The sequence below is a fragment of the Ictalurus furcatus genome, chromosome 12, assembly GCF_023375685.1.
Source record: "Ictalurus furcatus strain D&B chromosome 12, Billie_1.0, whole genome shotgun sequence".
NCBI classification, from domain to species: domain Eukaryota; kingdom Metazoa; phylum Chordata; class Actinopteri; order Siluriformes; family Ictaluridae; genus Ictalurus; species Ictalurus furcatus.
The window spans coordinates 22,564,651-22,636,739 of NC_071266.1; the positions used below are offsets into that span (position 1 = coordinate 22,564,651).

General features: G+C 41.3%; 3 protein-coding genes across 5 annotated transcripts in view; 1 reads left to right on the top strand and 2 right to left on the bottom strand.

The window, feature by feature from the left end:
- Positions 1 to 14,836: 14,836 nt before the first annotated feature.
- med10 (mediator complex subunit 10) lies at positions 14,837 to 20,646 on the bottom strand. Its single transcript, XM_053638924.1, has 4 exons — positions 20,407 to 20,646; positions 19,112 to 19,195; positions 16,559 to 16,661; positions 14,837 to 16,407 (listed from the first exon to the last, which is right to left on the bottom strand). The coding sequence occupies exons 1-4, from the start codon at positions 20,526 to 20,528 to the stop codon at positions 16,312 to 16,314; spliced, it is 405 nt and encodes a 134-aa protein (XP_053494899.1). The 5' UTR covers positions 20,529 to 20,646; the 3' UTR covers positions 14,837 to 16,311.
- A 1,398-nt stretch (positions 20,647 to 22,044) lies between these two features.
- Positions 22,045 to 33,119, top strand: ube2ql1 (ubiquitin-conjugating enzyme E2Q family-like 1). 2 transcript variants are annotated; one of them, XM_053638425.1, is made up of 2 exons: positions 22,045 to 22,734; positions 31,180 to 33,119. In XM_053638425.1, exons 1-2 carry the CDS (start codon positions 22,051 to 22,053, stop codon positions 31,309 to 31,311), a joined length of 816 nt encoding a protein of 271 aa, XP_053494400.1. In that variant the 5' UTR covers positions 22,045 to 22,050; the 3' UTR covers positions 31,312 to 33,119. The 2 variants fall into 2 exon arrangements, 1 of the variants encoding a protein (XP_053494400.1); XR_008387329.1 differs by having other exon boundaries at positions 22,634 to 22,734; positions 30,304 to 31,318.
- Positions 33,120 to 49,535: 16,416 nt separating this feature from the next.
- The window catches only part of nsun2 (NOP2/Sun RNA methyltransferase 2), a 26,165-nt gene continuing 3,611 nt past the window's right edge, over positions 49,536 to 72,089 (bottom strand). Inside the window, exons 8-20 of one of the 2 annotated variants that reach the window (XR_008387305.1) lie at positions 67,516 to 67,590; positions 66,863 to 66,993; positions 66,190 to 66,263; positions 65,208 to 65,338; positions 64,597 to 64,693; positions 63,740 to 63,891; positions 63,556 to 63,648; positions 61,762 to 61,897; positions 59,107 to 59,187; positions 56,446 to 56,558; positions 56,157 to 56,295; positions 54,461 to 54,500; positions 51,361 to 51,458 (exon numbers count right to left, since the gene is read on the bottom strand). Coding sequence is in view for 1 of the 2 variants with exons in the window: in XM_053638264.1 (XP_053494239.1) it covers positions 51,122 to 51,458; positions 54,461 to 54,500; positions 56,157 to 56,295; positions 59,107 to 59,187; positions 61,762 to 61,897; positions 63,556 to 63,648; positions 63,740 to 63,891; positions 64,597 to 64,693; positions 65,208 to 65,338; positions 66,190 to 66,263; positions 66,863 to 66,993; positions 67,516 to 67,590 (1,486 nt within the window). In the remaining variant the exon portion in view is untranslated. Of the gene's footprint in view, positions 51,459 to 54,460; positions 54,501 to 56,156; positions 56,296 to 56,445; positions 56,559 to 59,106; positions 59,188 to 61,761; positions 61,898 to 63,555; positions 63,649 to 63,739; positions 63,892 to 64,596; positions 64,694 to 65,207; positions 65,339 to 66,189; positions 66,264 to 66,862; positions 66,994 to 67,515; positions 67,591 to 72,089 lie in introns of both variants that reach the window. The other variant, XM_053638264.1, reaches the window with a different exon arrangement.

The window sequence follows — 72,089 nt, forward strand, 5'->3', positions numbered from 1 at the left end:
TTTCTAGTATCAGCGTATCAAGAGAGGATGGTGAAGGAATGAATGTTTATAGCTGCTGTAATTGAAGTGATAACATGAACTAACTTGTCTTTCGGCTTAGTGTTTCACATTAAACATAACTAAGAAAGGAGCATGATGTGTCATTTATTAATCAATATGAAATTGTACTTATTGGTCAATTGCTGTGGTGTAAGAGGAATAAGACTATAATTTAAGGATGTGCTGTTGATGAAATATACTTCAGGGTGGAACATACATGCCCACCTAAATCACCCCAAAACATGAGGCAAAATGTGTTATGGTGAGATCAAGGTAGAACATTTTGGGCAAAATATCAAAGATATATTTGGTACAAAAACAAGAAAGCTTATCACCCAAAAACACCATGGTGAAGCATGGTGGTGGCAGCACTGTGCTACGAGGCTGCTTCTCTTCAGCTGGGATTGTTATAATAAGTTATAAATAATAAATCACATTTTGCTGTATCACCTTAAGGTGTAATGTAATATATATATATATATATATATATATATATATATATATATATATATATATATATATATATATATATATATAAATTTTAAAAATCTTGGTTAATATTTTTATATCACAAAAACCTGCTATTTTAAAGGGTGTGTAGACTTTTTCTATCCACTGTACCTATGCTGAGATCCTGTGATAGAAGGCTAAATCATAAGAATATCATAATAGTTATTGTTTGGTAGTAGAATTCAATATCATGACTAGCCATCACTCTTTGAAATGAATAGGATAGCTGAATAGGATAACCCTATATCTAATGCTAAACGGGATCGTTTATGGTCAAACGCAAACAAGTTTAGAGATTAGATCATTACTTCATTGAAGAATGTGATATTTAATCACCATAAATCAGACTTACATACGAAATATGAAATGTTCATCTGTGCCATTAGTGAACATTGTGGTTAAGACTGATTTAAAGACCTGGAGTTTAATCTCTAGACTATCCCTCTGATTTATTACCAGCTTAAATCTAATAGTACGTTTCAACGAATCGTTGAAGCCCCCAACCAACCCCCCCCCCCCCCACGCCCTCCCCTCCAACCAACCCCCCCGGTACACTATCTTCCTCTCTAAGCTATAGATAGAATGTAAAATGTGGAACGGGCTTCATTTTTTCTCTAGAGAGTAAAAAGGTGAGCTTATCTTCCTTTCTCTAATAAAAAAAAAAAGAATGATCCAGGACTGATGATAGCGATGAAGAGCGATGTTTTTAGCTTAACGCAGTGCACAGCTGGAGGCTCGAAATATTGTGATGCAAGTTCCAGATTACAGATATCACATCTACACACATACACAGGAACAGCAGGGGTGGGATCTCACAGGTATTTGTGAGAATGTGCAGTTTTCTGTTTGACAAGGTCGTCTTTTTTCGACTGTCCTCTGCCCACATCTCAGAGGGGACATTTTTTTTAAAGGGACAATGTTCAGACTTGCCCCATGGTCATTTCCAGTCCTGGTTGCTGGTCAACGAGTGAAAAAGGTCATTGCTTTGCTGTATAATTTAATATCCCAGGCAGCATCACGAGAGTATTCTTAGCTCCTATTTAATCTTATATGCTTTCCTTTGCTCCCTATGTCACCCCACACACACACACACACACACACACACACACACGGAGTGAAGCACTGTGAGCGTCTCGCCTACTAATGAGTCGATTTGTTGCCACAGTGCTGCCAGTGACTTCATTTAATTTCCTCTGTAACTGATCAACTCTGCCCTCTCCTTCCACCCGACCCGGTCTTTCCTACTATTAAACATTCATGGAGATATCGCACATACATAAATACCTCTCGCACACACTCACACACATACATATACACATCGCCGGAGAACGTGGACTCACACAGGTGATGGTGTGAACACAAATCTTTAACAGCAGTTAGCTCCTGGAGGTATACTCCAACATGACTCACACACTCACACACTCTAATTGAATCTATGCTGTGCTCTGGAGGTTCTCTGGAGAACCGTTAGGTGTTATGATATAATGGTTCCTGGCAGAGTGTGAGAAATGGTGGTTGACCTTTGTGGCGTTACATTCATCTGGCTGGAGCTAGGAAGTAAGACCAACCCACTTGTGGTTTTGCATGAATATAATCTGCAAACATCATTTGCGTATTTGTGATGTAGCTTCTTAGCCTTTTTCTTTTCTTCTTCTCCATGTTCTGCCAATTTTGTCATTGTCAGCTAGTTCACCCCATCACATGACCGCTATTAAGCAGGGAGGGTGAGAACTACCAGCTAACACATGCCTCCTCTGAGACGTGCAGCTCCGTCAGCATTTCTTTCCAAACTGCTGCTCGTGGAGCATCACAGGGCATCCGAACATACAAGGAAGTGAGAGCTAACTGCCTTCTTCCATATACATTAGCGCATAGATTCACACGACTGGCTAGTGTCGTTCTGATTGACAAGTAAGAGAGGGAATAAGATATTTCTAGAACTCCTGGTAATGGATAAGAGCCAAGGGGGTGTAAACTTTTGAACAGGATGATCGTTGTAAATTATTATTTTGTTTAAAGAATTTTTTTATTTAGTACTGCCTTTTAGACACTACAGCGCCTTTCAGACGCTACATCTTGTTCAAAAGTTTACACCCCCTGGCTCTAAATCTATCGTGTTGCCTTCTTGAGCATCAGTGAACGTTTGCACCTTTTGTGATAGTCGTGTACGAGTCTCTCAGTCGCTGCTGGAAAGGAGTTAAATATGCAGAAGATGCTGGAAAAGTAAAGAATGTGCAGGACCTGGAGGATTTTTCTGAAGAACAGTGGGCGGTTTAACTGCTCAGGACAAACAAGGGACTCGTGGAGAACTCTCACAAAACATAAACACAGTCTCTGATCATCCAGGTAACGACACACGGGATTAATAATCAAGCGTGTGTAAACGTTTGAACTGGTTCATTTGTGTAAATACAGTTATTATTGTGTTATTGTGTCATATTATTGCATCTGTTATGTGAAATAGCGTATTCAGGGCAGGAATAAATAAAAAACAATGTTATTTTTATGATCCCTCTTGTTAAAAAAAAAAAAATTATGAACACTTTGCAGATTCTTCAAGGCGTACATAAACTTATGACCTCAACTGTAATACAAATAAATACAACAATACTGCAGCGATGTTGAATTCTCAATTCTGATTGGTCAGAAGGTGGTTCATTTTTGTATCACACCAGCTCTGACAGTAGTTCTGGTTGCAAGGCAAATCACAAGTATATATAATTGCAGCATATTCTTCTAATATGTGATGGTTTCCTCAATAACAGCACATTCACAGGAAACAGTATGGCGAACGTTCCACAAAAACAGATTAAAACAAATTGTAATTGTTGATATGATGAAGTTTTCTGTGAGGAGATTAGCATTTTTGGAAGGAGTCTCCAGTGTCAGAGCTTTGTAAAAACAGCCAGAGGTAAAGCTGTAACTAAGATTTTTGACTCCAGGACAGAGGACTTTGTGGTTTCTGCATAACAGGACAAGCTGCATGATGTTCCCCACCTTTAAATGGATAAAAACTATAATAATGGTGTTGTTTTTATAATACACTTCATAACAGTGCTAAGAGTACTCCACTTCCTGTTAAGCCACGTCACACCACCTCATCATTGATTATTTCCCTAAAACAGCACACCTCCAGAGTGTTTTATTTCTTAAAGTCTATTTTTTTTTTTTTTTATTGTTTAAAAACAATGTTCTAAGATGCAGCTCCAGGTCATGTGATCTTACATGGGTTTGATCGGTCCATCTGTGCTAGAGCTTGAACCAGGACCAAAAAAGAGGCTTACTGCTGCAAAGTATTCCCATTCACGTGGAATCGAAGACAATTTGCTGACTTGGGATTGGCTGTGGAGTTCACACGTATATCACGTCCAAATTTTGCCAACTTCGGCGCATTTACAAAAGCGGCACGACGGTCTCCTGGGACAAGCCGAGAGAAGAGGCGTTATTAACTCCGGTTTGGAGTTCACTAATGTAATGTATTCCGTAATATACTGTACGTGTACAGGTGATTTGTCGAGATGCATACATTTCCCATGAGGAATAAAGAAAACCTTCCAAAATGGTCAGATCAGAATGCAGAGAATGATATGTTTTCCCCAAGTATAGGAAAACAATCCCAGGAAAGAGGCAAGAAGTGTTGATTTGAGTTTGAATGCACGCCCAAGGTTGTGCAGCTTGCTTCGTTACCTTCGGCAGGTGTTGTTTCAGTCTCGCTCACTCAATAATTTACAGTCATCACTTCTCTCAGCCATTTGGGAGACTTCCTCACAAGCACGTACTCTGCTTTCTGCTTGTGGAGGAAACTTCCTGATACACTGCTTTTTTTTTCTTTTCATTACGGCGAATGACTTGGCCTCTGCGCCACAGTGCTATGAGTTATTCATGCTTGGCTTCTTCTGACTTCCTTAAAAGAAAGTTTGAATAAATATCTATATTTCAACTTTTCCTTGTTGCAGATAATTACATTTCCCTAGTACACCTAATCAACTGCTACTTTTGAAAAGAGTCTCCGGTATTTAAATACGGCATGTAAATAAGCATGCTGCGCTGCGATAGTGCACATGCGGACGTGGGCTAAATGATGTTTCCGTGCAAATAGAACAGCTCTGCAAACATAATAAGGATTAATTGGATTACTGTACTCGACTCTGAAAGCCGGGAAATTATTAGCCCTCCTGTTTTGAGTCTCCGCTGCAGACTAAGCTAACAGTTCCATAGCATTATGCAATGATCTATACGGCTGCACTGACCTCCTGAAAGCAGCGACGCACACAATTAAGTGCTGAATTACTGCTCCAATTAATTTGACTTAAAATATGCAGCATGTACCAAAAGGCAAATTTAGCAACTAGGTTGGCTAGTGTCGTGATTAGCCAGCATTTCCTCAAAGGGACAGTCCTTTTTTTTTTTTTTTTTCCCTGCACAAGAGCCTTTTTAAACAGCCTACTTTAGCTTGAAGCGTTCTCTTATACTTCCTCCCTTAACATATTATGCAGACGTATATAGTTTGCGGTGAGTTATTAATGGATGCCAGTGAAGAAAAGACTTTCTGGGAACACCAGGCCCAAAACGAGCCAAATCTCATTAGGACATCCTGCCTGACAACTGAATTAATGCTGATTACAAAAATCCATCATCCGTCCACACCAATTAGCGGCTTGAATAGGACACGAATAGATGTGGAATGAGTGCATGACTATTTATTTTTACTAGTCTTTCTGTGATTTTAAAAAGTAGTTGATAAGACGTCTTTTCCGTAGCGTTTCCGGAAAAAAATAAAATTTCAAGATGTCGTTTTATTAGTGCAATTCAACGCTGATCGCAGCAAGGAGCGATTTTTAGGCTACACTGTTAATGACAAAAGTAAATAAATCAGTTCAATAAATTAGCAAAATAATAAATCTAATGAGTCTTTATTGGTCACATATACATTAACACACAGTGAAGTTCTTTTCTTCGTATATCCCAGTATGTCAGGATCAGAGCGCAGGGTCAGGTATGATACAGCGCCCCTGGAGCAGAGAGGGTTAAGGGCCTTGCTCAAAAGTGGCAGCTTGGCAGTGCAGGGGCTTGAACCCCTGCCCTTCTAATCAATAACCCAGAGCCTTAACCGTCAAGCCACCACTGCCACTAAATCTATTTAACACACCTTGCACCTGAAACTCAGCACGCGCAGCCTGAAAGCCCTCCTTGTAGTTCTGTGACCAGTCTTCCCTGGATGGATGGTATGCCTACAGGAGTATCTGTGAGGTTTCTCCAGGATAATGACCCAGTCAAGCCTCAGTAGAAACTTAAACCGAGTCTGAGGCATAGCCTCATCAACACTGGACAGTTGAAGATGAGGTCCAGTCTTCAACTGTCCAGTTTGGGTGAGTCTGGGGTGCCAATGATATCCTCAGAGTCCTGTACTTGGCTGACAGGAGTAGAACCTAATGTGGTCTTCTTCTGCTGTTGTAACCCATCCACTTCCCAGTTCAATGTTTTGTGCATGTTGAGATGCTTTTCTGCTCACCACGTTTGCAAAGAGTGATTATTTGAGTTATTATATCTCTCCATTTTCCTCCGATCTCTCTTATCAACAAGACGTTTTCACCCACAGAACTGTCGCTCACTCAATGTTTTTTTTTTTTGTTTGTTTGTTTTTCGCACCATTCTGTGTAAACTCTAGAGACTACAGTGTGTGAAAATCCCAGGAGATCAGCAGTTTTAGAACTTTAACCGAAGCTCTATCGGACTGTATCTGCATGCTTTATTTAATTATTTGTTTGTTTGTTTTTTTGCATTGTGCTGCTGCCACATGATTGGCTGATTAGATAACTGCGTGCATTTCCAAGCGCACAGGCATTCCTACTAAAGTGGACAATAAGTGTAAATCCACTAATTAACACGTGGAACTTGTTATTTCACTCGGAGACTTTGAACAGATTCGAATTTCCCCAGGACACTCGGATGTCTTCTTACAAAGCATAAAAATGTAAAAGTATAACACGACCGAAAAAATAATGTCTCTTTTATTTCATTTAGCAGAGGAAAGGCAAGAGGGAGCCAATTAAAGACGCTGAGAGAAAAGTTAACCATTAAATAATGAAGCTGATTTTCACAGTATAAAATGGAGACCTCATACTGCATGATTATATTCCTTGCTGGGGGAAAAAAAAAAAAAAAAAAAAAGGTGATTAACTGGATGGATTTACCATGAACACCTCCAGCGGTGTAGGCTGCATGTGTGGATGAAATACCTTGAGGCACAGGTCTGAATCACACATTGTGGGTTGCAGTGGGCCTATTCGCTTTGAAACTCGGTTCAGTTCCAGTTTGTACTGTAATCTGTGTCAAATGTCATCAGTTGCAACACTTTTCTGCTGTGAAGATTGTTTAAACGAGCGCTAGAGTAATAGGATGAGTTGTGAAACGAGACGGCAGATGGCCACCTCTTTTGCAACGTTTAAAGAGCAAATGATACCCTCCTCCTTTTCAAACCTATAAAGAGTTTGACTTAATGCCCCTTAGATTTGCTCAGAATTAGTCTGCTGAGGCTCCACCACACACCCCCTCCGTTCAGGACACGTGCACGAGCACGAGCACATGACCCCCATACACACCGTCTGTAAGACAGCATCTGCTGCTATGGAGAAACCTGGATCATGAATCACAAACAATGTCCCTCTTTCCAGATTATTAAGCAGAGGGTGACCACGTCCTCCCCAGTGTCTATTAAAATCCTCACCTAATAGTCCCGGACTCACTCACACAGACTGACCCCCCCAACCCCCAAACCAACTGCTCCACTCTAATGATCACTAGACAGCTAGATATTCTTATTTACAATAACACTCACAGAACACAGAGATCTGTAAAACCTCCTTAGTATGCCATACTAACCTTCACACAAACTACTGAACAGAAGTCAAACAGCATTACTACTAAAACTCTGTCACTTCTTTTCCCAGAATGGGGTGATGGGTGGCTCCCACTGAGGTGAAGCCACAGACATCCATCCACACCTCAACAAAGAACACAGAAGCTCAGAGCAAATGGCGACACAAAGACAGGCAGTTTTATGGGAACTGACGTATGCCTTGTATTGTCTTCAAGGGTTCAGGAGAGCGCTTTGATCACAAAAGAGCGCCTGTCTCCCGTATGACAATATGGGATTATGGGTAACGCTAATTAACATTTTAATCAGCAGGAGAGATTCACATGGTAATGTTGTACCCAGATATAAATAAATGATTATAAACCGTTTTCGGCCATAAGACTAAATCTAACAGACATTCTGAAATATTCTTCCTGTAATTTGTTTAGGACTCCTGAATAGTGTTAGTCTTGGGTGGGGGGTGTTCGTGGTTAGCACATTTGCATTGCTCCTCCAGGGCTAGGGATCCGAATCCCACCTCCGCCCTGGGTGCATACTTCGAGGGATTCCTCTGGGTACTCCGGTTTCCTCCCCGAGTCCATTGGCATTTCCAAATTGTCCACAGTGTATGAATGTGTGTGCGATTGTGCCCTGTGATTGGTTGAGAACCCTTCCAGGGTGTCCCCTGCCTTGTGCCCCAAGTTATCTGGGATAGACTCCAGGCTCCCCACGACCCAGTGTAGGATAAGTTTTATGGAAAATGGATAGACGGACGGATGTAAGTGATTGTTTGGCAGAAATTAAATGTATGCTATTTTCCCCAAATGCAGATCATATAAGACAGGGGTTCTGAAACTTTTTTTACAAACTTTTCTAATTCCATGGATCTCCTCAGCACATTTCTTTTTAGGAACATAATCCAACTATTAGATTCTGTTTTTGAATGTGTTCAATATTGTTCTATCTATTTATTGGAACTATAGACCATTTTATTGCCGAACTTACCACTAAGAGTACACAATAGGGTTGAGGGTTAAGGGTCTTGCTCAAGGGCCCAGCAGTAGCAGCTTGGAGGTACATGGATTTATATTTATGACCTGCTAATCAGTAGTCCAATGCCTTAACCACTGTCCGTGTGGATGTAATTCACAGACAAAAATGATGCCAAGCACCCTGAAGTGTTCTTCAGTACAACAGATTACCTCCCCTTTAAAAGGGGCTCCAAGTAGAAACACTTTAGGAAAATATAACCCTATAAACTATCTAAAAATCCTTGGGGAACTTTTTTTTTTTAAAGAATGTAGGATTGCATAAATTTGTAGGTTAACAGGCAGTAAGTGCAAAAAAGGAGATATGCATTAACATAATCTCTAACAAGATCAGTAAGGAGCTGTATAAAGCAAGTATGTTTTTGATTTACAATGACACAAAGTGGGGCAACCACCCTGAATCACATCAGAGACAAAGCTCAGATGCTGCATTCAGACAGTGTTAATTAAGCTTTTGGGAACCCAAATAGCCATGCTTGATTTGTTTCTTTTACTTACAATTCTAGCTCTTCTGTAGCAAAATATGCTGAAAAAAATACTCACCCATTTCTAAGAAGGAATATACAGGGGGTGACATGGTGGTGTAGTTGGTAGCACTTCCACCTTACATCTCCAAGGTCCCTGGTTCTGTTTACTCTCTGTGTGGAGTTTCACACACATGTCCTCCCCATGCCCATGTAGGTTCTTCAGTTTCTTCCCACCTCCCAAGAACACTGGGACAATGGTGGCTCAACAGTTAAGGCACTGGATCACTGATCAGAAGGTCAGGTTCAAGCCCCAGCGCCACCAAGCTGCCATTTGGGCCCCCGAGCAAGGCCCTTAATCCTCTCTGCTCCAGACCCTACGCTCCCTAACGTGCGGACTTCCTTGGGATATTCGAAGACTGTGGTGTAATGTATATGCGACAAATAAAGGCTTCATCTAAAAACATACTGCTAGGTAGATGGGCTATGCTAAACTCTCCCAATTTGTGAAGACATGCAGTGGCGTCCCATCCAGGGTGACTTCGCGCCCAGTCTTCCTGGGAGAAGATCTCTGGATCCACCGCAACCCTGATCAGGATAAAGCACTTACTCAAGATGAATCAATGAATATATACAGGGAGTAAAAAAAGATCGATCATATTAGTGGGGTGCCAATACTTTTCATCTTTCCCCAACATTCTGAAAATCAACTATTAGAAACTAACACAGCTAGCAGAGAATAATGTACCGAGTGCAGACTTGTTCGAAATGCCTTGTATATTTTGAACTACTACGTAAATACAGTAGTAGCATAGCTAGCAACTAGTATAAATGACTAGCTTTCTGTTCTGGGTCAAGTAAGCGGTGACAGACAGCTAAGAATTACAGAGGTTTCGAGGAAATAATATTAAGAGTATAAAATGTTTATTTGTAATAGCGATAAATTAAAAACTATCATACTGACAAGCTATACGTAGCTGAAGCTGTTGGTTAGCGTTAGCTTGTTTACAATGCCTGAGGTAGATTTTTATCGTTGTTCTTACCTGCAACATTTAGATGAAAAAAATATTGCAGTTTAACTACAACATTTTTTCACAAGTATCCCGCTTTTCATTTAGTACGAGTTTAGTTTGAGTAGTTTGTATGATATGCCATTTTAAACAGAGCGCAAGGAGATAGCATAAACGTGAGGTAAAATCATGGGCTAATCCTGAGCGAAAGGATTTACTGCAATGTATTGAAATGCACTCGAGGTTCAAATAAATGCTTCTATTTTTCCCACGAGGCATATTTTTTTATCTTTACACCGTCACTTTTATTTAACTTTGCATTTGTTGGCCTCACAGCGCTCACATTTCCTTGGAATAAGCAGCAGAACGTGCGGCTCTTTGCGACTTCTTTTGGAGAAAGCGAGTCACCCATCTCCATGGAGACCAGCAATATCCCCAGCATCATCCTCTCTGTGAGAGCTACACGTTCCACCTCCATATACACTCACATCGCAGTCCCATCATACAGCTTATAGCACACACACACATCACACACACACACTTCCTGACACACGATCCTGTCACCAGTTAATGCAGGATTGGTGTCTGCTGAGAGTTTTGAGTCATACACGACATCACTATAGTGTTTTTCATAATGTACTCAGTGAACCCTGACTCATACAGACCTATTATTGTTTCACACATAATGTGTTCACAGTGTTAGATTCAAAACTTCTGTATAAAGGGCGGAAAAAAATGATGACACTATGCCTGTTTCATTAAAATCTACTTTAGGCCTATTCATGCATTTTACACCCTTGGCTGCAGATATACAAAACAATCATGCAGGCTTGGGTTAGCAGTGCCTAGACCCTCAAATGATGCCTGTGTGTGCATAGTGAATATGCAACACACACACACACACACACACACACACACACACACACACACACACCTCCCCCTCGGCACAAGCCTTTGTCTGCTTCAGGGGAAGGAGGAGGCATTTCTGTAGCAGAAGAAGGCCAAAGGGTTTTGCTTTCTTGTGACCTTCACAGAGAACATGATTGTTTCCTGAATCTGAGAGATCCTTACCTTTAAATGGCAACCTTTACATTCTTCGTTAAAGCACTCTGCTGTATTGTGAGTGCACGGTGAGTCATGAGTCCCTTCCCTTAGTGTTAAAAGGGAATGACGCTAATAATATAAAAGCTAGCATTATGCAGTTGATATATGCACGAGTTCATTCATATTGGCTTCACTTTTTAAAATCCAAAAGAATGCGAACAATAAGGAGAGGAACCTGCTGTCTTAATACCAGTGCGATTAGATAAAAATAAAATAATCAGCCGCACAAAAGCCTGACAACTGTATCACAAATCCTCTTTTCCCTTCATATACAGTGGTGCTGGAAAGTTTGTATCTGCATCAATATGACCCAAAACATCATCAGATTTTCACACAAGTCCTGAAAGTAGACCAAGAGATCCCAATTAAACAAACGAGACAAAAATATTACACTTGGTCACTTATTTATTGAGGAAATTATCTAATATTACATATCTGTGAGTGGAAAAATGATGTGAATCTCTAGGATTAGTAGTTTAAATTGAAGGTGAAATTAGAGTCAGGTGATTTCAATCAATGGGATGACCATCAGGTGTGAGTGAGTGAGTGTCCTGTTTTATTTAAAGAACAGGGATTTATCAGAGTCTGATCTTCACAACACGTTTGTGGAAGTGTATGATGGTATGAACAAAGGAGATTTCTGAGAACCTCAGAAAAAGAGTTGTTGATGCTGATCAGGCTTGAAAAGGTCTCAAAACCATCTCTAAAGAGTTTGGACTCCACCAATCCACAGTCAGATAGATTGTGTACAAATGGAGGAAGTTTAAGACCATTGTTAACCTCCTCAGGAGTCGATCAACGCAGATCACTCCAAGAGCAAGACGTGTAATAGTCTGCAAGGTCACAAAGGAGCCAGGGGAACTTCTAAACAACTAAATGCCTCTCTCACATTGGCTAATGTTAATGTTCATGCGTCCACCATCAGGAGAACACTGAACGACAATGGTGTGCATGGCAGGGCTACAAGGAGAAAGTCGCTGCTCTCCAAAAAGAACATTGCTACCTGTCTGCAGTTTGCTAAAGATCACATGGACAAGCCAGAACACTACTGGAAAAATATTCTGTGGACGGATGAGACCAAAATGGAATTTTTGGTTTAAACGAGAAGGGTTATATTTGGAGAAAGAAAAACACTGCATTCCAGCATAAGAACCTTATCCCATCTGTGAAACATGGTGGTGGTAGTGTCATGGTTTGGTCCTATGTTGCTGCATCTGGGCCAGGACGACTCGCCATTATTGATGGAACAACGAATTCTGAATTATACCAGCGATTTCTACAAGAAAATGTCAGGGCATCTGTCCATGAATTGAGTCTCAAGAGAAAGTGGGTCATGCAGCAAGACAACGGCCCTAATCACAAAAGTCGTTCTATCAAAGAACGATTAAAAACTAGTATAAAGTTAATGTTTTGGAATGGCCAAGTCAAAGTCCTGACCTTAGTCCAAAAGAAATGTTGTCGAAGGACCCGAAGTAAGCAGTTCATGTGAGGAAACCCACCAACATCGAGAGTTGAAGCTGTTCTGTACTGAGGAACGGGCTAAAATTCCTCCAAGCCGATGTGCAGGACTGATCAACAGTTACAGGAAATGTTTAGTTGCAGTTATTGCTGCACAAGGGGTCACACCAGATACTGAAAGCAAAGGTTCACATGCTTTTCCCACTCGCAGATATGTAATATTGGATCATTTTCCTCAATAAATAAAAGGCCAAGTATAATACTTTTGTCTCATTTGTTGAATTGGGTTCTCTTGATCCACTTTTAGGACTTGTTTAGGTCATATTTCTGTAGAAATATAGAACATTCTACAGAGTTCACAAACTTTCAGGCACCACTGCAGTATAATACATCGTACATTAAATTTACTTTGGAAATTGCACAATATATTCAGTAACAAAGGCAGAAACCCCTTTTAAAAACTACATGGAGTATTCTTAAGAATATACATTCATTCATTTCTTCCTTTATCCTGGGAACTCTAAACACAAACAGAAATCAGGGCTGAAACATAACAGGGTTCCAGTACTTCTTTTTTTTCACCTAAATGATAGGAATACACCCTGAAAGGAAAGCTAGTCTTAATCTTAGGGCATCACATGCACATAAGTTTGCACACTCTGTTACACTTGGGGGCAACTTTGAGTCATTAATTAATCTACTGACGTGTTTTTTGCGAGGTGGGAGGAAACCAGACAGGAGAACTCCATACAGACAGTCAGTACATTTACACGGACAACAATAATCCACTATTAACCCGATTAAGACGATACTCTGATTAGGAACTAGCAGGTAAACAGCTATTTTTAATTACCTTAATCCGATTAGGGTCATACTCGAAGTAAACACAAATGGAATTAAGACATGTGGAGTACTCCAGTTTTAGTCGCATTATCGACGTGCATTACAGACATGTAAACAGCTTAATCACACTATTAACATCATGTGAGAGTTTTCACTGCATTTTGCGACAGGAAACGTACACACGGCAGCGCTCAACCGTTTTGCGGCAAACAAGAGAGCACGGCTGCGTCCCAAACCGCGTACTTGCCTACTATAGACCTGTAGTAGGAGACATACATGCATCTCGGCCAGTATATAGACAGTAAGTACACTTAAAGCGTTTGTTAAAAAAAATAAAATAAAAACACCCAAAACTGTATACGGTACCATAACGAAGACGAACTGTATGTTGATACGTGAAATTCTGGACGGAACGTCGGACGGCGTGGCGCGGTGATGTAATGATGTGTGCTGTTAATCGATCTATGTTCTATAACATGTAACACGTGAACATGAAAGGAATATTCTAAAAGCGACTCATGTAAACACCTTAATCACAATATTGTCTTATTCAGAATAAGGTCAATAATTAGATTACTGCTGTCCATGTAAACGTAGTCAGTAAGCTCAGCTCAGGGTCACATGGTCATATGTGGGTCACATGTCAGGGTCACATGTCCAGGGTCCCATACCTGGGACATGTGAGGCAGCAACACAATGAAGCATTGCACCTAAATATTGGATACTAGAATTGTAAGGCAGGCTGTATATGATGTTGTACAACGTTATATAATATTTATATTTGATATTTGTACTTATAGCCCAGTGCTGCTGAATTCCTTGATTAATTCCGTGATTAATTTTCTGTTAACAGCACGGCCACGAGACAAATAGGTTTTATATATTAACGCTCTCCTTCGAGTACATTATTGCTTCTATAATAACTCTCAGAATTGTATGGTTTATGCGCTAAGCATATTAAACTGATTAAAGAGTTGACAAATTAAAAAACAATGACAAATATTGCAATATTTAATTTTTGACATGAAATATTTGTAGAATGGGTCTCCAGTGTGACAGTCAGAGGTCACGTTTTCCCAAGTCTTCAGGGGTTTGTGGTTTCTCAGTAACATTAAACTGACAAGAACTGTGTGTCATTCTTGGATAAACATACTGCCGTGGGATAAGCGGAATAAAACACTTCAGGACATGCTTTTAAAGGAAAATAATCAACGTTGTAGTGGGAACAGTAACTCCGCTTCGCATCAGGCCACATCGCACCACACTGAAATGGATTGTTTTCCTATAACAGCACAGCTTATAGCAAATGGGATTTTTTTCCTTACTAATTCTACGTCCTTCTAAAGTGTTTAGTAGTTATCTGTATTTGCTTTATATATATATTAAAAAAAAATGACCTACATGACTAGGACTCTTTAGAGTGTGTGCTGTATAAACAGGACATAACCATAAGTGGAGATCAGCTCTGCAATCAAAAGCAACAGAAAGTGGGGGGTTTTGCTTTTTTTTTTACTCTGGGAAATGACATTGGGCAGGGAGAAATCATCTCGTGTAGATCCACTGAGTAAATCAAGCTCCTCTTCACATACATAAACTTCAAAGAAGTAAATACTGCCTCAGTGTACAGGTGTAAGCAGGTTGGTTAAGTAAGAAATAAAACACGACGGGGCATTAATATAAACCTGTGATTTGCCTCGCAGCAGGAAATACTGTGTATATACAACTGGTATCAAATCTTTTGCGAGTTTGCCCACCGTCTTCTAACAAAATGACGCACTAATTCAACACAAGAAGAAGAAAGAAAGAAAAAAAGACAAATTGAGCAGTTGAACATCTCTGCTTTGCAACTCCGCACTGTGTGTGAATGAGAGAAATGTTAGTGAAGGACACTCGATAGAAATCCTCCTTTGATAATCAGCTTGCCTGCGTCATCACACCGTGTCGTCCGTGCGTAAGAGAGGAGCTCTTCAGTCCAGAATAATAACTAAGCACCACTGCCACTGAATGCATGGCCCAAGGATTTAAAGCGCACCTATTATGGATTTGAAACGTGCCTAATTTTGTTTTAAAGATCTCATAGAATAGATTTACATGCATCCAAGCTCAAAAAAAAAACACTTTATCCTGCTCATAATTTAAACTGCAGCATTATCTTTATCCCGCAGTGTCACAAACGACTCGTTAAATGATTCGTTCTAAATGATTCGTTCTAAACTCCTTTCAGAGAGCATACTCTGCTCTGATTGGTCAGATGTCGCAGTCTGTTGTGATTGGTCTACCGCTATCGGAAAAGGAAACACCCACTACCGTAAGGAATTTCAGCTCCGTCTGTCAGCGAGCAGCCGATGAAGACCAGAGGAGGGGCTTTTTGTTACAAACCTACGTAGGTTAGTACAGGAAGTAAGGTCCGGAATCACTGAGTCGTTTCAGCTGTTCAGAATCACTTCCTTATTTTGGGAGTCGATAACTCCGTTTGTCGTGCACTTTGATTTTGGAAACTTCGCAGACATTTTTACATTCACAAACAGCTACATATATCACACATTACATGAAAGGTCATATTAGAAAACCCATAATAGGTGCACTTTAAGGGAGTTAGCAATTTACTGAGATATGGTTTCAAGCAGCGTTGCAGGCAAATTTGACTAAATACATTTCCTTATGCGTGGGATTTTTGATCTCGGGTCTCTAAACAGCTTTTTGAATTGTTGAGAAATAATAAACACAGCTTTATAGTATATTATAATAATTATTTATTTAATAAAATAAAGGAAAAAGTAAATTACAATCCGTTACACACGCACAAAAAATCAATTCAAATTGTTCCGTTACACCGACGCAATATCTCGGAGAAATACAACTGCAAATATAAACGTTGGAAAAGCTGTAGAAATGTAAAGCATGACCGATGCTCTGAACTGTAGAAAATGTGTGAGTATGGACATATGTACAAACTGGCTTCACTGCTTTTACGGTGGCTATGAAGGAGGGTCGTCTCCGTGAATCGCCTTATATTTGGCCATTTCTTCGGGAAAAACCTTCCCCAGCTCAGAGATGAGGAGACTTTTAAACTTCTGTAAAGAAATGTGAGAAGGATGTTTTAAAAGAATACGTCAACGCTCCATCTGGGTACGTTAGATCTGACTGGACATTTTTAATCATTCGGTTTTGGGGTGAAAGTGAAGTGAAATATGGTTCGGTATGTTGTTTAAAGTGTTGCCTCACCGTCATGGTGTCGATCTTCCCTTTCACCTGTTCGTTTTTAGCCAAGGCTCGCTCCAAACACTCTTTTGTGTAAAGCTGAGGATTGCGGCCCTGATCGATGTATCTGTGGAGAAAATGTTTTATTATATTCGTAAAATTAAGGAAGGGCATGATTGAAAGATATCCATCTATATTTAGTTACAGGAGAAATCAAGTGTGAAAACAACAACAACAACAACAACAACATCAACAGAAAAGCCATACAAGTTTTCCAAAAAGCTTGCTGGAGACTAAGAAAACAAGCACAAAAAGGTTCTCAGGTCTAATGAGACCAAAATTGAACTATTTGACGAGGATACGAAGTGGTATGCTGGGCAGAAGCCCTAAACTACTCATCACCCTGAAAACACTCATCCCCACAGTGAAGCACGGTGGAGGTAGAATGATGTTGCGGGGAAGTTTTTCGTCAGCGGGGAGTGAGAAACTAGTCAAGGTTGAGGCCATGGAATCAGATACAGGGTAATCAAGTACACAAGAGACGCGTGACCAGGGCGAAGGTTTACCTTCCAACAGGACAATAACCAGTCCGTATAGGATTTCACTGAGTGTTTTGAGATTGTTGCGGCCAAAATTGCTTGATTTTGCTGCGGCTTTTTACAAAATATTTCATGCAACTTGCGGAGTTTCTTGTGCTTTTTTTGTGGAAAACTACTTGACTTGGTGAAATTGCAATTGCACGAAATTGTTTTCACAGTGATGTTTGTTGGTAAATGAGACCTTTTAGCTGTACTCATGTTCGGTACCCTCCATTAATATTGGCACCCTTGGTAAATATGAGCAGGCTGTGAAAATTTGTCTTTATTGTTTAACCTTTTGTTAAAAAAAATTCACAAAAATACTCTGCTCTCATGGGTTATTAAACAATCGCAAACAAAACACAGGTTTATCCAAAATATATATATATATATATATATCCTCATTAAATATAGGTGTGCAACAATTATTGGCACCCTTTTAGACAATACAGCTCTGAGTCTTCTCCTATAACGCCTGATTAGGTTGGAGAACACAGGTTTTCTATGGGTTTCAGGTCAGGGGACTGGGATGGCTTTGGCAGGACCTTGATTTTGTGGTCAGTAAACCATTTTTGTGTTGATTCTGATGGATGTTTTGGATCACTGCCCTGCTGGAAGATCCAACCACGTCCCATTTTAAGCTTTCTGCCAGAGGCAATCATGTTTTCATTTAATATCTGTTAATATCTGATAGAGTCCATGATGCCATGTATCCTAACAAAATGTCCAGGTCCTCTGGCAGAAAAACAGCCCCAAAACATTAAAGATTCACCACCATATTTAACTGTGGACATGAGGTACTTTTCCATATGGCTACCTCTCTGTGTGCACCAAAACCACCTCTGGTGTTTATTGCCAAAAGGATAGGACTGAAGACGCTTGAGTTTGTTTTTGAATGAGAATAGAGGCTTTTTTCTTTTTTCTTCCGAACAAAACGTGGTGACTTCAGATTGTAGTTTTGGAGACTTTCTGACCCCAAGACACAAGTAACTTCTGCAATTCTACAGGTGTGATCCTTGGAGATTTTTTGGCCACTCGAACCATCCTCTTCACAGTGCGTTGAGACGATATAGACACACGTCCAATTCCAGGTTGATTCATAACATTTCCAGTTGAGTTCTTAATTATTGCCCTGATGGTGGAAATGGGCATTTTCAATGCTTGCACTATTTTCCTATAGCCACTTCCCATTTTGTGAAGCTCAACAACCTTTTGCCGCACATCACAGCTATATTCATTGGTCTTACCCATTTTTATGAATGACTAAGGCAATTTGGCCTGTGTGTTACCTCATACTTATACTCCTGTGAAACAGGAAGTCATGGTTGAACAATTTCCTGTCCCTAGTCACCCAAGTGTACTAAAAAAAAAATGTAAATTATCAATGGGAATATACTTCAAATATATTTCTCTCATATGAATTCATAGGGGTCACAATAATTGTTGTACACCTATATTTACCAAAGATTGTTTTTATATAAACCTGTGTTGTGTTTGCAATTGTTTGATATCCATGAGAGCAGAGGATTTTAGTGATTTTTTTTTAACAGAAGATCAAAAAATTAAACAATAAAGACGAATTTTCACAGCCTTCTTTTACCAAGGGTGCCAATATTAGTGGAGAGCACTATACATGAACTGAAGAGGGCTTTGGCTGAATGCCCGCTGTGATGATGTCACAAGGCCCGTCTTGGCCCAAATCTGCGGTAATTTTGAAAAATTGCAAGGTCCTCCAAATACTGCTGAGTTTGCTTGATTTTGCCTTAATTTCTGCTATCGCAAAATCCTGAAGGGACTGAATAACCCTGAGCATACTGCCAGTGCTACACTGGACTGGTTCAAAACCAAGAACCTAAATGACCTAGTCAAAGCCCAGAAACCAATCCCACTGAGGATCTGTAGAATGATCTGAAAACTCCTGTTCCCCATCAGTGTCCAGCTCCAGATGTACAAAGCTGACAAAGGAGATATTTCCCAGTGTAACTTAAGTGTTACTCACTCAAATGCCTCCAAAGGTACGTGGATGTCATTAAGCTGTTGCCGGCACTTCTCAATATCTTGCAGTCCTGTGATCATCAGATTTCTGAAAAAAAGTGACATAACAGCCGTGTTATTTTAAATGGGATTAAACAATAGAAATGCATTCCTCTATTCATGCTGACTGGAATGAATTCATAAATGTGCCAACACTGAGTTTTTGGCACTATATCTGGTGGCTTTTTAAACCTTTTTTGCAACGTTATTTACATTTTTTAAAAGCCTAGAGACAAATCTAGTGACTTTTTGAGCACATGTTAGCGACTATCCTGGTTATACGAGTTCTCAGCACTAATCACGGCGATCGCCCTTGTTCTCCATGACCAATCACGGCGATCGCCCTTGTTCTCCATGACCAATCACGGCGATCGCCCTTGTTCTCCATGACCAATCACGGCGATCGCCCTTGTTCTCCATGACCAATCACGGCGATCGCCCTTGTTCTCCATGACCAATCACGGCGATCGCCCTTGTTCTCCATGACCAATCACGGCGATCGCCCTTGTTCTCCATGACCAATCACGGCGATCGCCCTTGTTCTCCATGAACAATCACGGCGATCGCCCTTGTTCTCCATGACCAATCACGGCGATCGCCCTTGTTCTCCATGACCAATCACGGCGATCGCCCTTGTTCTCCATGACCAATCACGGCGATCGCCCTTGTTCTCCATGACCAATCACGGCGATCGCCCTTGTTCTCCATGACCAATCACCGAGATCACCGTTGTATTTCCCACCCACACATACATTGCTCTTCATTTTAACGTCTCTTCTCGTCTACATTAACAAATAATAAAAGGCAGTTACGTCATGTTTCTCACTGCTTACTACAACAGCTTCATTTTGTTCTTGATAGAAATGACGCTATTTTGTAAATACATAAACAGTGGTGCCATGATCAAGGAACAGGTTATCTGTTGTTTTCCAGTCAGTTTAAATTATTCTAAGTGTCTTCAGAAAAGCTTTCTCCTTTGTGTTCTGATATGCAAATGATCACGGCGACTTAATGAATATGCAGATTAGCTTGTTGCGTCATCTGGCAACTTCCAGCGCCTTTTCGAGCACGCATTTACCATTTCCCCCTGAATGTGTTGGCATGAGTGTTACTATTCCTCATTTTACAAGGGAAATTAGCTAGCCATCTTATACAAAGCCGCAAAACAGCTTCTTCGTGGTTAATATACTGTGTTTACATGCGGAATACAGAGATTATATTTGTGCTTTATCCTTTTTAAAGCGCTACATCACAGCTTACAGTTTCTGATTGAGTCCTGTTTGGCTGCTCGGTTGAAAATCGCTAACGATGATTCCCAGCTGTCGTATATTCTCGATAAATTTCTCCAGATGCTCTTCAAGATTGTCAAACTTCTCAGCCATGTTGAGATAAAATACACGTACACATGAAGAAAAAACTAAAACGTTCACACACAAACAGAAAAATCGGAGTAGTTTTTTTAAAAAAAATGGCCTGTGAGCTTCTCGGTGATACACTTTCCGGCAGTGTAAGCGAGCCAATCAGGGACCGGAACTGTGAGTAGTCTCGGTAACGGCAACAGAGCTAACGTAAAGCGTATCGAATTGCTGCAAAGTGTCGTCAGAAAGAAAAAGGCAAACAATAAGCGCTGACATCGCACGGGAGGTAGGGGGGGCGGGGGGGGATCTTTTTCTGTGTTAGTGAATTACAATTTATAAACAATAGAGGACAGAACCGTGGAGTGAAATGTGCTTAAAAATCCACCAGCCCACCATTCATCACGATCAATTAATCCGCGTTGATAAGAACCGGTGCATATTTACATTGACAATACATTCAAACATGAACCCAAAATATAAGCCAAAGTCTAAATGAAGCCTAACTCCGGGATTTAGGGATTTATACGACCCCAATAACTCGCCAAATTCCACCAAGAATAAGAAGAAAAGGGGTGAGGGGGCAGTAGGCTGGGACAGAATACCAGATGCGACCCTATTCCCTACGCATGCGCACTACGTAGTACACGAGATCAAACGCGTGTACACCCTATATAGTGCACTAGGTGTGGGATTGGGAGTGGATTGGGTATGCAGCCAGGACAGCTGATGCACTGGAAGTCCGACCCTCCTCCCCAGCCTTCACATTTCGTACCCTTCACTTGATTATTCATTCCGTCCAGGTACAAACGAGCAGTCGGGCAGTGCTGGTGCGTGTACGAGTGTGTATGTGTGTGTATGTGTGTGTGCGTGTGTGTGGGAGAGAGAGAGAGAAAGGAGAGAGAGAGAGAGAGAGAGAGAAAGGAGATAGAGAGAGAAAGGAGATAGAGAGAGAGAGCTTGTCGGACTGGTTTACTGCAAGCGACATTACAGAGCTGAGTTAAAGGCTTAAGCTCGATCAGAGCAGATCAGATCTGGATTAAGCAAGGGGAGATCGGATCTATTTCCCGGGGTGAGGCATCGAAATAATAATAAGAAGAAGGTAAGTGATCGGAGCTTTGATTAATGCTGGTGTTGTGTGCTGTAATAGACAATGAAAAGGTCCGCAGGCTGCTGCAGCCGTAATGACCGCGCATTCATTGACGCACTGGGTTTAAATTTCCAGATCAAAAAAAAAATCCACAGCTATATTCATATGTTATATGAATGTGTTCTATGAGCTATGTATGTGTTTGATTCCAGCTCTGTGGGATGATGCACTGAAAGCGGGCTGCTCTCAGGCGCCCAGCGGTCATCCTCCTCCTCCTCCTCATCCTCATCCTCCTCACCATCCTCCTCGTCCTCCTCCTCATCATCTCCCGTGCCTGCAGTGAGAACAAATCCTGGTGCATTGTGGTCACCATCACGTAACCATCGGGAGAGCTGCGGAATCCCCCCCTTTCCTTCCCCCCCCACTCCCAAAAAAAAAAAAAAAAAAAAGGACAACGTGATGGCCACTCTTCTGCGAAAGATCGGTCTGATCCGCTTGCACGACCGAGACACAGAAGACCCCAAGCACCATCCGAAAGGGACTAAGCAAGGGAATCAGAAAAACAGCACCAAGCACTGTCACCAAAACGAGACGAACATCCTGAGCACCCCGGAAATCAAGGCCAAGCGCTCGGACGTCTCCGCCAAAGACAAAGCTCCTGCAAAGGACAAGCCGAGCAAGGAGACGAAGGAGAAGCAGCAGACGGGAAGCGCCAAGTCGAGCTCGAGCTCCGTGCCACCTCTGGCGCCCAACAGGCAGCACTGTGCGCAGGTGAGGACGCGGCGTCTCATGAAGGAGCTGCAGGACATCCGGCGCCTGGGAGACGATTTCATCACGGTGGAGCTCGCCGACGACAACCTGTACGACTGGAACGTCAAGCTGCACCAGGTGGACAAGGACTCGGCGCTGTGGCAGGACATGAAGGAGACCAACACCGAGTACATCCTGCTGAACATCTCCTTCCCTGACAACTTCCCGTTCTCACCACCGTTCGTGCGCGTGCTCACGCCGAGGCTGGAGAACGGCTACGTGCTGGACGGAGGAGCCATTTGCATGGAGCTGCTGACACCGCGCGGCTGGTCCAGCGCCTACACCGTGGAGGCCGTGATGAGGCAGTTCGCCGCCAGCCTCGTCAAAGGACAGGTGAGAAGCACGGTTGTTCAAGAGCTTTCAGGGCAAAGTCGCTAATGCATGCTCAAAAGAAAGTCTTCAGATGATGTAACGGACTAATTTGCATGTTTTATATATATATAGATATATATATAGATATATATCTCTTCTGAATAAACTTAGACTAGACAGTTTCATCCGAATAGAAAATAACAGACAGTTTATTTCCGTTGAAATAAGTCGTCTTTGGTTACGGCATCACACACACACACACAGAAAAAAAAAACTATTTCCATATTTACAAAATAAAGAATATTGTCATTTCCATCAAGAATGCTGAGCAGAAGAAGCAGTGATATTGAGTAGTCCAGAAATAGACATGAAGGAAACAGGTGCAGGTGGAATAACTTGCAATTATTACTTTAGTATTAAATATCACCAAGATCAAAATAAAAATATTCATATACATAAAATATAAATAAAAAAGTTTCACCAAAAAGAGAGTTTAAAAAGAAAAAATGTGTGACATTCAACAGCAATCAGTGATTGGTCATTGGGAAGAATAATGACCAGTGATTGGTCGTTTGGAACAATGGTGATCAGTGATTGGTCATTGGGAAGAATAATGATCAGTGATTGGTCGTTTGGAACAATGGTGATCAGTGATTGGTCATTGGGAAAAATAGTGATCAGTGATTGGTTGTTTGGAACAATGGTAATCAGTGATTGGTCTTTTGGAACAAAAGTGGTCAGTGATTGGTCGTTGGAACAAAAGTGGTCAGTGATTGGTCGTTGGAACAAAAGTGGTTAGTGATTGGTCATTTGGAACAAAAGTGGTCAGTGATTGGTCGTTTGGAACAATGGTGATCAGTGATTGGTCATTTGGAACAAATGTGATCAGTGATTGGTCGTTTGGAACAGTGGTGATCAGTGATTGGTCGTTTGGGATGATGGTGATCAGTGATTCGTCGTTTGGAACAAAAGTGATCAGTGATTGGTCATTGGGGAAACGGTGAGTCGTGTAAACCTGCTCTAGTATAACAGAGCAGCTGTACTGTAAGCTGGACAGCCGTATTGAGTGCAGAACAATATCTAACGTCTGCTCAAAAAGTCCCTAGGCTCTTTTTTTTTCTATAATCTGGCTAGAAGGGATTAAAAAGTCACCAGATCTACAGGTTCATGAGGGTAGATGTTGTGTTTTTGCCCTCGGTCACGTGATGCGTTGCTTTGCTCTCATAAGAGTATAGACAGAATAGTATTGTTTATGCCATCTGTCTTTAAGAGGAGGACAGAGTGTGCTTCGACTTTATCAGAGTCTACATTGCATTGTTTATGCCATCTGCTTTTAGGTTTGGGGTTTGTGTATATGTGTGTGTGTGTGTGTGTGTGTGTGTGTGTGTGTGTGTGTGTGTGTGTGTACAGGTGTGATCGTGCTTCAGATTTGTAGGTGTATATTAGAACTTAAAAGAAACGAAGGCACCAGGCTGCTGGCGTAGCGACATCAAGAATACATCTATAAAATACTTGAAGGTACATATTTGAACATTAAGGACCACTGATGTACCTTTTAAAGCTTTACTCTAAAAGCTAGTTAAAGGTACACCACAAGAACCTTCCAAAAGAGGTCCGCTTGATGCTAGCACCCCAGAGACGAGGAAAAGCATACAGTACATTGTGTCTAGAAACTGAAAGCTCTACATTTTATGGGCAGAGAGACCACAAGCTTATTTACACCATCTGTCTTACCTAAGAGGGCAAAGAGAGGCCATATTGCAGATTCATCGGTTTAGACGTTTCACAACTTCTGAGTGACCTGAATAACCTTGATAGACATGCATTGTATGGTTTACGCTACGTGTCTCACAAAAGACTCCTTAAGTCCCAACAGGTAGGCAATGAACAATACGAAAATGTCCAAATCTGCTGTTTATGCTGTTACATTCGAAGTTATCCCTATTTCCTTACATCATGAGCATCTTTGGTGTCCTTCGCATGAAGGTGAACGCACATACGATGGACTTAAAGCTGCAGTATGTAACTTTTTTGTTACAAAATTATAGAACTAGCATTGTTGAGTCAAATTATCGCTCACCGTGTGTGGGGGGGGGGGGGGGGGAGCCTAAAATATTCAGAGTGATCGGGTTGGATTTAGAGGTTGTTGGGTTTTTTTAGACCCGTACATCAAACATACTCACAAATATGTCATGTGCAGAAAGAAAAAAGAAAACGTATTGCTGCCATGACCTTGGTGCTTGAATATGCGGTGAATGTATTCTCGAACATCATATTAGGGATGCGCAACACAACTGATGCTGTGTGATGTCCTCCCACAAGTTGCTTGCAATAACATTTCTAATATAATGTTGCATATTGCAGCTTTAATACTATAGTATAGCCTGCAGATGGAGGGTTTTTTTTTTATGTTGCACTGACGTTTGTAAAGAACGTGAAAGAAGCTGACTAACCTCGCCGATGTCTTTCTTTCAAGGTGTCTAAAAGTGCTTTATCATGCCAGATTTACAGCTCACGGCCTCTCGCCTTCATCGCCTGAAGCATTCAAGGGCAATTACCAATCTAGACAGTGCTGACACAAGAGAGTCCCAGAGGAGCTAAAACAGAGATATGGTACTGCGGTTTTATCACGAAGGTTAATAATGACCTTTTTTTTCTCTTTTTTTCTTTTTTTTTTTTAATGACCTTCTTCTGCAGACATTATTTACAATAAATTCTACAACAGTGCTCTGGATTAGAGTTTACTCGTTATTTGTAGGCTACTCTTTGGCTAGAGTCCTCTGTGGCTTTAAGGCTTCGGGGTACAATTTGATGAATCTGATTGGTTGCTGTAGAGGCTGAAGCTTTAATAGGGAATTTCTGTGCCGCACAAACGAGGTTCTTTGATGTTCAAAGAGAAAAGCAGTGACAGAATTCCGGAACAGAAAGCGTTCACTTGAAAGACAGTGCTGCTGCTTTGATTTTTCCCTTGTGTCGTTCCTGCACTTAGCCAAGATGGAACTTGGAAAAAACCATGGCATGGGATTTTGGCTGAAAAGCATATATATATATATATATATATATATATATATATATTTATATAAGAACGTCCATGAGACCAGTCAGTTCCTGTTATCACTTACGTTATAGCAGCCATAAACCGTCATTCCCTCACCAGCCTCTCGTTTTACTCTCTTGAAGTTAAGACGAAACTGGTCACCTAACCAAGAAAGCAGAACGCACAAACCCCAACTGAAGACTGTTCCATGGTGGAAATCTGTTACAAAGCGCTGACAGTGGAGACTCCTTCCATAAAACCGAAAGAAAAGCCTCCTTACAGAAATCGTCCCTCTGTCAGCGATTGTTATTAGGCGTAGCTTATGTGGCGTGTCGACCATACAAAATTCCTGTGCTGTTGTTGTTATTATTAATGAATTTGTATGAGTGCATTGCATTTCACCTTTGCAACCTTCAGAGCTGAATTCTGACCAATCAGATTCGAGAATTCAGCAGTGCCGTGGCATAAGCAGCATTACTGAAATCCCTCTATGCCTCATGTAGGTTATATAACGACTGCGGCTTCCCACAATACGACTCCATGCATTGACGGATCTTCATTCAGAGGATTACCCATCTGGGTTTACTCCGAGGCGCTCGATACAAACTGAACTAACACTGAACCGACACTGGAGGAGCTGCAGGACATAAGCCGTGGACAGACCTTAAAAAAAGATCTATTCCCACTATCCTCTCGCTCCACTTCCTTGGCAAGATGGCGTGCTGGGTGGCTTAATTAGGGTTTAGTTAGACCCCTTTAATCCAAAAATCACAGGCTTTTGTGAGCCGAATCGGGATCCTCTTCTCTCAAGTGAGTGCGCTGAGTTACTTCTGGGCCATTACTCTCTGAGAGCCTGTAGTGAGAGTGAGCTATTTCTGTCTCTTATATCAGAGCTGGCATGGGTACGACCCTGAGACTCGGGCATCGCACACTGCGCCCCACACACACACACACACACACACATCGGTCGGTCTATTAGCTCATGAGCTGAGTACATCGATTAACACAGGCTGCAGAGTACTGCTTAATATAACTGCTATTCATTTTGTCCAAATCGCTGCTTATGATGCGTATCATATCCCGAGTCGTTTATGAAGCCAAATTATAGAAGCGTTTCGTATTTATCCTGCTGCAACATGTCATCTGTCAGGTTATTATTACAAAGCGGACGGACACCATGTGCGTTTATAAGAATAACAAAATAAATACTTCGACAACTGAAGATTAATATGTTTATGCTTTTAGTGGCTTAGTGGGAAGCATGTTTGCCTCAAGCGCACCGTCAGGGTTGGGGGTTCGAATCCTGCCTCCACCCTGCGTGCATGGAGTTTGCAAGTTCTCCCCATGATTTGGGGGTTTCCTCCAGGTACGCCGGTTTCCTCCCCCAGTCCAAAGACATGCATTACAGGCTGATTTGGCAACCTGTCCAGGGTTGTCCCCCACCTGCCCCGAGTTCAGTGGGATAGGCTCCCAGATCTCCCTGTGTCGGATAAGCGGTATGGAAAATGGATGGATGTATCTTCACAAATTTCCTTCATCAAGTTACCATCTTTGTATTTGTTTTTAACTTTAGATTGAATCCATTCAGTTCAGCTGAACGGTCAATTAAACTCGTCGACGAACCACGACGCTGAGCTATTGCACACAGAGAGCTCATAGAACTAGCAATGTAGTCTCTTGCATTAGCACTGGCATGGATCCAACCTCGGGCCTCGTGCATCTCATCTCTGCCCTGTCACTGTCACACACCCTGAGTGGAACGTGTGTTTGTGTGTGTCTACTAAATCGAATCTATTTGTCCCACATAGATGTATTCAGGCTCCATAGTGTATATTTCAAATACTTGATTGATTTGAGACTATTATTTACATCGCTGCCATATTATTGGCATGTCAACAAGTAGATCATATCCTTGGATCAACGTTCGTGTTGCTCTACTCTTCATCCGGTTCAGGCAAGAAATTGTGCGGTTCAGTTTTTAAACGCGAGGGCGAATCAGTATTGAAATCGTCACTCTGTTTAGCTGCAGTTTAAAAGTTCAAACGCTGTTAGTACACGTGTGTATAGCTGCAGTAGCTAGCTAATGAAAATTCAGCAGGATAGATGGCTACAAAAACAACGTCAAACTTTATTTAAACGTTCCCACCGGGATTTCACAATGTTTTTTGTGATTTTTGCGGTCAGAATGACCGATTTTCTGGCGGTAATTTTGCACAGAATTTGTGTTTTGTTTTGTTTTTAATTATTAGAATATCACATTTACCATATTATGGCAGGTCAGAAGGGTTCGCTTTCACCACTGACGGAAAACATCAAGTGCAGCCCCATGAAAATCATGCATTCGTAGTCGGTTAACTCGAATTCAATTAGGGATCATTTATTTTGATGATCTTTCTTTCCTTTTTCTTTGTTTTGTTTTTTTTGCGATTATTTTTGCGATCACGGAATTGATGATAAAAGCAGCTTCAATATTTTCATTCAATTCACTCCAATGCTGCATCTTCCTATTTCGAGGGGAGTATTTAAAGCGAGCTATGAACGCAAACTACTCGAAGCTAGAAGGGCTCGTTTGTGGTTAGAGGATCAGGGCGCACAGTGATGACATCACAGGGCAGTGACTGTTCAAAAGCAATCAGAGATCAGATCCAGCAATGGGAGGTTAATCCAGGAGCATGTCCTGATTCGGGAAACGAAGCTCAACAGATATGAACTGTAAATGGAATAGAAGTGCGTAGAGATGAAACGATACAATTTTCCCCCTTACTATACTGACACTAAAACTTTGAGTATCAGCCAATATGAGCATCACAACCAACGTAATAAGCATCTCTCCCAAGTGCTAGCTAGAGCGTGGAGGGTTGTATTAGAGCACATTCAGTGGTATCGTTAACTATTGAATCATTGCCTTAATATGATATTGAATCTATTGTAACAAGTGGAAGTCTGAGGTTTAGAACCATACTAGCTACTCACTGTTGGCATGGCAACTTGGTGTTATTGTTTTTACCGCGTAAGTTACTTTATGTTGCTGTATATTACGTCGCAATTCAGCGCTGCTTGATTTGTTGCGAAACTGGATCGAGTTTTCTTTTTTTTTTCCCCCCCCCAACCTCGTACTGTATACCCGATCTGTCCCATGTCTAGAACTGTCCAAAAACGATTGCTGTAAAAATCTCTAACCCTAATCGACAGTATATTCTCCATAGGTCTCTACAGTATGTGGGTCAGACGCACGCAGTAGCACGTATTAAATATTTTACACACCTGAAAGTGCGTGCATTCTCAAACTCCTTCCCTGCTCGTTACCAAGCGCAATCATTTACTCTTCATTGTGCTGCCTTTTCTTAATAAATGATCGCGAACAGGGTCACATTTTCCACTGGCGTTGCTCTTACACCGCTTTGTCTCTATTACACGTCAGGGTCAGATTAACGTGATAGAATTGCACCGTTGCTTCCTACACAAAACTCTCCTAATGATCAGAATGACCCGTGAGGCAAATATTTACTTAGACTTCTCTGGTCAAACACATTCCCAAGGATATTCAGATCGTCCTCGGTAACTTTCCGAATCTGACTGGAACGGGAAGAACGAGAGCGTGTAAACGTACTTTAAAGAGTAGCAGATGTAAGCCGAGAGCGGTGTATTGCTTCGGCACTCATTCGAGTCAGGGTGTTAAACGGGGCCCGTGGCTGCAGAATAGTTTACTCAGGATCATTAGCTCTTCTCCATCACACCGATGCTCTGTTTAATTGGTAGACGATCTCAGCTGCAACTTTTGCGGATTCGTATTTTATCCAAACTGCAGAAGAGTGCAGTATGGTGATGATATAATAATAATTAATGCAATGAATTCATTCATAATAGACTGTACTTTTTTTAAAAAAATGCTATAAAGTAAGGAATAAGACAAGACGGGGCACGCTGTTATAGGAACACAAGCAGCAATGAGAGTGAAGATGTGTGAAGCAGACGTCGATTATTTTCCGTTAACAGCATGTCCAGATATGTTTTTATTCCTCTTATACCACAGCATCATACTTCTTTTTTTTTTTTTAATCCATTTCTAGGTTCATTTAATGTTGTGGAACGTCCGTGAAAGAAATGAGTTCCTGTTATTACTTACAAGAAGTTACGCTAGTACTTTTGAGAAAGTTTCACCATATCAACAATTACGCAACTTCTTTAAAATAAATGAAAAGGTCCCTACTCTGTATAGAAACAATAATTTATTAGAATGAGTACATTCATAAAAAAAAAAAAAAAAAAACGGTGAAAATGAATCAAAAACTTTTGACCAATCAGAATCGAGAATTCAACCAAGAACTGGCCGTGTTATAATAACGAGTACAAACCCTGAACGCGGCTTTTTCCGTTCATACAGAATCTTTCAGATTAAAACAAAAACACTACTACTGTTTTGCTAGCAATTTGTCAACAAACCTACAGAGTGTCCCAAAAGTCTCCATACACTGGGGAAATTAAGACTTTTGTACAAAATGTTATTATTATTATTATTATTATTATTATTATTATTATTTTATTTTTTTCAGATAGCCTTTGAGAACGCCTTTGACAAAAGAAGGACGTATTGAAAACCGTTCTCAGGGCTGGATCGGGAAGCTGTCGCAACGTTGCGATGGACTTTAACAGGACACATGGCGAGAACATCACACACATCACGCACATCACATGACCGTGTTGCCAAACTTCTTAACAAATCCAAAAAGACTCGGAAGTGTTGCAGACCGACCGAGAAGCGGACGACGACGAGCATCCGCTGACGAAGCCACAACCGACGTGGTGCTGGCAAACATACTGTAGTCCCCGGAGACTTTTGAGACACCTTGTGTATATTGTATAATCATATAAATGGCATGTTGTATATCATAGAAAGCGCAAGTCGGAGCTGGTCCAAATTAAAGTCCAGGGCATGGAGACAACTCGGTGTGTTTGTTGTGCTTCTCGTGTATTAAGGTTAGGCTAAGGCTTAGGCTTAGGCTTATAGGAGGAGTTAGATCAACCCTTAGTCTTTTGGCTTTGCAGTGAGAACTATCTAATAGAAGTTGACGAGCAAAAGTCCTCAGAAAAGTGGTCACCCTGTCATTGGGAGATCACGTTCACAGCAATGTCTTTAGGTGCGAGGGATGGCATACTCTCTGTCCCCTGAGAGTCAAAGTAATCACGGAGATCACGTATGTGGAAGGGTATTGCTATTGTAACAGAAAGAACATTTAAGTATAAAAACCAGTGGAGGTTCTTGTCCTCTAAATCTCACCCGTGTTCCTCTAACCTTTCCAGCAAAGCTATCTTTATGCTTTTGGAAAGTCAGTGTTGTGTTACTGTCCAGTTCCAGGATTAAATGTGTGGTTTATAACCAGATTTTAAGTATCGTTTCTTGTTTTGTTTTTTTTTTGTCCCCTACGTAGGGCCGGATCTGCAGGAAAGCGGGAAAGTCCAAGAAAGCCTTCAGCCGCAAGGAAGCCGAAGCTACGTTCAAGAGTCTCGTGAAGACCCATGAGAAGTACGGCTGGGTTTCTCCTCCCGTTTCCGACGGCTGAGGAGCTTGCTGTCTCCACGTCATCCCCTTTTCCCTCTCCATGCAGCTTTCTCCAGTTTCTCACCTCCAAACATTCTCTTGTTTTCCAAAAAAAAAAAGGAAAAAAAAAAAAAGAGGTATCATCTCACACTGTATGTCGATGACTCTTCATCGGTCCTCTGCCATTCCTCACTGAGGTGCCATGGACCACTCGCTCGCCGTGACATCACATTTCTAAATGATGAATGGATACTACGAACATGTTTGGCTAAAGGAAGTGAACAAAGCCCTGGGGAAAGTAACTTGGACAGACCCCAACCCTCACGCTGATTCTGTACCTCTTGATCACTCGATACCTCTCTGTGTTTATCAGTGTGCTTATGTCAAACCCTTCCTCCTCCATCTCTTCTTCTTCTCCTTCTTCTTCTTCTTCCGCTAATCTCTGTTTTCTCTTTACTGTTTTAGAGATGACGACACATTGCACTGAACAGCATCCGATTTTCTTTCATTTCCATGCATTGTAACGATATTTAATAGCGAGGCCGACGGGTGCAGTACATTCGAGGTTCAGTTTTGTCTGTTCTTCTTTTTTTTTTTTTCATGGTTTCAATGCAACATGAAAATTGTAACTTATGTAGAGCTATGCTCGCTCTCTCTCTCTCTCTCTCTCTCTCTCCACTTCTCTCTCTTTCTCTCTCTATGCGCGTGGCTAAATTTAGACATCACTGTGTTGCATAGCTGGTGATTGATTTCTCGTGGAGATGATTTTTTTTTTTTTAAAAAAACACTCGTTGCTTATGCAGAGGTACTGTAAAGATTAAAGAGTGGTAGTCAGCCATTCTTGCGAATCATTATTATCATTAGTATTATTATTACATTTGGGTTTTTTTTTTTTTTTCCCTCGGAGAAGACCAAAAGCATTGAATTTCGATGATGTTGATACCAGATGGCAGACCTGAATGTCATAGTCTCGAAGCATGAGTGTGCGTGTGGTGTGTACGCAGTGGGAGCAGATCCACGTCCGTGATGCATCTGAGAAATGTGCACGAGCCGTTTCGTGATCAATTTCGTGGCCCCAGAGAAGCTAGAATCTCATTAGCGTTTCCTTCGAAAAATACGATCGGAGACTGAATGTACCGGTCTGTGCTCATGCTTACAGTGGGACATGCCCCGGTTCCTATCCGACGACTTCTCAGTGCACAGGCAGTGCAATGTCTAACGACTCAGGCCTCAGCTTCAGTCACATTAAAATGCTCAGTCTGCTTGAACATATTTTGCATCAATAACTGCAGATTGATAATAAAAGGCTAATTAAAATGGACTGAACGGGACAGGTTGCTTGTTCAGCAGTGTGTATTAGTATTTATCGACGGCCTCTCCAGATATCGGCGTTAATCCTGAGACGTGACGTCTTTAGTGAGCACCTTTAAGTGCGCGATTTAAAGGAAAACTCCACCCTTGCTTATTAATAATTCTAACTAACGTCGATCTTTAACCGTAACCACGATTTACTTTGTAATGAAATTATGAGGGTTTTTTTTTTTTCATCGACACGATGGGCCGTTTTCTCTTCAGTTAACGATTTCTTTCATTACCCACAATGCCGTTCGGCTGCCTGCTGATAGTGGTGCCGTTGGGAATTATGTTATATCATGATATTTTTGGACCTTCGTGTGTTTGAGCTACAAAGTGAGAGAAAAACATTCTAGCCAGCTAACATTAGCAGTATGAGTGATGTACATTTTCCTCCTCAAAACATCAAACTTTACAGTTAATGTTCGAGATTTAACAGCTAATATGTTTGTTTGTTGATTGATCTAAAGCAAATACTTGTGTGTGTGTGTGTGTGTGTGTGTGTGTGTGTGTGTGTGTGTGTGTGTCGTATAGCTCATTTAAAAGTAAAGATGTGCTACTTTGTTTACTGGTGATGCTGGGAGTAGCCATGTTGATATGATGTCATGTGCTGGACTCGGGGTAGAGGACACCTTCCCGACCTTCCGAGGAGGAATTCTGAGTCGAGGTGGGGTTTTCTTTGGTTTTTCCAAGTCGGAGGTCGGAAACGCCGAGGTATGAGCTTTAGTGAAAGGCAGCATTAGTCCTCACTTCATCTCTACCTAAAAAGAGTGATGATCTGTCCAGCGCTCACTCAAAAAGACCAGCTTCCAAAGCGTCAACTTCTATGCTAATCACTGAAAGGTGACGTTGTGTAGTTGTATAGCTAACCTCTCCACTACTTCCATGTTGGATTTCTCATTAATATGACTGACAATGTTGAGTGACAAATTAAGCGTTATGAGATTATGGATACTGATATGTCCATTTGAACATCAGTTTCTTACAGGAATAATGAAAATGACTGTAATTACCACATGCAGTTTTACACTCAGGTCTCCTTTAGTGAACAGTGGACTAGTTCAACAAACAGACTTCATATAAACACCATCATGAACTTTCTCTTACTTTCACTCTATCCGTTGTTACCCAGATGAGGACGGGTTCCCTTCTGAGTCTGGTTCCTCTCAAGGTTTCTTCCTCATATCATCTTAGGGAGTTTTTCCTCACCACCGTCACCACCGGCTCGCTCAATAGAGATAAATTCACACACTTAAAATCTGAATCCTGTGTTTATATGTTTCTGTAAAGCTGCTTTGAGAGAATGTCCATTGTTAAAAGCGCTATACAAATAAAATTGAATTGAATCGAAAATACAGCACCACTATTTAGCAAGAACTTAGCAGCTCATCACAAATAATTCAATATCGATCATGTTTGAGGCTGGAGTTTTGCTTTATAACATGGCGGATCGAGAGTGGAAGCAGTCTGTGCCGTCTACATCTCACACTTCCTGGTTTATGTGACTGCACGCTTCGCAGCAGAAAGCCTGATTATAGCCTCCAGTGCCTCGGGGAACATTAAATGTCATAAGGGAAGCTGCTAATTAGCATGACATTTGCCGAAAAAAAAGGACAGCGGTGAATAAATTCTAGACACTCGGAGTTTGACGATGCCCTTTCAGGCAGGAGGATGCAGGTTCGCAGTGTGACTCAAATCATCTATGCGTCGAAAAGTTCCCAGAGTGCGCACACAAAGATTCAATTCAGCTCTGTCATGTCAAGGCACGATCCGAGCCCAGACGTGTGATTTCGTGTCACGGTGAAGCTCGTGGATTCCCAAGGAGAAATGAAACTACTTATCTGTAATCGGGGGGACGGACGTTTGAGAGAGGAAACGTCACCTGTGTTGATCGGTTCTGCGTCATGTCCGCAAAAACGTGTAAACGTGAATAATGTGTATTCACCGTTTCGTGACTTTCTCAAAACAGCATCGTTTGTTTAAACAAAAAAGGGATGTACAACAAGTGCTTAAAGGCGAACAGAAGTTATAATTGCCTTTAATTGAGTTATTATAATCCAATCTCAGTCGCCACGAGCCTTTGTGGATTTTACTTGATGATGTGTGTGTCGCAGCAGGGATTAGAAGCATCATTACGCTGCTTGTGTCACGACTTATTCCAGCCTTTTCCATCTGGTACAAAAACGAGATCTCATCACGCTCTTGGTCTTCTCCAGTCTCCATTTTGGACAGTCTTTTAAAAAAAAAAAAAAGTGCTCGTGTGTGTATTCCTTATGGATTTAGCGAAAGGAAATACTGTAAACAACGACTAATTATCACGATATCTCGAACGTGGATGTTTGCCGGCTTTATGAGCATACTTTTGTGACATAGCCTAGACTGGTAGATTGCAGACACTAACCGAGTTAAATGTCCGAACATGTGAGATGACTCTATTGTATTATAATCTGCATGTGGTCTGTGATTGTTAGCTAGCCATTTTTATTTTTTATTTTTATTTTTTTTTTTTTTAGAGAGAAAAGCCAGAAAAAAAAAATATGGAGAAAATATGAAAAAAAAAAGATGATTTTTTTTTCCCCCCCATGTTGTCCATTTCTTTTCTTTTTTTGTTTTGTTTTCATTAATGTCTAAAATGTCAGATTGTGTTATATGAATGTTTTTGTGTTTTAATTTATTTGTGGTTTGCCAAAATGATGATTTGGACGCATGTTGCAAGTATTGTCACTGATCCAAAAAAAAACAAACAAAAAAAACAAAAAAAAAAAAAAAAAAAATTTGGGGAAAAAAAAGCAAAACAAAAAAAATGCAGAATGATATGTACTTGAATTGAAGGAAGCACCTGATTATGTGTAGTGATCTCAGGCTCCAGCGTGGAAGGAATAAACTGAGGTACGAATTGTATTTTCAAAGACTGCACAAGCAACATCACAGGACACGATGGGAGCAAAACCAAACAGGAATGTGCAATAAATGCTGTAGGCTTACTCAAACCTGCACCTCTGTTTGTGCTCGTGTTGTTTGTGTTCAGCTTCACTCTGTCATTCAGTACACCTTACTTTCCAAATGGATCGTTCATCTCTCATCATCTCTGATTTAGCTGCTAATCATTTACACAATACTTCAAATCTGCAGTATTGTTCTCATGGTCACTGAACGCTATCTAGTTGTCTTGTAGCTATGTGAATCCGTGATTGTGATTGCAGTGCCATGGTTAAATTTAACTGGCTAAACTAACACGAGCTAACATTTAGTATGCAGCTTGTTACGTAGCTATGCTACGTCAGATCATTCCAGTGCAATTCACCTTTCTAAAACACTATTGGTAGTAATGTAGTAATTCTTTCTTCTACTTTTTTTTTTTTTTCACTATAACAACATATAGTAAACCTTGACTGCTAATTACCATCAATTGGACTAGTCCTGTCCTATGTTCCCCAGGTTAATACTCTGTTAAAGCGCACCTATTATGATAAATGGTCTGCACTTACATAGCGCTTTTATCCAAAGCGCTTTACACTGTGTCTCATTCACCCATTCACTCATACACCAGTGGTAGCAGAGCTGCCATGCAAGGCGCTAACTTGCCATCGGGAGCAACTCGGGGTTCAGCGTCTTGCCCGAGGACACTTCGGCATGTGGAGTCACGTGGGCTGGGAATCGAACCACCAACCCTACGATTAGTGGACGACCCGCTCTAGCACCTGAGCCATAGCCGCCCATATTATGGTTATGAAACGTGCCTAATTTTGTTGTAAAGGTCACATACAATAGATTTACATGCGTCCAAGGTCAAAAAACACTTTAATGTGCTCATAATTTAAACTGCAGCATTACTTTATTCCCCCAGCCCCCCCGAGTGTCACAAACGACTCGTTCAATGATCCGTTCTAAAGGATTCGTTCTAAACTCCTCCTTTCATACTCTGTTCTGATTGGTCAGACGTCCCTGTCTGTTGTGATTGGTCTAACGCTGTCAGCGAGCAGCCGATGAAGATCAGAGGCGGGGTTTTTTGTTCCAAGCCTACGTAGGTTAGTACAGGAAGTGAAGTCTGGAATCACTAACGACTCGTTTCAGCTGTTCAGAATCGGTTCCTTCTTTTGGGAGTCGATAACTCCATTTGTCGTGCGCTTTGATTTTTGAAACTTTGCAGACTTTTTATAGTCACAAACAGCTACATATATAACACACTACAAGAAAGGTAATATTTGAAAAAAGAAAAAAAAACATAATCGGTGCACTTTAACACACATTAAGTAAACTTTTCCAAAGGTTTACTGAGGTAGTCAGGACTCATTTTCCCAGGGCCCTATTAACTTTATTACCTTTTAACGTTCAACACCAATGATATATTTAAATACATGTCAACAACATTAGTTAGTTTAAAGTCCTTCCCTCATCCACACTTGCACTTTATGAACTCGGAAAATGAACTAGGGTGCATACGCTGAACCTTCATTTGTGCTGCTCTAAAAATAGCTGTTAGTCTACATTCATACAGTTCAACTCTATGCATGAACAGTAGTGAAATGTGCACACTAAATTGAATTAATGCCATACTGTAGACTGTAAAACACGGTAAACGTTCATAAAAGGAACAACCATGTGTTCATTATGTGCCATATAAATCTGGGAAACGTAGATCTATACACTCCCATCCTGTAGCTAAGAGGCTGTGTATGCCACTTGCTAGCTAGCATTTTTTTTTTTTTTTTTAATTAGCCAGCTACCGAGGTACGTTAGTCAACTTATTCTTCAGTACAAGAGGTAATATTTGTAGAAAAGATTAAACAATATAAAGCATAAAGCATCCCTTCAGTGTAGTATTGTGCCGAAAGAGGAATAAGTTAACTGCTAGCTGCTAATGTTGTAGCTGTGTTTTTCAGTCATGTTTGTATGCAACTTCCAGGCTCATGTCAATCAGCTAGTTTGCTAACTATGCTACGCAGCGCCACTCTTTACAAGAGCTGTGAGTGAAAATAGTCACTTCGCAGGAAGGCCATATATTGATATGTTGTGTATGAAACCTCTTTCTGGTCATCGTCTTCAAGATAATTAAGATTTACTATGGAGAAAATGAGCATTATTACGAAAGTCACGTCACAAGTTCAAAACATATTTCAGTTGGAGCAACTTTGAAAAGGTCGGTCTGTTTAACGAGATTAAAGATAATGCTACCGACTCGTAAATTGTATTAAATGTTGGGTAGGACTGTGCTTTATTTTATTTTATTTTTTTTAATGCAATAATGATTATTATTATTTTTAACCTATATCCTCCTAGTGCTCTGAAGCTGATTTATCCAGGTGCTGCAGCTCCTCAATTATTTTCTTGCTGAGTTTTTCAGCTGTATTTTTTTGTTGTTGTTGTTTTTTGTTTTTTTTTTTAATATCAGAGGCACAGGTGCTCTGCTTAGTTTTATCACGAGAGCTGGTTGGTACAGTGTGTTCCTGTTCAGCTCACGACAAAAGGGCTTCTGGACAAAAATGTTGTTTGGTTCACAGAGTCCATTTCACAAATGGCTCCTCTTCAGACGTATCGAGACACACAAGACAGCTTAAAGATAAAGAAATCCAAACTGTCCCTGTACAAGTTTTGAATTCATTTAATACTTGGTCCAGCACATTACAAGCCAAAGAATATTTTATATTATATTTTAGCTAGATGATACAAAAATATAGCTAAAAATAGTGATGTGATTAATCATACAGACCTTCCTAGTAAGCAATATTGTGAAGGTTTATTTGTGTAAGACTTACAGTAAGAGAAAGTAACCTGACAGTTCAGGACAGTATGAGCTGTACTCAGCGTTGAGTTAAGTGCACATAGTGAAGATTCCATCCATGCATTTTCTATACCTCTTATCCTACACAGGGTTGCGTGGAGCCTGGAGCCTATCCCAGGAAACTTGGAGCACAAGGCAGGGGACATCCTGGATGTCTACACATTGGACAATTTGGAAATCAGCCTACCATGCATGACTTTGGACTGAGGGAGGAAACCGGAGTACCCGGAGGAAACACCTGAAGCACGGGGAGAACATGCAAACTCCGCACACACAGGGCAGAGGCGCCTCACACCTCCAGGGTTGGGGGTTCGATTCCTGCTGCTGTCCTGTGTGTGTGGAGTTTGCATGTTCTCCCCGTGCTGCGGGGGTTTCCTCCGGGTACTCCGGTTTCCTCCCCCAGTCCAAAGACATGCATGGTAGGCTGATTGGCATGTCCAAATGGTCCATAGTGTATGAATGTGTATGTGATTGTGCCCTGCGATGGATTGGCACCCTGCCCAGGGTGTACCCCGCCTTGTGCCCCATGCTCACTGGGATAGACTCCAGGTTCCTCACGACCCTGTAGGATAAGCGGTATAGAAAATGGATGGATGGATGGTATTCAGACCTCAAACATAACTACAGACTTAAGTTTGCGTCGTTTACTTGTGCGGGATGGAGTTTCCTGAAAACAGAGGTGAGGTGTGTCTCAGTTAGGTTTAATTTGATGTAATCACAAATTAATATCACACTGAAAATTAGGGCTGTAAATACACACACAAAAAAAAAAAAAAAACCTGGAATGACACGGAAATATATTTTAATCCTATTCCATTTGACACAAAACTACACAAAGGTGATTTTAATCATCTGAACGCCGCGGCCAGAAAATCAACTGAAGACACAGGAACTTCCACACTTACATTTTGAAGAACTTTTAGACTCTGAACAAGGCCCTAGGATGAAACACCTTGGCAGGAAGGGTGTAGGTTAGAGTCTAAGTCATGCAGGCCGTACAACATACATATCGTCAATAAGGTATCATTCTCCATGATGAAGATTTGTCTATGAGTTAGACCAGCTTCATGGCAGAAAGCCCCCTAATTGATCCCAGAGCACAAACCTGGTTCTGTTGATGCCTTGCACAATGGAGAGAAAGATTGAGGGATGGGTTTTAACTTGCCAGCTGCCAAACGAACTCTGCGGTGCTAGGGGAAAATTATAATTTAATAGACAAGGGTGTGTTGGTTGGAAGCAGCAGCATGAACCTTTATACCGTCAAGCTTTGTCTAAAGTAAAGAGAGAAAGTGCATTATGCATACTTACGTTTCCGTACACAAATGGGAAAGAAATATGCCATTTTAGCATTCGACTGTTTTACATAGCATTTAACTAGCATGTTTACTGCGGCGTAGAAAGAGAATTTTCGCACTGCTTGAGTCTTGTGCTCAGATATCAAGCCAAGAAGCATCAAGTGAAAGCAGTAAACAAACAACGCTGGGCACCAGGATAGCAGTAAATAATTTCCCTCGTATCTGCTCATCCTCTGAAGATTATTTCTTCTTCAACCAGACGAAATAAAACGGGACAAGGCCAAACAAACCCAGCACTGATAAGGCAACAGGCGTATTTTGCATGCCCGGAGTGGTGCTGATTTGATTTGCAGCATTGGCGTGGAGTCTAGGGTTGATTTCTGACTGACCCTTCAGATGTTTACAAGCCGTGAAGGATGGCACGGCATGAAAAAGAGCAAGAAGACTTGCTTTATCGCAGGCATTATGTTCTCTGCTACATATTCATACTCTTTAGCTGCCTCTTCATTTAAAAACAAGAACACCATCACCAAGGCTCTCAGTTCCTCTATGACACTGATAATGGCAAACCTGTTAAATAGTCATGTGCATCCCAAATACATAGGAACAGAAATGCGAATGTGTGTAGACAATATGAAAATTTGATGCTTTATGATGCGCTAAGTTCATGCTTAAAGGCACATTTCCCTGTTGTGAGAAATAACATTAACAATATGGGGGGGGAAAAAAACACACAAAAAGCATCGAAGGGAAAGCTGCAAGTTGAATTTCTCCACCATAGGAAAGTCTTCCGAATGGAGGATGTTGTGGTTTTGCGGTTTCTCTGGAACAAAAGGAAGTTTAACATCTTATTCCCATCAAGAGAAAGTGAAGGAGTGAAGAAAGGATTGTTTATGGCTGCTATAAGGTAAGGAAGTAACTCCTTTCCAGAAATAACACAACATTTAAATGTAACTATAAACAGATAAATATATATATATATATATATATATATATATATATATATATATATATATATATATATATATATATATGACATTGCTTTCTAATAAATACAAATTATAATCATTGGTGAATTTCCATGGCATAAGAGGAATAAAAGACTGTGGGGAGTAAAGCATCCTGTCGTTGATTATTTTTCATCTATCTTTCTTTATATATATACATATATAATATATATTTGTATGAATAAGAAAGAGAAAAACAGAAGGAGCAGTATAATGTCCTATTGTGCTGCAGCAGAGAAAGAGAGGGAGGGAAGAATGAATGTTCTGCATAGACCTGTGTCTATGGTTGGCTGATTAGGTAAGCATCTCTCTCTCTCTATCTCTCTCTCTCTCTCTCTCTCTCTCTCTCTCTCTATGTGTCTTCTCTCTCTTTCTCTGTCATATTTCGCCAGCTCTAGCCAAGCTTGCAACAAGCAACATGAATATTTCAGGCCTGTTGCATCAACACCGGACTGTAGCAGATTGTGGCTGACTATAAATGTTTTATGGCACAGCACACTTGAGGACAAAATGTATTTTTGGACATCTTTTTTTAAAAGCTCAGTAGGGAAGGAGGCACACACACTCTTGACCTCTCTCTCTCTCTCTCTCTCTCTCTCTATCTCTCTCTCTGTGTCACGCTCTCTCATTGTCCTGCTGTCTCTCACAGGCAGATCACACCTAAGGTGATTCCTCTCTTTCCTCTCCTGCAGGAATGGTGTGATTTATGTAATGGTCCGTTGTTAGAGGGGGGAAAGGACAGAGCAGAGAGAGTCAGACAGGGAATTACCACCAGGCTGCTGGCTTCACTACAGAGCGAGAGAATATTGCAGCATTAATATTATGTATAGCACCAAAGACACCTTTTCTATTATTCAGTACTCACAGGGACCAGGGATTATTCTAATGAAATTCACACTGTACATTCATTGTCATTTGGCATGCCATTTGATTAAATAAACCTGATTGCTTCAATAGGTTGTTAGAATATGTATTAATATGGTGCATACAGTACCTGTACTTCTGACTGTTACCAAAGTGCTGACACTGGAGACTCCTTCCAAAAATGCTAAATCTCTTCACAGAAAACTGATCACTTTTTCTTTTTTTTTTTTAATCCATTTATGTAGAAGTCCCTGTGTACGTTCTCACTATAGAAACTATAAAGTACTATAAGGAACTCTTGTCAGAGCTGCTGTTATAAAAAATTAATCAACACCTTCTGACCAATCAGAATCAAGAATGCAACAGTGCTGGGGTATAAACTGAAACAGACCAACACAGACTAGATTTTGTCAAACAATAATGCTCTTACCCCGCCTGCTCATCGTTCTTGTCATCTTTTCTTTGGGATATGGAACACCATCTTGGGCATTGAATCAACTGCATGAGCAACAATTAGTGGACAACAATTAATAGCTCTGATTTTAGAAAATGGCAGATAGAAAGCCATGATTCCTCTTAGTAATCTGACATGGTCACACAGTGTAACTAAACCTCTTTGGAATGATTTTCTCTATGCTAATTTAAAGCACCATTTGGGGGGGGGGGGTTGCATCAGAGGCCTTTGGCATTTAAGATGTTTCACTTCAACTGATTTGATTTTTGGAGAGTCAAAGATACACTCTCTGGGAAGAGGCACTTGTACTGAATAGGCCTACGTAATGTAATTCGAATGGCCATGACACCAGAGAAAAATCTGTGATATGAGTGTCAGAGAGAGAGAGAGAGAGAGAGAGAGAGAGAGAGAGAGAGAGAGAGAGAGAAGGAATGTAAGGTCATGCTGTTGTCACTAAGATCCAATATCCATATGCCATATTTCTCCTGGCAACCACAACCTACGGAAAAGGTCAAGAGGACAAGGAGAAATCCATGAATATGAAACTAGTTGTAAAACTAGACTGTTTCAAAGGGGAGGAAAGTCAATCAGAACTAGAGCTCAACACATACTAGTTATGGTATTGTGAGGGATTCTCTAGTCTGGCACAGATAAGAAACACTAAGCCTATCCATTACCACTGCACTGAAGTGAGCTGTTACATTTTTAATACAAGTAACTGGTGCAAAGCTGTCGACTTACTCAGGTTTCAAAAGATGTTGTTCCACAAGTGACTGGATTTTTTTTTTTAGAAATTTTCCTGTAATGACATGAGGAAACCTCCTAGCATGCTAATAACTTCAATAAACCATCAAAAAATGGGCCAAGAATTATAGTCCAGGTTATTCTTAATACCAAGGGACCTTTTTTTTCCTGTCATGAACGGTCCAGTTTCCCACTGTGTAGCCTCATAGTCTTGTTCTTGGCTGAAAAGAGCGGAATCAGATGTGGGCTTCTACTGTTGTAGTCCATCCACCTCAAGGTTTTGACATGTTCTGCATTCTGAGATGCTTTTCGGCTCACCACAGTTGTAAAGAGTGGATATTTGAGTTGCCAAACCCATCCTGTCAACTCGAACCAGTCTGGCCTTTCTCCTCAGACCACTCGCTGGATGTTGTACGTTTCTTGCAACATTCTTTGTAAACTCTAAACATGTTGTATGTTAACAAAATTCCAGGAGGTCAGCGTTTTCTGAGATCAATGGTCGAAACCAGTCCATCTGGCACCAACAGCCGAGTCACCGAGATCAAATTTTCCCCCTTATACTGATTCTTTGATGTGAACATTCACTGAAGCTCTATTTTTTGTTTTTTTACATTGCACTGCTGCCACATCATTGGCTGATTTCATGATTGTATGAAGGGCGCACGGTGGCTTAGTGTTTCGCACGTTTGCCTCACACCTCCAAAGTTAGGGGTTCGATTCCCACCGCTGCCCTGTGAGTTTGCATGTTCTCCCCGTGCCGCAGGGGTTTCCTCCCCCAGTCCAAAGACATGCATGGTAGGCTGATTGGCATGTCCAAAGTGTCAGTAGAAAGGGTGTGTGAACGTGATGGATTGGCACCCCGTCCAGAGTGTACCCCTCCTTGTACCCGATGCTCCCTGGGATAGGTTCCCTGTAAGATAAGTGGTATAGAAGATGGATGGATAACTGCATAAACTCCTAATAAAGTGGCCAGTGGGTGTGTATTTGTATTTATGTACAGTATATGAACAATATATGTGTGTGTTTTGGAGCCTAAGAGAAGATCCGATGAGGAAGGGGAGCTTCTATAAAGAGAGGAAGAAGGAGACAGAGAGGGAAGGCATAAAGCAGTAGAGAGGGAGAGAGAGAGAGAGAGAGACATCCACACCTCCTCCCCTCATCATCCTGCTTCGCTTCTGTTACTAGGCAACACCTACAGGCATGTGCTAAATAAAGATTAGCACCCGGCTCTCAGAGCCTGAGCCCATCTCATTCCTTCCCATAATCCCCCAGTTTGGACAGTGAGCAGGACTACAGCACCACCACAAGATAACTGGCAAACCTGGAAAAATGATTGATCCACACGCTGTAATCGTGCTCCAGACCTTCTAGAGAATTCCATTGAATTTACAGATGGCACTCTCAATCATCGACACACTCTATCAGCAGTCACCTGGAGGTGCCGTTGCGCTAACCGTGACCCAGAAGTACACACTGCAGTGGCTCTCTGGAGACCGAGCTGTGACGCACAGAGAGAGTCTGAGAGAGAGAGAGAAAGAGAGAGAGAGAGCGAGAGAGATAGAGCGAGAGAGAGAGAGTGCGGGAGGGGAGGACGGGTTTCTTGAGGTAAAGGAGAGGTGGAGAGCAGAGATGTAATGCTTGTCTCTTCCGTTATTTTCAGGGACGTTTCAGAGCGTCATCACTGCATAAGCTTACATCTGAAGCGTTTCATCTTAAAGGAATATTCCAGCACTTTTCAGTCTAATATTTATCCAGGGCATCTGCAGTGTGTGATTACTATACACAAGTATACGTTTTCCTGTACCGAGAATGAAAACCCAGAAAATCCTTTTACTCGAAAAAATCACTTACAATGGAAGTCTAAGGGCAGTTGTTGAATTCAATTTAAAATGTTTTAAAATATATATAACTATATAATACTAATTCAACTGAAACTGAAATTCTGTGGGAAAAAAAAAAGAATAATTTCACTTACACATTCATGAGCAAGTATTAGCAAGGCAAGCAAGACACAAAGGCAAGCAAGTACAAAGAATGAATTATATAAATTATATTGCAACTTTGCTATTACGGATAGTGTTTGAATGAAAAAACCTAAATGGATTTTAAATTTTTAAAAATATAGCCTCAAATCTATCGTAAATCTGTTTTACATAAAACTATAGCATCCACTACGAGATTTTAATTTCCTCGTAACCGCATCCCACTACGAGATTTTAATTTCCTCGTAACCGCATCCCACTACAAGATTTTATTTTTATCGTGAACCACATCCCACTACGAGATTTTATTTTTATCGTGAACCACATCCCACTACGAGATTTTATTTTTATTGTAACCGGATCCCACTACGAGATTTTTTTTATTTATCGGAACCGCATCCCACTACAAGATTTTATTTTTATCGTAACCGCATCCCACTACGAGATTTTCATTTCTTCGTAACCGCATCCCACTACGAGATTTTATATTTAACGTAACCGCATCCCACTACAACATTTAAATTTCCTCGTAACCGCATCCCACTACGAGATTTTATTTTTATCGTAACCGCATCCCACTACGAGATTTAAATTTCCTCGTAACCGCATCCCACTACGAGATTTTAATTTCCTCGTAACCGCATCCCACTACGAGATTTTATTTTTATCGTAACCGCATCCCACTACGAGATTTAAATTTCCTCGTAACCGCATCCCACTACGAGATTTTAATTTCCTCGTAACCGCATCCCACTACGAGATTTTATTTTTATCGTAACCGCATCCCACTACGAGATTTTATTTTTATCGTAACCGCATCCCACTACAAGATTTAAATTTCCTCGTAACCGCATCCCACTACGAGATTTTATATTTAACGTAACCGCATCCCACTACGAGATTTTAATTTCCTCGTAACTGGATCCCACTATGAGATTTTATTTTTATCGTAACCGCATCCCACTACGAGATTTTATTTTTAACGTAACCGCATCCCACTACGAGATTTTAATTTCCTCGTAACCGCATCCCACTACGAGATTTTATTTTTATCGTAACCGCATCCCACTACGAGATTTTAATTTCCTCGTAACCGCATCCCACTACGAGATTTTATTTTTATCGTAACCGCATCCCACTACGACATTTTCATTTCTTCGTAACCGCATCCCACTACGAGATTTTATTTTTATCGTAACCGCATCCCACTACGAGATTTTATTTTTATCGTAACCGCATCCCACTACGAGATTTTATTTTTATCGTAACCGCATCCCACTACGAGATTTTAATTTCCTCGTAACCGCATCCCACTACGAGATTTTATTTTTATCGTAACCGCATCCCACTACGAGATTTTAATTTCCTCGTAACCGCATCCCACTACGAGATTTTATTTTTATCGTAACCGCATCCCACTACGACATTTTCATTTCTTCGTAACCGCATCCCACTACGAGATTTTATTTTTATCGTAACCGCATCCCACTACGAGATTTTATTTTTATCGTAACCGCATCCCACTACGAGATTTTATTTTTATCGTAACCGCATCCCACTATGAGATTTTATTTTTATCGTAACCGCATCCCACTACGAGATTTTATTTTTAACGTAACCGCATCCCACTACGAGATTTTAATTTCCTCGTAACCGCATCCCACTACGAGATTTTATTTTTATCGTAACCGCATCCCACTACGAGATTTTAATTTCCTCGTAACCGCATCCCACTACGAGATTTTATTTTTATCGTAACCGCATCCCACTACGACATTTTCATTTCTTCGTAACCGCATCCCACTACGAGATTTTATTTTTATCGTAACCGCATCCCACTACGAGATTTTATTTTTATCGTAACCGCATCCCACTACGAGATTTTATTTTTATCGTAACCGCATCCCACTACGAGATTTTAATTTCCTCGTAACCGCATCCCACTACGAGATTTTATTTTTATCGTAACCGCATCCCACTACGAGATTTTAATTTCCTCGTAACCGCATCCCACTACGAGATTTTATTTTTATCGTAACCGCATCCCACTACGACATTTTCATTTCTTCGTAACCGCATCCCACTACGAGATTTTATTTTTATCGTAACCGCATCCCACTACGAGATTTTATTTTTATCGTAACCGCATCCCACTACGAGATTTTATTTTTATCGTAACCGCATCCCACTACGAGATTTTATTTTTATCGTAACCGCATCCCACTACGAGATTTTATTTTTATCGTAACCGCATCCCACTACGAGATTTTATTTTTAACGTAACCGCCTCCCACTACGAGATTTTAATTTCCTCGTAACCGCATCCCACTACGAGATTTTCATTTCTTCGTAACCGCATCCCACTACGAGATTTTGTTTTTATCGTAACTGCATCCCACTACGAGATTTTATTTTTAACGTAACCGCATCCCACTACGAGATTTTCATTTCCTCGTAACCGCATCCCACTACGAGATTTTAATTTCTTCGTAACCGCATCCCACTACGAGATTTTATTTTTATCGTAACCGCATCCCACTACGAGATTTTCATTTCTTCGTACCCGCATCCCACTACGAGATTTTATTTTTATCGTAACCGCATCCCACTACGAGATTTTCATTTCTTCGTAACCGCATCCCACTACAAGATTTAATTTTTATCGTAACCGCATCCCACTACAAGATTTTATTTTTATCGTAACCGCATCCCACTACGAGATTTTCATTTCTTCGTAACCGCATCCCACTACGAGATTTTATTTTTATCGTAACCGCATCCCACTACGACATTTTAATTTCTTCGTAACCGCATCCCACTACGAGATTTTATTTTTATCGTAACCGCATCCCACTACAAGATTTTCATTTCTTCGTAACCGCATCCCACTACGAGATTTTATTTTTATCGTAACCGCATCCCACTACAAGATTTAAATTTCCTCGTAACCGCATCCCACTACGAGATTTTATATTTAACGTAACCGCATCCCACTACGAGATTTTAATTTCCTCGTAACTGGATCCCACTATGAGATTTTATTTTTATCGTAACCGCATCCCACTACGAGATTTTATTTTTAACGTAACCGCATCCCACTACGAGATTTTAATTTCCTCGTAACCGCATCCCACTACGAGATTTTATTTTTATCGTAACCGCATCCCACTACGACATTTTCATTTCTTCGTAACCGCATCCCACTACGAGATTTTTTTATCGTAACCGCATCCCACTACGAGATTTTATTTTTATCGTAACCGCATCCCACTACGAAATTTTATTTTTATCGTAACCGCATCCCACTACGAGATTTTATTTTTATCGTAACCGCATCCCACTACGAGATTTTATTTTTATCGTAACCGCATCCCACTACGAGATTTTATTTTTAACGTAACCGCATCCCACTACGAGATTTTAATTTCCTCGTAACCGCATCCCACTACGAGATTTTCATTTCTTTGTAACCGCATCCCACTACGAGATTTTATTTTTATCGTAACCGCATCCCACTACGAGATTTTCATTTCTTCGTAACCGCATCCCACTACGAGATTTTATTTTTATCGTAACCGCATCCCACTACGAGATTTTCATTTCTTCGTAACCGCATCCCACTACGAGATTTTATTTTTATCGTAACCGCATCCCACTACGAGATTTTCATTTCTTCGTAACCGCCTCCCACTACGAGATTTTGTTTTTATCGTAACTGCATCCCACTACGAGATTTTATTTTTAACGTAACCGCATCCCACTACGAGATTTTCATTTCCTCGTAACCGCATCCCACTACGAGATTTTAATTTCTTCGTAACCGCATCCCACTACGAGATTTTATTTTTATCGTAACCGCATCCCACTACGAGATTTTCATTTCTTCGTAACCGCATCCCACTACGAGATTTAATTTTTATCGTAACCGCATCCCACTACAAGATTTTATTTTTATCGTAACCGCATTCCACTACGAGATTTTCATTTCTTCGTAACCGCATCCCACTACGAGATTTTATTTTTATCGTAACCGCATCCCACTACGACATTTTAATTTCTTCGTAACCGCATCCCACTACGAGATTTTATTTTTATCGTAACCGCATCCCACTACGAGATTTTCATTTCTTCGTAACCGCATCCCACTACAAGTTTTTATTTTTATCGTAACCGCATCCCACTACGAGATTTTATTTTTATCGTAACCGCATCCCACTACGAGATTTTCATTTCTTCGTTACCGCGTCCCACTACGAGATTTTATTTTTATCGTAACCGCATCCCACTACGAGATTTTCATTTCTTCGTAACCGCATCCCACTACGAGATTTTGTTTTTATCGTAACCGCATCCCACTACGAGATTTTCATTTCTTCGTAACCGCATCCCACTACGAGATTTTTTTTTATATCGCAACCGCCTCCCACTACGAGATTTTATTTTTATCGTAACCGCACCCCACTACGAGATTTTCTTTTTTCGTTATGGCATCCACTATGAGACTTTCATTTTATTTTTCTTCAATTTTCTGCCTCCTAGTGGACACGTTCCTGTTACATGGCAGACACCTATACTGCCCATGCATGACCCCCTCACATGTTCATAAATGCACAGATGCAGAAGTATAAATCAAGCTATACTGTTCAGAGAGTCAGATAATGGATGTTAATGGGTTCCAGTAGGCACCAAATGTGCCTATTCAGCTCATCTCAACAGGAGTGAGCAGAAATTTGTATACAAGGGGCAGAATGTACTGTTCTATACACAAAAGTGCATTTGAGGCTGTTCCTGATCTCAGTAAGATTAAATATTATACTGAGAGAGAGAGAGAGAGATTTTGAATGGACATCCCTTCTAAATCCCAGGCCAGAGAGACAGAAGCAATCTAATCCCCATGAAACCCTACATCATCCCTAGCAGACGTTCTGTTTCTGCTTGCGCTCATTGCGTAACCTTTTTATTATATAATCCCTAACTGAGTATTCATGTCCAACAGGCTTAGCCTAACTTAGCACAGTCTAGTGCACAAAGCCAGGGAGGAGGAAAATGTCCAGACTATATGTTCCATCAATTTGATGACCGGCTTATGTCTCCTTCATATTTTATTTTTATTATTATTATTATTATGTACCAGAAATAAGAACCGTGATAAAACGTGCATAATGTTTATTAAAGGAAACAAAAATTCTTAGACATAGTGTATAGGGGGGGCGAGACTTTTCACTGATGAATAATATGTTGTGTTTCTGCCATCATTCTGCCCACATCTTAGTCTTCAGAAAGGGTAAAGGAAAGCGAGGGTGTAGACAGCAGGGAGAGGAAACCAGAATGACATTTCATGAAAAGGCGGCAAGATGGACTGAAGAGAGATTTTAATTAGCACCGTTGCCACAGCAGAAGAAAAAGAAATTACACTCATGCCTGTTTTTTTTTTTTTTTTTTTTCTTCGGTTGTCTATTTAGAGAAACAACCAGACAACCCTTATCATCTAATTATCACACCTTCTTCACCATCTTCAACACACACACACACACACACACACACACACACAGACAGACAGAGAGAGAGACACACAGTCAGACAGAGAAAAAGAGATAGACAGACAGACAGAAAATATGGTGTTCCTGAAGCTACATGACACCTACATAACCCCTTCGTGACTCGACAGAGCATATGTGGGCTTCCAGGCCGGTCTGCCGCTGTCTCGTCTTTGTCCCACTCTCTGCTGTTGTGATTTGGCTTGTTGAACACAGAATAGATCGGCACACCGAGGAGTTTGTTACTATGGTCACGGCGCTGGGGAAGGATTGCCATGCCAAGCTAAACGGCAGCCAAATTAAGCAAGCGGCAAGCGGCGTTTCTGAATCACGCTGGAAAGATATTCGAGACGGTGATTAAAAAGAAAAGTGCTTATGTAGGAAATATCAGCGTTGGGGTGCAGATACGAGCTCAGTCACTGAAACAAAAGGCAATTCCTTTTCAAGCTTTTAATAAAAGTTGTATTTACATTCTATCGAACACTTACACAGGTGTTAAATGAAATGTATTCCGGGGTACTTTCAAAATGAAATAAAAACACTAGGTCATAGGGCCCAGTTGGCTCGTTGTTTGACATTTAGCTACTGGCAGAGACAAATCTCAACAATCCAGTTAGATGCGCAAAAGATCTTAAAATAAAACAGAACCATTAAATACTTGCAAAAAATAAAAATAAAAACACAGAACCAAACTTCAGTATATCAATTCTACAGAGACTTGCTGCTTAGCTAAATCATGGCCCGATCCATGTTTATTGGAGAGTACCCCCACAGTCTTCCAGTTTGGTTCAGTCTGACTCAAGAATTCCCAGTCTCAAGTGCTGCAAGCTTCCTCCGCGCCGTTACTTTTGGGTTCTGAGGATGCGTTCTGTTCTGTGTCCAAGTTCTCTTTCTGCATCCCTCCGTCCTCTTGTACTTCTTCTTGTCCTGTCGCCGCCTCCTCTACTGCACCTTCTTCCTGAGCTTCTGCTGCACCTCCTTCCTGAGCTTCTGCTGCACCGCCTTCCTTTTTGCCCTGCTTGTTTCGAAAGACCTCCACGCCCACCATGCGCAGGTAGTGCAAACGCTCGTTTCGGGCCACGAAAGCCCTGATGGAGGTCTTTCCTCTCCAACCACACAGATCTATGGTGCACTGAGGGGCGCTGGGATCACTGAGAGGAGTGAGATGAAGAAGAAGAAGAAACACAAAAGGTTAAAGGAGAAATGATCCAGAAGTGACTGTGTGTGTGAGTGATGATGAGAAGGTGGGGCGGGGGGGGTCATAGTCGGAGGGGTAGAGAAACGGGCATGTCACTAAGGAGCAAAAATGACTGAGGGACATTAATGGTCGCTGAGACAAAGGCATGTAGGGAAGAGAAAAGATCAAGTGGTGCAACCAGTGGCATGGAGCCAAATGCACAGGAGGACAGTACAGGGCGTGACGACACCGCTGCGGCTCATCACTCAGTCACGGACAGTTCGTCTCCGTCCGCATCAACCAATCTGAGCATCCCTGAACATATCATCCATGAAAGTAACCTGTATAGAATAATAAACTGTTCCAGACCTGACAACACTGAGAATGAACAATGTATATTTCCAGATACGGGTGTAAAAACTCTCATTTTCAAGATCGTCCTTTCACAAATCCCTCGCATAAGGTAGAAACTGTAGTTTACGGTGATCACCAGGTACTTTTCAGTGGGGGTGGCAGCGGTGGTGGTAATACACAAGCTGCCACTTGCCTTGTAGACCAGTTTAGTAAATGCTTCAAAGACCAGCAGAACTCGTCAACCTTTGCGCGTTTTATGTGCGAACTCTGATGACAACATACAGCGTCGATGTTTGCAGGTCTACTGTTCGTTGAAGCACACGCCCACAGATCCTGGTGTTTTTAAACAGACAATTTTGAAACACGCCAAGCAGCTACCTGGGTAGTTAGCATTTGTTTGGAGCTTTGATGTCCAGCACAATAAGATTCCCCCCCGCCCCAGTTTATTTAATACACATTTACACCTTTCGCCAGCGTTCAGCTCTTCTGACAATACGTCGTCATGGTGCGCAATCAGTAGAGAAACTAGATCTAATCAGAACCTGCTGAAACATGCGCCGGAATTCAGCGTTAGTCAACCAAGCGCTGTACACACAACTACATACACGCACGGTTGAGTGCAGTTTTCGGTTTTGTTTTATTTTGAGCAACATGGACGCTTAGCGATTTCTGAACGGAAAATAAAAATCAAGCTCTCATAAGGTTCAACCGACAAAGTCAGCATTTAAAAAGGCCACCCTAAACGTTAGAAGAATGATCAAAAGGTCTTGATCCACTTGAGCGAGTGGACTAGTTGAAGTCTGAAAACCGAGGGTGCTTAAAACCACATCGGGGAAAAAAAATGTATCCGCTTTACAAGCGAGTGTTATTGCGTCGTAAAATAGAAGAGCCAATCAGGGTAAATATGCAAAAAACTAAAAAGTAGGCTATGCAAATGACAGGAGAGTAAACAATACCCATCCGTAACAGCCAAACAGGAAGCTGAGCTTAGCAAAAAACAAACAAACAAAAACAAAAAAACAGATCTTATATCTTAATTTATTGATGCACGCAAGCCCTCGTTCAGATTTAGCTTTAGCAGGACAGCTTTAGCAAATTTTGGCAGACAATTATGAGATTCAGGAAACAGTGCTTAACAACTTTATATATTTAGATTTCCCTCATCAAAATCTAAAAATAAACAAACAAACAAACAAATAAATAAATAACTGTCTAGGTTTTTTTTTTTTTAAGTAGTGCCTGTTGATAGCAATCTGTAGCCCAGCTGGAGCACGTCAGCACTAGCCAACAACAGGCAAGTTTGAAATGTCGAGATTCATGTACTTTTCTGTGTGTAACATCAGTGGAAGTACTTACACAGTGAAATAAACAAACAGCTGAGGAAACGTAAATATATATAGCGCAAAAAAATAAAGAAAGAAAGAAAGAAAGAACTATGACCGAGGACTGATCCCTGAGGGACACCTTGTGTGAGAGACGGTAGAGGATGTAGAGCAGAGATTTTCCACAATATGAAAAAAAGGATCTATGATAAAAGATCCAAATTTGAGGCATGCCAGAAATATAGTAAAAGCTAAAAAAGGGTCATGATTTATCATATAAATAGCTCCCCCTGAGATCCAACAATAAGAACGCCGAGGACGTCAGTGTCGGGAGGAAGGGGAAACCATTAATGACGCTCACAAGTGTGTTGGCACATAATTACAGCTTAATGTTACTCAAGGACTTTGTACGATGGACTGGTGTAGGCACAGGCCACTGACACAACCTGACAACTATTACTGTTATTCTACAGCTGAATACAACATAGCCCCCGTGTGTGTGTGTGTGTGTATGTGTGTGTGTATATATATATATATATGAGAGAGAGAGAGAGATGATATATTCACGTATATGGATAAATAGATAGATAGAGAGATCCATCCATCCATCCGTCCGTCCGTCTATCTATCTAAAAAGGGTGTTACAAGTACCATGAATTTTACTTTTTATGTAGTCCAATTTATTCCTAGTACAAAGAAGGAAAAAAAAAAAAATCCTCAAATTTACGGTGTCTTAAAAGCGTGACCGTAAATATGATCATAAAGACAGCCTACTAGGGTTCAGCCCAAATATGTTCGATATTAAGCATGTATCCGTGTAGGAGTGTATGAGAGTACGAGAGATCCTACACACACTCTGGTAAGCAGTGTCCTGATAATGAGGCCACTGACGTGTGAAACAGCCTCCTAGCGAGACAGACAATAAGTTTTGTTTTTTGGGGCGAGACAGACAATGAGGAGCCATTTCTCCACCGACAGAGCGAGTGGCCTCCATCAGTCCGAATCGGCTAATCATCACACGGGAGCGGCGGCCGCTCTCCGTCGTCCGTCACCCCGCTGTTTGATGAACAGCACAGGGTAACGTTGCATAGATCTTAGTGTACAAACAAGACGACTTTCATGAGGCTAAAGTGCTAGCATCTGCCTCTCTTCCTCCCTCACACACACAAACAAACACAAACAGCTGAAGATTCTTGGCAGCCTCCGCGAAGCCTCGGCTATTCCGGTGCCCAATCAGTGTCTTGGCTCCGGTGTCAATTAGGGGAGAGAAATGAAGCACTAGAATGATGCAAGCACTTACTTTGGATCGGGTTGGTATCTTAGAACGACGCTGCCCATTTCTGGAAAAAAAAAAAAAAAATCAAGAATGTCGTTTAACACTTCAACAAAGACATGTTTCACATGTTTATATCTCTGAGACACCTTTTCAAGCAGTGAATGAAAGCATCAATTAATTTTTTTTTTTTTTTAAAGTCTTAGCTTAATTTGTTTTATATATATAAATAAAAAAAATAAAAAGATACATTTGTATTTTGTGAGGGGAAGAAGTAGTACATGGTATTCAGAAGTATCCCAGAGCTTCATGTGACATCACTCTGTAGAACAGCTGCCATTTTGAGGACGGAACAGAGAACTGACTGAGCTGCGTTTCATTTACTATGCTACTGACTGTAATAACCATAAACATACCCAAAAACAAAGTGATTAACAGTTTATTTTACTGTCGTGATGATAACTAAAAAAATCAGTTCCATAACGAAAGAAAGAAAAATGAGCACTTGAATTCATGTCAAGATGCTAGCTAGGTAGCGAACATCATCTTGCGTTTGCTAATGTTATCGCTAACACTAATGTCTCTACACGGGCTCCGGAGCTGGAGCTGTTTTTCAAAACAAAGTTTTCTGAACCGTTTTCTGGCATTTATTTAATCTTGCGTGTAATGACTTTCGACAAGTTTACCCAGCGATGTTAGCTAACTAGCTAGGTAGGAAGTTTGGGAGCGTATCTATGTTCCCAGGGTCCTATGTTCCACAGATTTAGCTGGAGTGAGAGCTGGGACATGTTCATACTTAACATTTTATTCCTTTCCTGACCGTTTACTGCGGTTTATAGGCTACAGTATGACATTTCTTCGGTTTAGTGTGTACAGTTCATGCATGGAGTTGAACTGTATGAATGTAAACTAAAGGCTACTTTTAGAGCAGCGCAAATGAGGTGTGCAAGTTCATAACCAGTGCATGTTGTTCATTTAAATGCGTCTTTGGTGTTTAAAGTTAAAAGGTAATAAAGTCAATAGGGTCCTGAGGGGGACCTATTAACAGTTCAAAACAGAACATTGAACTGGGGAAGATAGGAGCTGGAAACACAGGAATGACGCCAAAAGTTTACCTCAGCAGCAAGTATTGCTAACGTTAGCAAAAACGAGTTCGCTAGCTAGCTGACAGCGAATTAATCTCCATATAACGCCATTTTTTCCTCATCCTAATGACATGTTGAATGCTTTGAGGCGTTCTCCAGAATAGCAAGAGGTGGTGTGTATGAGGTAAAACGGGAAAACACAAATGTGGTAAGCTTTCTGCTCGCAGGGAAAAGCACAAAGCCTACTTTATCTGCTTTGCCGAGGTACTCTTTATTCTCTTCTGAAGTGAGGGGAGTAATTCTAGCCATTACAAAAGCAATAAATGCTACTTATTACACGGGATTACATTATAAGTAGTAGGTACATCCTTTGGAAGATTCATTACATGGAAAACGGAGTATTCCAAACATGACGACGGGAATAACCCCTGATGAAGACGACTTTCTTGGAATTCATCGACTTCAGTTAAAGGTTAGCTTGCTCTGTGGGATGAAACTAATTAACCACCGAGACATTTTATCCTAACCTTTTCCCTCTCATCATTTCCAGAGAGCCAGTAATTCTGGAGCTGACTATAGATAAGGGCTTTGAATTGAGCCACTGACCGAGTGTGTGAGTGTGTGATTGAGCCACTGACCGAGCTTCTTGGCCTGGGCGTGAGAGTCGTCCCCCAGCCTGCTGAGGAAAGGATTCTCCTCGGTTAAAAGAACCTTCACGTCCTCCATGCTAACCGTGATGACACGTGCCCTGATGTAAGGACACAGAGTGTAGATACCCTAAAAAGAAAATAGCAAGAAGAAACGAGATCAGGCTTCAGAGTGGTGCAAATGTCTAAATTTTCTCCCCCCCCCCCCCCCCAGGTCATTTGAAGAAGTACGTTTAAATCCACTGGATGTCTAATAGAAGTTTTCCCATCAAAGAATTACCCATAATCCTCCACACTGTCACCATTTCCACCGCTCTTAAAATGCCAGTGTTGAATTTGCTTGCCCTTCTTACCCAGGTACCACAAGAGCAGAGTCGAGACATGGGGGCAGAGCTAAAAATAATGCACAAACAAACATCACAGACGTCCTAATTAATGTCTCTGACTGAAGTGGTTTCTGTACAGACACAAACGTAAGCACGCTGCTCCAGTTTCTCACTCGTTTCCAAAACACCCTTTTATCGGCGGGTTTAACGTGTAAACAATTCGAGCGGCTTTGCACGGCAATATTTCGATGCTTCAGATTCATTTGGATCGATCAACACACAGTAGTAATACTTTCCTGTTTCTAGGGACATTTCTAACCTGTGATCCACGTAAAATCTGCCATCTTCTAGCTATAGAAAATCTAAAACACCTTATCTGTGTGTGTGTGTGTGTGTGTGTATCTGTTTTTGGGGCTGTGGTGTGGTGAGAGTGGTTGACGTGTTGAATTATTAACGCTATCTGATTTGAGTGTAACAAGAATCCCGCTCTGTGTTTACTAAATGATGGACAATTCTCACGTTCTCAAAAAAATAAATAAATAAATAAACCAAACACGTTGCTATTTTCCATAAATCAGGTTAATCCACAACGACAAGCGTCATGAGAATGGTTGTTATTCTGTAGCGATGTTGTCTCCCTTGAGTTAAATACTACTCTGATTGCAAGGTCCCTTATTAATGATGTCCCTCAGTGTTTTCATGATCTTTTTTTTGTTCTCATTCATTATCTTTTTTAATCATTTGTTTGAATTTTGAGTGGTATTTTACTACTGGTGTCCCTCAAGTCACCACTTGATAGTGTCCAAAAAACGTCTTTTACAGATGAGTTATGTGATCGGAAAGCGACACACTTTAATCACACCAGTTATAGTGCAGCGTATCCTTCACTCTGCTCATCAATTATGCCACTTTGGAAAATAGCTGTATGTATCAATATTTAATGGCCTTTTTTTTTTAATCAGATGGAAAGTTCGAGATTGTGATGGCGCTAAGCGTGAAAAGGATCCTACGTGAAGTCTTTGTAGCTTGGAAAATCTGCGGGAATTTAGAAAAGCTGTACGTTCTTCCGAATGTTGCGGAGTTTGCTTGATTTGGCGTTCATTTCTGCGATTGCAAAATCCTGGAGGGAGAATATAATGCTGTATAAGGTTTATAAAGACTATCTATTTATCTACAGTATCTGTCTGTCTACAGTATCCATCCATCTACAGTATCTGTCTGTCTATCTGTCCACAGTATCTATCAATTCATCCATCCATCTACAGTATCTGTCTATCTACAGAATCTATCCATCCATCTATCTACAGTATGTCTGTCTGTCTGTAGTATCTATCCAAACTACAGTATCTGTCTATCTACAGATCTACAGTATCCGTCTGTTTTCAGATCTACAGTATCCGTCTGTCTATCTATCTGTCTATCTACAGTATCCATCTGTCTATCTAGCTACAGCATCCGTCCGTCTAGCTACAGTATCCGTCCATCTATCTAGCTACAGTATCCGTCTGTCTATCTAGCTACAGTATCTGTCTATCCCTCTGTCTATCTACAGTATCCATCTGTCTGTCTATCAGTCTATCTACAGTATCCGTCTGTCTATCTAGCTACAGTATCCGTCTGTCTATCTAGCTACAGTATCTGTCTATCCCTCTGTCTATCTACAGTATCCATCTGTCTGTCTATCAGTCTATCTACAGTATCCGTCTGTCTATCTAGCTACAGTATCCGTCTATCTAGCTACAGTATCCGTCCGTCTATCCAGCTACAGTATCCATCCGTCTATCCAGCTACAGTATCCATCCGTCTATCCAGCTACAGTATCCCTCTGTCTATCTACAGTATCCGTCTGTCTATCTATCTACAGTATCTGTCCATCTATCCGTCTGTCTATCTACGGTATCCGTCCGTCTATCCATCGACAGTACCCGTCCGTCTATCCATCGACAGTACCCGTCTGTCTACCCATCTACAGTACCCGTCTGTCAATCCATCTACAGTACCCGTCTGTCAATCCATCTACAGTACCCGTCTGTCAATCCATCTACAGTACCCGTCTGTCTATCCATCTACAGTACCCGTCTGTCTATCCATCTACAGTACCCGTCTGTCTATCCATCTACAGCATCCGTCTGTCTATCTAGCTTCAGCATCCGTCTGTCTATCCATCTACAGTATCGGTCTGTCTATCCATCTACAGTATCGGTCTGTCTATCCATCTACAGTACCCGTCTGTCTATCCATCTACAGTACCCGTCTGTCTATCCATCTACAGCATCCGTCTGTCTATCTAGCTTCAGCATCCGTCTGTCTATCCATCTACAGTATTGGTCTGTCTATCCATCTACAGTACCCGTCTGTCTACAGATCTCCAGTATCCGTCTGTCTATCTATAGTATCCATCTACAGTCTGTCCATCTATCTATCTATCTGTCCATCTTTGTAGTGGTTGGGTTTGGAGAGAATTTTGTCAGGCTATACTCGGGTTCGAATTTAAAGCTCGGCAACGTTGTGTCATGCACAGAATTTCAGGCTGGAGAAAAAGCGCTACAGGAAGTCCACATTTTGCTCAGCGTGCAATCTGTATACGTTTCCTCAGATTTTGGTTCACACCCTACCTCCTGGGCCAGTCTGAAGGCGCAGCCGAACTGTTCTCCGTCATTATTCCTCGACCACACTTTCACTCCCGTGTTGATCACCTGAGGAGGAAAACAGCACGGCGTAAATCACAGAGGAACCTTTCCGACTGAAGCTGCTGACATTTACAGACGTGTGTGTGTGCGCGTGTGTGTGTGTGCGCGTGTCCCCTCTCCTGAACGATCTGGCTCATTCTTGTAAATGCCACCCACCCCATCCCACTCTCGACAGATGGCAAGTCAAAGTGCTAGCGCGGTGCCCAGAACATAGACATGGATGGAGCGGTTCTGAGGCCCATCTGCTCCAGTGCCATGCTCAATCACTTCTACAGGTGAGGAGCGCTTCAGTGTTTATAATGCTTGCAAGTGTGTGTGTGTGTGTGTCACTGGTGTAACATACGCCGCACGTTCTTATACACAGCGAATATTTTCTTGAAGCTTTTAAGTGCCTGGGTGATAGGATTTATGACAACCATCTTATTAAATGACTTGGTTCTTCCTGGAAGTATTGCAGATATTTACCTTGCATTTAGAACACTGACCAAAATCAATAGATATGGAAGGAATAAAACACTCAGGGGCAAGCCTTTATAGAAAACTAAACAATCGACAACACCTTGGTGTGATGCGCACTTACTCGTAGCACCCTGAAGTTGATTATTTTCCTTTAATGACATGCTCTGAAGTGCCCCGCCCCCTTATCCAAAAATTAACTGATTAATAAACTACACATCACACATTTCATCCATTTACAGTTATGTTTAATGTCGTAGAACCATGCCATGCCAGCTCCTATAGCTATTTCCATGGCGAGAAATGTCTAAAGGTCTCTATATGAGGTTTTTAAAATCTAATTGTCCTAAAAAAATTTTTTTAAAAAATCAAATAAAGCCTAAAATTGCGTTAGATTGGACTTTGTTAAAACCTTCTCTCAGAGTGTTGATTTTTTTTTTTAAAATAAATAAATAAATAAATAAATAAATAAAGGTTTCTTACGGGGTTAAGTTTTTAAACAAAGACCCACCTCTTCTGTGCACACCTAACTGACCCCTAAAATGCCAACCCCACATTATCCTTAAAAAAAAAAAAAAAATTTGAATTCAATTAAATAAAAAAAAGAAAGTTACTCTGGCTCTTACACTTCTACTCTGCACACTTCGCTTTTCTAGAACTCGATTATAAATCTTGTATAGTAGCACGACTTGTATTGTTCTCCGCTTGATATATCGCCCTGCTTGCGTTTCCTCGTTTGTAAGTCACTTTGGATAAAAGCGTCTGCTAAATGAATAAATGTAAACGTAAGACCGGTACAGTCTAATAAAACATGCTTAGAGTATAATGCACTCTGGCAGAAGGTACATGTCGGGGAGTTTTCTCCTAACGTTAAAAACTTGTGGGTCATCCCTGAGTGAGCTATTCGACGGCGGGTGGAGACGACCTGGGAAACGTTTCTTTTGCCAACGATAGGGCTGATTTCCTAGAGTTTGTTCATGGCGTGTTGGTCCCACTCAGTTTGCCATTCGTTGTTAATATACGAGTTTATTATGGGTTTTTAGGTCAGTGGGAGGTATTGGACACTTTCTGAAATCTGCTGATAGTACTAAATATTAAAAGGAGCAGTGTGTATTTATTTATTTATTTATTTATTTATTTATTTATTTATTTTTAAAGAGCCCTCTGCTGCATGCGACATGGCTTTGGAAGTCAAATACTGTCGAGTAGAGGTCGACCGATTAATCAGTACCGATAACTGGAACTATAGGCTATGTGGAAAAAATCCACAATAATAATTTTTCCCGCTTGCATCTGTTGCAGGAGCAGCTGAGAAAGATCCACTGTCGTTATACGGTACGAGAGCGGCATCTAGAGGCGAAATAAACATCACTGACCCAATTTTGTCGTGTTATTTGAAGTGTTTTTTGATTCATTTTGGACGTCTCCATTTTTTATTTACTATTTGGAGTGTTGCTGTTTGAATGTACATCTTCTATTTACTTTAAAATTTATTTATATATATTTATTTATATATAAAAAACACTACAGTACATTTTCACGGTACAGTCAGCGCAGTTTATTCTTGTAATAAAAGTTCAGCAATATTTTTTACTTTGCTATGTTGTGATTCGGTATCAATTTGAAATACTATGGGTTGAGTAATCGGTTATCAGCAGGTACCGCCGGACTTCGTTATCGAGATCTGTAAGATCGGTCAACCTCTATGGTCATGCCTTCAATTAAAGTTAAATTATGTACAGCTTGCAAGTCAGCGTTTAAGGAAAAGGCTCAGAACTGAGCGGCAATGCTTGGGCTGGGGGTGGAGCTTTTTTTTCAGGGCCAGAAAATTAACTAGAAACTAACAAGATCCATTGCATGATGATATTGTAAAATACAGTTTGTTTTCAAATGAATCGTAAGTATGATTATTACACAGCTGTTCAAAATAAATAAATAGATCGAAAAAAAAAAGAAAAAAAAACCCACAAACAGCTCCTTAAAACTTGCTGTTGGCTCTACCTCAGCCAAATTAAATATGATTTTGTGTCATCAAATATTAAATTAAATATTGTGGTTCTTTTCCAAAAAACAAATCTGTGTGCCCAAGTTTGTGTGCGTTCGTGTGGGGACATTTGTTCTCACTTTCATTCTCTCGCTGTTGTTGAGCAGGACGTTGCGGAGCTCCTTGGACACCATGTACAGGTGTCTTTTCTTTCCCTCGTGCGTCCTGGTCAAGACGTTCAGCTTGGGGAAGTCTGGAGAGAGGTTGTAGAATGTTCTGGAACCAATACAAAGCTGGTTAGTCAAACCACAGAACTAGAAAGGCAGACGCACGCATACAGATACACACACACACGCGCGCTCTCAAACACTCGTTGTTAAACAGTGCATGATGTATAGTGCAGAGAGAAAGTTAATCAAGGCAACTTCTGGAACAACCTGGAACTGTGCCAAGAGTAAAGCTCACATCTGTCTCCATATGGAGTTCATCACCCTGAGGATGATTTCCTCTAGCACGGTTTATTTTATCAGGAGGAGTGACTGGATGCGCATGGAAGGAGTGAAAGGTGCTATTTATTCCTTACCGAAACAAAACAAAACTTCATAACAATTACACATGTTTTTGTGGCACATCCATCATGCAAGTCCCTGTGTAATTTATTACTTTAGACACATTGACTGCGTTTACATGGACAGCAGTAATCGAATTTTTGAGCTTATTCTGAATAAGACAATATTGTGATTAAGGTGTTTACATGAGTCGCTTTTAGAATACTCCTTTCATGTTCCTGTTTGACATGTTATAGAACATAGAGCGATTAACAGCACACGTCATTACGTCACCGCGCCACGCCGTCCGACGTTCCGTCCAGAATTTCACGTATCGACATACAGTTGGTCTTCGTTGTGGTACCGTATACAGTTTTGGGTGTTTTATTTTTAATTTTACGAAAGCTTCAAGTGCGGTTAATTATTCGTCATGCTGTACGTGCAAATAGACGACTGCTTGAAGCCGTGGGCTGCGTCCCAAACCGCGGGCTGCGTCCCAAACCGCGTACTCACTCACTATACAGTAGCCATAATACATGCATCTCAGCTGCTATACAGTAGGTAAGTACGCGGTTTGGGACGCAGCCGTGCTCTCTCGTTTGCTGTAAAATGGTTGCACACTGCCGTGTGTGATCGTGTCCTGTCACAAAATGCGGTGAAATCTCCCACACGATGTTAACAGTGTGATTAAGGTGTGTACATGTCTGTAACGCACGTCGATAATGCGACTAAAACAGGAATACTCCACACGTCTTAATTCCATTTGTGTTTACTTCGAGTATGAGTTTAATCAGATTAAGGTCATCAATAATCTCTGTTTACATGCTAGTTTCTTAATCAGAGTATCGTCTTAATCGGGTTATTGTCGTCCATGTAAACGTACTGAATGACGATTCAAGACGAGCGCATTAGCGTAAACCTGCGATTTGCCTTGATCACTGTTCTGCCCAAGCAGGATCGAGAAGTCAGTGTTTATTTTAACACGGCAGACGAAGTACGTACACACCAGAATCAGAGCTCAGCACCCGGTGAAGCACGGTGGTGACGGGATCATCTTATACTATCAAGATTAAAGCATGCGTGTTTGTATCTACACGCACAGTACATGCATCCGACGTTTAAAAAAAACGTAAAACGCATACTGTGTGTGTGTGTGTACGCACATAAGCTAGCATGACACTCAAATTCGCTAAAGCTCAGATGTAGTTTGTGTGTGTGAACCAACGCATGGCTGAGAAAAGACTTACAAAACATCAGAATTAAGTGAGGGTGGGGGGTTTGTGTGGGGGGGGGGGTGTTTTTGCGCTTAGGCAAACGTTCGAAAGTGTGTGTATTCTATTATGGAAAACCAGTGGAAACGGGCGAGGAGAAGAGAAGCGTGCTCACTGGATGGGATGGAAGACCGGGTCGTCTTCCGTCAGAAACACAAAGGGGTCTTCTTTGAAGCCGAAGAGCTTCATCTTCTTTGAAGGCGGGGGGCTGGAAGAGAGCGCCGAGCTGATCAGGACACGCCAAGAACACAACAAGAGCGGGTATGAAAAGAACCAAAATCTGACACCAAGAGCCTCACCCACACACTCCGTCTTTCTTGGATTCCACCTCTGGAGCGTTTTCCAGAACGGCGTCTCCCTCGGCCGCCGCCACCGCCGCCGCCACCGCCGCCACCTCCGCCTCTCCCTCCTCAGCCTGAGCGTCCTCACTGGTGGCCTCTTTATTCCGAAGCTGGAGGAAGGGAAAACGTGAGACGAGGCGATATTGTTAGAAAACACTCCGACAAGCTATTTTAAGGGTGCTAACTGGGCTGCGAACGGCGAGTAAGGGATGCCATCATAAATCAGACGAGGAGAGAAGGAAAACGAGAGAGCACGTGAGAAGAGAGAGACGCATACAGCTCATATCTACAGACGCCGCCATCGAGCGCTAGAGCTCGACAGGACTTCCGTTTCCTCTCAAACGGATTTAAATCCCTGCTTTAGAGCTCGGCTCTGCTTTATTTGCCTCGGGTACTGTACAGCCTCGGGGATAGAAAAATCATCTCAGGATGGAAATTCAGCTTAAGGTTTACTTTACGAGCAGATGTCGAGAGAAACGGAGAGGCTGTGTTCAAAACGGTGTGCTCTAGAGTACACTACACACACACACACACACACACACACTAAACACCACCCGAAGGAAGGGGAAAAAAAAGCAGTTCAGGAGAACATGTGACTTTCTTTGCGTTGCGTTGTGGGAGGCGGTCATTTCCTCTCAAATCATACATCACAATAACATCCAGAAAAATCTATCGCAAAACCGCGATCTGGCAGATACAGCATTTTTAAACCATCATCACTAAACGACTGAAGCGTTGTGGGACGCCGTACATGACATTTATAGTTACGAGTCGTAGGTCATCGGGGTATCTGGTGTACTGGTGTGGAAAGTTACTTTTGGATAGCGGCGGTTCCACGGCATGGGCGCCTTCTTCACCAGCACGGCCACGAAGAAGCCACCGGTGTTCTGGTGATGTGGCAGGATCCTCATGCTGCAAACACACACACTTAAATATTCACAATACGCACTGATATGGGTCTGACGAGGCAGGTTGACGTTAAACAGACAGACTGAGGCATATATTTATTTCACTTGGGGATGATCATTCATCATGCACAGCAGACGATATTGTGTGTTAAGTAATCCTACATCGCATTGTGTTAAGAGTTCTCCTAGTACGTGGAATACGGTCAAGTTATAGCCATTTCTAGCGAACGCCAAATATATTGAAATACCCTATTTGCGAGACATTTCAACGTTTATACAAGAATTTCTGAAATGCCCAACAAAAATGACTGCTCTAACCAACACAATATCAAATAATATACATAATTTAAGAAGAATTTGAAACCCCATACATCACAGCTTGTCATACATCGCCCCCTGGTGGATCATTGTGGTATCACCAAATCAAAGTCCTTTTCTGATATACTATATAACGTGTGATGGGGGGAAAAAAAACCCACAAGAACGAGAAGTGCAACACTCCACTCATCCGAGCTCACCATCTCTCCAGCTGCATGCTCTTCAGTTTGTCGGGGTCAGTAGGAGGGAACATGGAGGGTCTGATCTGTGTGTGACGACTCGTGGGAACTTCGGACCAATCGGAGTACCACTGACCCTCTTTGGTCATCACCTGGAACATTATAAACATGGAGTACAGCCACTTGTGTACTGGATGATGATTATTATTATTATTATTATTATTATTATTATTATTATTATTATTTACTGGGTTGCTTTACAAAGTATTGAATCCCAGTTAGGAGTTATGCAACTATAAGCTGTTAATTATTGTGAATTTAGTGTGAAAAGAGGGCAAACCGGTTGCGCACCAAGACTCTGTGCTCACGGACTGTCCGATATACGTATGGAAGTCTGGGAAAACCCACTGAATGTCGTCATGGTATGAATTCCGGCAAACGTATACTTTCAGAAAATGTAAATATGTGGAGCGTTATGTGGAAGTTAGTTATTTTCGTTATTACTTACTGTGCTTTCCTCACACAGCGAATGTCACGTCTTGCGCAAGCGGCAGGATAGCCACGTATAATTATATAAACGTCTTCGGAATGATACACGTATATATAAGTTTCACCACAAGAAGGGGTTTTCCAGGTCACCACATGTTTACTGTGCACTTAACAGGCTAGAACTATCAGAATCTCCTGCCCTCCGCATACATGGGGGAAGGAAACAGGCTTCTATTGGTGTGTGTGTGTGTGTGTGTGTGTGTGTGTGAATGGGTGAATGAGAACCAGTGTAAAGCGCTTTGGAACCGCGAAGGTTAAAAAAAGCGCTATATAACTGCAGACTATTTACCAGACCATTACTTCTAAATATTATTAAAGCGACAATGAACATTTTTCAAAGCAAGATGTAGTTTAATGGAGCCCTAGCTTCAGCCCTACATGCTCGAGGAGTCTGTACTGAGAGACTATACGGTGCCTTGCAGCTCAAACGGGAAGAGTTTTAACAGATCATTACCTTCCAGGATGTGATACCAGGCATGTACTTTAGACCAGGCAGGTCAGCAGAGGCATCAGCCAGCTCGAGGGCACCTGAGAGGAACAGAGGACATAATGGTAATGCGTCGCGATATGACGAGGGCTCGCGATTGACGGAATTATTTTTCCATTTTTGCTTCCTCCAAGATACGTAAAGCCGACCTACTGCATCTTTTCAAACTGCGGTGTCTCAGGGAGGCGCAACACACTTGGAGGAAAGCGCTATCTGCCCTCTTCCACATACATGAGCTCACCATGTCGCTAATGCCACTTTGATTGACAAGCGACAGAGAGTGCGCCATCCTGTTGGTTCACTTGTAGTATATTCACTAATGGAGTATTCTTACATGTGTACTCGTAGTATTATGAATAAACCGGCAACATTTCTCTCAGGCTGCAGCTTGGCTAAGCGAACACGAGTCAAGAATAGACTCGGTGTACGGAAACCAATTCCACATCTTCTCCTAAGATCAACTGGCGAGAAACCGGTCAAGCCGGGAAAGGAAAACAAACGAGCAAGGGGCTATAGTAGAAATGAAAACCGCATCATACACAGAGGGTTTGTTTTTTTGGATTTACTGAGCAGCAGCAGGAACTTCAAGCCCTGAGTAAGTAAGACACAAAGACTGGAGATGTGATCGGGGCTGCTGTACCTTCACTCCTCTCCAGCAGGGAGGCGATCACCGCTTCATCCTCGATGGGGTTCAGAGAGCAGGTGGAGTAAACCATCCGCCCACCTACAGCCAGCTGCTCCACGCCACGTACCGCAATCCTAAACTGCAGGCTGGAATACGGTCACACACACACACACACACACACACACACACACACACACACACACACACACACACACACAGAGGCTGGTATAGAGAATACTAAGACACTAATATATACAAACTCCTAACAAACAATTACATTGAGCCCAAGTGTATTACATAAAACAAATATCTCTCACACACACACACACCAAATACAGCTGACAGAGTGTTTATTCTCATCGTTTCTGTCAGAAATAATCATCTTAACTACTGAAGCTAATTTAATGATCCTTTAAGCAACACTAGACAAAGCAAAAAAACTTTTACACAGATATTTCCATTTAATTGCATTCCCACAACATGTGACCGGGGTTTTGCATTTATTTTGATTTTACTAAGTGGAGATCCTTAGAATTAGAAGGATCCATCAGGCATTGTTTCTCTAAAGGTTATAAATTTACGGTTTAATATACTAAATACTACATTACATCTCCGTGGTTGTAAACACCGTAAACGTGGGAAGAGCACTGGACGTTTTTGTCTCTTACCCGTGGAGCTGGAGGCTGTTGCTGGTCGTCCACTTCTTCCATACGTCGATGTTCTTCCGCATCGTTCCGTCTCCGCTGTGGAAGTGAGGATTAGTTAATACACACCACATCGTCCAGGTGATTCATTTCCTTGAACAGCAGCTCTGGCAGTAGTTACACACACACACACACACGTGAAATTGCCTAACATGATGCTACCACCACCATGCTTCACTGCGACTGGATTTTCATCGGATTCTGGCGCGTTATTTACATTTCCTTCCGCTGCCATATTAAAACATTTTAAAATGTATAAACACAGCACTGTTGAATTCATCATTCTGATTGGTCAGACAGTTAAAACCACAGGTTTCTATTAACGCGCTTGTTCTATTAAAACCGACAGAGGGACTTGTATAGCCGACACGCTGTAAAATGATTCCTTAACGTTTATGTAAGGAGTCTCCAGTGCCAGTCAGAAGACTTCAGGATGGAAGGCTTTCCAGTTAGGTGGAAACGTGACGAGCTACGTAACGAATAACGAATGCTTATAGCAGTTAAAACAATAAATGTAACTATAATCGGATAAAAAGTAAATAAACAAAAAAAAAATATCAGTAAGCAAAATGTTGTTTTGTCGAATTCACATTAGGACACATCACGCCTCCCTATCTTTGATGATCTTCCTATAACAGCACCCCCCCAGTGGTGTTTTACTCCTTACACATCAGTTGGATTTGTGCATTACAAAAATAAGAAGCTACTAAGCCCAGTCAAATGGCAGAAACAGGTTTTCTATTCGAGCCACCACATTTGATTTTTATTATTTGTTTAAAAACAATGTTTTCTGGACAGGTCACTGCTGTCAAATATTTTGAGACAGGAAACCATGAGCGAGCTTCCTCTGACCCCATGAGCTCATACACACAGTGACTACAGTACATGTTTTCTTTTAGCCAAAAAAATAAAAATACAAAATAATAAAAAAAAAGCAAACTGCACATTTTCTGTTATTCTGGGGTGAAGCGTACAAACTCAGAGCAACCTGATCCTGTAGAGTGGCAAGCCATGATCATACCCTCACTATTCAGCTCCAATCACCTGACCAACACTGAACTGCTTGGGCAGCTGAGACAGCCCGACCACACGGAGAGTGTACGCCGTTTGCCCCAGTTTGTGGCACCCAACAAGCCACGTTGTGTAGAACTGTGAGGCTGGAGACTGGGGGTGGGGGCACGGAAGGTTCTGGTATGCCTGTGGGTGTGAAATGTATAAAAATACGAACCTCATGGTCATGTCTACAAGCTACTTTTGTGCAAAGGAATGCAAAATATGCACTTCGCCAGAGTGGCACATCTTCATCACATCTTTTCGTAACCATCCAGTTCTTAAACAGGAACTCTTCCTGTTTTTTCATGTGTTGAACATGACTTCGACGGCTTCTGGTCTAAATTTAAATGGCGTTTTTAGATTTCTTGGCCCGACGGCACTGATGTCAGGATGCCAAGCAGTAGAAACGGACCGTGTAAGCTCTATAGTTGATCTAACTTTAAGATGCCAATGATTGTGGTGGACGTTTGCTCAAGGTAGTCATTTCAAAAATTCCCGAAACGCAAACAAATACAGCCACCCCCAAAAAAAAAAAAAAAAAAAAAAAAAAAAAAAAAAAAAAAAAAAAACACCCCACACATGCATTCATGCTGCCTGGGCTTTAATCTTTAATGCTAGTGTACAAGCGGGAGCTTCTGAAATGACAGACATGATGACTGACTGGTTAGATGGTAACCTCAGACACTCCACCCATGAGCCACAACGTTCCCGGATAGCGTTCGTATGCTTTTCTGGCCACAAGCTTCAGAATCTTGATGGACTCCCTGCATTTCTGTGTACACTTGATGCACCAGGAAGACAAATTATTGAACACCGTGAAGCAAAAAAACAGTCACGGGACTGAAAACTGTGGCATGTTAAACATTTTTGAAAGTGTTATTGATTTAAAAAAAAAAAAAATTATAAAAAAAAAAATACTAAAATAATAAATAATTAAAGCTGCGAGCAGCATTTTCGGGGGCCAAGCACCTAGACTCGATGAGCCACATGCTCACAGATGTGCTACAATTATTGCATAAGCAATCACAGGAAAGCAGAGCCATGACTATAGGCAAAGACATTCAAGAATGATTTGAAGTTTCACTCGTTTGCCAGTCCGTTATGGGAGAACGGTTTTGAATAACAGAGTTTCTTTGATTACTTTTGTTTAGACAGGTCTCCAGATGATGTGAGCCAAACTTGGTGAAGACTGGACGACATTTGGAGGAGGAGTATCAAAAATGGCACTTAGATGGAAGCATTTGCAGCATGTTATTGTAGCTTTTGACCAGTAAGTAGCGCCATCACAAAATCTGCTGCTGGGTATGGTCCTGAGATTTGTCTCAGTGCGCAAGGTCATTGATGAGACATAGCCTTACTTCCTGTTTGGCGGCTTTGCCGTCAGATTTGTTGGCACATTACGGGCTAACAGTGTGGAACATCTTTTCATCCAGGTTGGTCTGAATATGACGTATGTCAAATTTGGTGTTGATTAGACATCATTTGTAAGAGGAGAAATGGAAAAAACAGTTTGACAAAATCCAAGATGGCAGAAAATGTACTTGGGTGGAAATTACCTTCATATGGTGTGTTGAACTCGTCCCGATCAGGGAATTCAGGCTTTTACGTTTTGGAAACACGGTTCAAAAGTTATGACCATAAATGTACTTCCAAATTAAGCCAAAATTGGACCCGATAGCAGCAGTTAGAAAGTTCCTTAGACCCTTCCCAATCAGAGTGCCAAATTTCACAACTTTTCACCAGACGGTTCTATGGGCTGCCATAGACAGCCTAGCAAGAAGACGAAGAAGACGAAGAATAGGGTTTTGGTTCTTGGCCCCCTAATACTCACTTGGATCATGGTGGGTTGTGAGTTTAAAATTAAAAATAAATAAATAAATAAATAAATACTTAAAAAGCCCACCTGGCTATGCTTCATGGACCCCTGAGGATCTAAGGGAACGAGACCTAGAGGTCTGGCATGAGAGACTAGCTGGGGGTTGGTGGTCTGCTGGGAGTTTATTTTCTCTCCTGTTGACCGAGCCTGGGATGCCACAGAGAACAGAGGTTCTCCTCTGAGCAGATATTTAACGAAGCTGCCAGAATGTGGGGAGAATTTCACCAAATATTAGAAGTGTTTGTTTACAAAAAATAATAATAATAATAATAATAATAATTCGAAAGTGACCAATCAACGTTTTTGCACGTTACAGCTTATACTTCAGTCATTTCTCAGCTTCAGTTATGAGAATCTATTGATCTCAACATCCACAAAGTAACGGGTGAGCGTCCATTATTCTAAAATCTTCATTAGAACCCATCAGGACTAGCACGCGGACTATAAGCAAACTAAGCGGCTGCTCGGTGAGCCTCACTTATCAAACTGGATATGAACACGTTTATACGCCAATCGACTGAAGGTGCGTTTACACAAGAAATGCGATATTCATGAAAATCTGAACAGATAAACACTATCCGAGTTACGTACAAGCCGACTCACTAATGAGACCTCGACTGACTCGTCATTCATATGATTGTGTCAATCATATGAATGACACAAGCTGACAAGTTGAAATAGTTTATATTCTTCATTTACACACCTAAATTTAATGAAAAATCACTTATTCCATATTAACAACATGAAAGGAAGTGATCCAGAACAAATCCACAACCTGAGCCAAATAGGACACCGCATTCGATTAGGATCAAAAGTAATGGCGTCCTATAAAAGGAGGAAGCGCTAGTCTGCCTGGTTGCCGATTGCTGCAGTGGCTGAGCTGCGTTACTGGAAGATTTAGCGCACGCCATGTTCAGGAGGCACGCTTTCACCTTTAGATGCCATTTTGTCGTTTTCAGCTCTTGGAAGCTTTTAGGAAACGACATGGGCGTCACCAAAATTAACAAATTTGCTACACGGTGAAGGAGTTTGGTCAATTTTGATGATTGGGATTTCATCAGCATACGTATGAGAGAACAAAAAGAAAAAAATAAATAAATAAATTGGTTTCAGTTTGTCCCGTGAAAACCTTCACACACAACTTGACTAAACGATTAATGAATGAGGCCTAACATTAGTCGAACACCACGTATTAGGTCGGATTTGATTACACCAGTAAGACAGGGCGAGTCAGTCATTTCCCGGTCATTTTTTCCATTTGGATGTACTGTGAAGTGAACATGTGGAAGCACACGGTTTCAGCACGTTGAAAGGAATTATTGTAGTGCGTTTACCCATGCTAAAATAATCCATCTTTATGGGATGGAATTAGTGTGTCAAGAGAGGGAAGCACAAATATTTGCAGGACAGTGGCTTCACTCTCAGGTCCTGGAGGGTCACGGTCCGATTTTAATGTACAAAGCAGTTCTGTAAGTCAGTTTGGATTTGCAGCGTCTACCAAATGCTGTGAATGTGAAGGGAAAATAAATAAATACATACATACATAAATAAATAAATAAAACTCTGGTAGAGAGCATGAGCACTGTTTTAGACTTAAATACACACACAC

What these genes read in the sequence shown, in the direction of transcription:
- med10 (XM_053638924.1), bottom strand. Translation starts at nt 20,528, where the DNA reads ATGGCTGAGAAGTTTGACAATCTTGAAGAGCATCTGGAGAAATTTATC. An exon ending in GTACCTTTGGAGGCATTTGA is followed by an intron (nt 16,662 to 19,111) that starts GTGAGTAACACT and finishes TTTTCTCCACAG; the next exon opens with ATACATCGATCAGGGCCGCA. An exon ending in GGAAGATCGACACCATGACG is followed by an intron (nt 16,408 to 16,558) that starts GTGAGGCAACAC and finishes ATTTCTTTACAG; the next exon opens with AAGTTTAAAAGTCTCCTCAT.
- ube2ql1 (XM_053638425.1), top strand. Translation starts at nt 22,051, where the DNA reads ATGGCCACTCTTCTGCGAAAGATCGGTCTGATCCGCTTGCACGACCGA. An exon ending in CCAGCCTCGTCAAAGGACAG is followed by an intron (nt 22,735 to 31,179) that starts GTGAGAAGCACG and finishes TCCCCTACGTAG; the next exon opens with GGCCGGATCTGCAGGAAAGC.